At 36.2% G+C, this 72,089-nt stretch overlaps 1 protein-coding gene across 3 annotated transcripts; it reads right to left on the reverse strand.

Annotated features, from left to right (window-relative positions):
* Nucleotides 1-1,692: 1,692 nt before the first annotated feature.
* Nucleotides 1,693-12,364, reverse strand: LOC112027097 (alpha-dioxygenase 2). 3 transcript variants are annotated; one of them, XM_065778049.1, is made up of 11 exons: nt 12,016-12,364; nt 11,302-11,451; nt 10,949-11,209; nt 7,718-7,867; nt 7,152-7,285; nt 6,147-6,360; nt 5,703-5,848; nt 5,232-5,459; nt 4,154-4,356; nt 3,817-4,060; nt 1,693-2,125 (listed from the first exon to the last, which is right to left on the reverse strand). In XM_065778049.1, exons 2-11 carry the CDS (start codon nt 11,395-11,397, stop codon nt 1,900-1,902), a joined length of 1,902 nt encoding a protein of 633 aa, XP_065634121.1. In that variant the 5' UTR covers nt 11,398-11,451; nt 12,016-12,364; the 3' UTR covers nt 1,693-1,899. The 3 variants fall into 3 exon arrangements, with proteins under 3 accessions (XP_065634121.1, XP_023915536.2, XP_023915538.2); XM_024059768.2 differs by lacking the exon at nt 1,693-2,125 and adding an exon at nt 3,282-3,707 and having other exon boundaries at nt 7,152-7,288; nt 12,016-12,363; XM_024059770.2 differs by lacking the exon at nt 1,693-2,125 and adding an exon at nt 3,282-3,707 and having other exon boundaries at nt 12,016-12,362.
* Nucleotides 12,365-72,089: the final 59,725 nt, after the last annotated feature.

Here is a 72,089-nt window from a genome sequence, read left to right on the forward strand (position 1 = left end):
AAGCCCAATGGGCTAATCTAGTCTAAGCTATACACTAACAACATCAAAATATAATGGTTACTAGAACCATTGCTAGCGATCCATGGAGTCTTGACAAGCATTCGGTTGTGATGCAACGGTATGAAAAAAAGTTAGCAATTGAAGAACTCTCATTCAATTGGGCTAGCTTTTAGGTTCAATTGCATGGCATCACATTACATTACATGACAACCGAAGCTATAACAAAAATAAGTTTGGTTGTTGGAGAGGTAGCCTAATCGATTGTGCCAAAGGATTTAGAGGGGGGGGGGGGGGAATTTTCTACGCCTCAAAATTTCCATTGACATCTCTCTCCCGTTGTTCTGAGGATGCCTTATTTCACTGGATAATGGAAAACAAACTTGGCAAGCTTCAAAATATGAACGAATCCTAAACCTATGTTACTGCTGTGGAAGTCTCACTCACGACAATAAGGATTGTGAGAAGTGGATTAACAGTGAGGGTACTCTTCGCCTAAAGGATTGACAATTTGGCCCAAGCTTATGTGCGACTGCCTTTATGCCATCAAGAAACATGGTTTGACAATGCCAGGGTTCTACGCAACAAGGAAAAAATCAGAGACTAGTGCAAACTGATCAGAAAAGGAATTCGCCCCCCCCCCCCCTCTAAATCCTTTGGCACAATCGATTAGGCTACCTCTCCAACAACCAAACTTATTTTTGTTATAGCTTCGGTTGTCATGTAATGTAATGTGATGCCATGCAATTGAACCTAAAAGCTAGCCCGATTGAATGAGAGTTCTTCAATTGCTAACTTTTTTTCATACCGTTGCATCACAACCGAATGCTTGTCAAGACTCCATGGATCGCTAGCAATGGTTCTAGTAACCATTATATTTTGATGTTGTTAGTGTATAGCTTAGACTAGATTAGCCCATTGGGCTTAGCCCAATATACTGTATTTATAGTTTACTCATATTACTTGTACTGCACCTATACCTAGCTTATTTAAGGCTCTCTATTTTACATTATTATTTTACATAGAATATGCAGAGTATTCAATCTTTGGTCTTCTCTTGAGCTTCATGCTTATTTAGATGCGAACTAGGCAAATGATTCGACTAATGAATGCTCCATCACAAGTTTTTGTTTCCTGTTGGGTACTTCTCTTGTCTCGTGGCGTAGCAAGAAGCAAGATGTGGTTTCCCGTTCCAGTATTGAGGCTAAGTATCGTGCCCTTGTTGACACCACTTGCAAGCTTGTCTGGCTTCGCTAGCTCTTGACTAACATGGATGCTCTATAGCCCACTGCCACTCCACTTTATTATGACAATCATAGTGCTATCTACATTACTCATAATGATGTTTTCTATGAATACACCAAGCACATTGAGATCGACTGCCACATCACTCGCCATCATCTCAAAAAAGGCAATCTCAAGTTGTTCTCCATCTCCTCTGCTGACCAGCCTGCTGATATCTTCACCAAAACTCACTCGCCTGGTCGTCTTCAAGATCTTATATCCAAACTTCAGTTAGCTTCCTCCTTGCCACCTCGAGTTTGAGGGGGGATGTTAGTGTATAACTTAGACTATATTAGTCCGTTGGACTTAGCCCAATATACTGTACTTGTAGTTTACTTGTATTATTTGTACTGCACACAAATCTAGCCTATATAAAACTCTCTATTGTACATTATTATTTTACACAGAATATATAGACTATTCAGTCTTTCTCTCACTTTATATTCTTAACAGATTTATTAAAATAACATTTCATATGGCAATTTCACTGGCATATGATTACACATACTTCTGTTTAGTATCTACCAATTTATTTGAGCTAATACTAAATTCTTATCTATAATAAAATGACGTACAACCAGATATCCGTACTTATTGGAAGTACTAAATAGATGAATATTAGGTGGATAGTCGCAGGTACAGGGGTATGCAATTCACTGGATTTGGCATTGAATCCCACACTGAGAATGCACTTGAACATGTCATCCATTTCCTCGTCATTTCAGGGAAATGCCGATCAATCACATCCTTCAAAGTCTCAGTCTTGTTAACCCATTCTAGGCCTTTCTGTGTGTATGTGTTGGAGTTGAAACTGGACGTGAAAAAGCGATCAGCTTCTAGCCTCCTGAACAACATCATCGTACAAAACGAAGCATTAGTGCACTCTAAGAAAAAAAAAAATCAAATTTGTCATCTTATTCTTAGTATGACATGGAGCATACCTTGAAGCAGTTAGTATGAAGAGAAAGAAAGCAGTCTCACTGATTGCAAAGCCTTTGATCTTCTTCTCTGCCATTAAGCCAACTTGCAAGTCTAGCTTCTCCACATCATCTCCATACACATCACAGAGAGCTTCGATGACTTCTTCATCATCCGTCAAATCTCCCCACTTCCTAATAGGAATCATCATCAAGTTCCTCCGAAACTCATTGTACCTGGGAACTTCCCTCTCTCTATCTCTATAAACTAATGGTCCAGCATTGTAAAATTAGATTTGGACTATGAAAGTGGAAATAAAATGAGAGTTGCAAATAGAAACTAAAGAATGAGATGATATACTTTCCAAGCTGGCCATATCAACAGGATCTGGTCTATCTTCTCCATTAATATCATGGGCTACAAGGTTCCTCATCCATGATGGATAGTTCCATAATGTGAGTGCCCCACAAGACTGATGACCCAATGACACCAGCATTTGCTCCATTCCAACGTGTATTGTTGAGGAGCTTTGGGCTTCGAATTCCTTTTCTGTTCGGTTTGCATTAGTCTCCGATTTTTTCCTTGTTGCGTAGAACCCTGGCACTGTCAAACCCGTGTTTCTTGGTGGCACAAAGGCAGGCGCACGTAAGCTTGGGCCAAATTGTCAATCCTCAGGGCAAAGAGTACCCTCACTGTTAATCCACTTCTCACAATCCTCGCCGTTGTGAGTGAGACTTCCACACTAGTAACATAGGTTTGGGAGTCATTCATATTTGAAGCTCGCCCAAGTTTGTTTTCCATTGTCCAGTGAAATAAGGTGTCCTCGGCACAACGACAGAGAGATGTCAATGGAAATTTTGAGGCGTAGAAATTTGCCCCCCTCGAAATCCTTTGGCACAATTAGTTGGGCTACCTCTCCAATGACCAAACTTATTTTTGTTGCAGCTTCTGTTGTCATGTAACGTAACGGGATGCCATGCAATTGGACCCAAAAGCTGGCCCGATTGAACGAGAGTTCTTCAATTGCTGACTTTTTTTCATATCGCTGCATCACAGCCAGATGCTTGTCAAGACTCCATAGATCGCTAGCAATGGTTCTAGTAACCATTCTATTTTGATGTATTAAAATAACATTTCATACGGCAATTTCACTGGCATATGATTACACATACTTCTGTTTAGTATATACCAATTTATTTGAGCTAATACTAAACTCTTGTCCATAATAAAATGGCGTACAACCAGATATCCGTACTTATTGGAAGTACTAAATAGATGAATATTAGGTGGATAGTCGCAGGTACAGGGGTATGTAATTCACTGGATTTGGCATTGAATCCCACACTGAGAATGCACTTGAACATGTCATCCATTTCCTCGTCATTTCAGGGAAATGCCGATCAATCACATCCTTCAAAGCCTCAGTCTTGTTAACCCATTCTAGGCCTTTCTGTGTGTATGTTTTGGAGTTGAAACTGGACGTGAAAAAGCGATCAGCTTCTAGCCTCCTGAACAACATCATCGTACAAAACGAAGCATTAGTGCACTCTAAGAAAAAAAAAAAAAAAAAAAAAAATCAAATTTGTCATCCTATTCTTAGTATGACATGGAGCATACCTTGAAGCAATTAGTATGAAGAGAAAGAAAGCAGTCTCACTGATTGCAAAGCCTTTGATCTTCTTCTCTGCCATTAAGCCAACTTGCAAGTCCAGCTTCTCCACATCATCTCCATACACATCATAGAGAGCTTCAATGACTTCTTCATCATCCGTCAAATCTCCCCACTTGCTAATAGGAATCATCATCAAGTTCCTCCGGAACTCATTGTACCTGGGAACTTCCCTCTCTCTATCTCTATAAACTAATGGTTCAGCATTGTAAAATTAGATTTGGACTATGAAAGTGGAAATAAAATGAGAGTTGTAAATAGAAATTGAAGAATGAGATGATATACTTTCCAAGCTGGCCATATCAACAGGATCTGGTCTATCTTCTCCATTAATATCATGGGCTACAAGGTTCCTCATCCATGATGGATAGTTCCATAATGTGAGTGCCCCACAAGACTGATGACCCAATGATACCAACATTTGCTCCATTCCAATTGTTGACAGTTTTCTCTCTCCTTCAATACCCACCAATTCCCTCATAGGCACCCTGGATTCATAATCCCTACAGTTAGTCATGTAGAGTTTCTAGCAAGGTAACATTTAATAAGTATCTCAAACTACTTTCCTTTCAAAAATTAATTCTACACATTATTCTGTTGCAATGAAAAAATTGCAATGTTGCTTCCTAAGTTGAGGACATTGAAACACTATTTTTACATCTGAAAGCCTTTGTTTTTCACCCCCACATCATTAACAACACAATCAGAAAAATAATAATTAATGAGTTATAAAATGGAAATACTAGCACAACATCAACACCATATGCAACCACTACCAATAATACACATCTCTCCTCCATCAACACTGCAAGTGGTACTATGCTGGAGCTTGGGAGCCTTGAAATGTTCTTAACTTTACTAACATTCAAATCCGTATTTTTTTGTAGAATATGCTAGTCTATTAGCCCACAGGGCTTGGGCCCATTGAATTGTACTTGCCCTAGACTCATTGTACTTGTTCTCCACACCTATTGTGCCTATATAAAGGCTCTCTCTTGTACATTGTTTCTCAGTCTCCTTGTCTTTTCATTCTTAACAGCATATATGGATGCGCCCCCCCACACACACACACACAAAAAGAAAAAGAAAAAGAAGAGCATCTATTACACATTTAACCTTATGATCTTAAATTATAAATAATGTTCTCTCTAATTTGATCTCCAATTCTGTAATCCTGATTCTGCCCCAGCACACATGGCTCTTGGCTCCTAGTACATTTGTGCCGATGTCTCCAAAGAAAACTATAAATTTTGCAGCAAGATGCAGAAAACCCATAAAAGGTGGGAAAAAAATGGCAAGAAAATATCCATCATAATGGTGCCTAATATTTGCAGATACAGTGTAAGGAGAGAAAGGGAAGTACTCATGTAGTATGGGAGGATGTTTGTCTTCTGAAGTTGAAGATGTGATGTCCCTAAGGACAAGTGTTTCAGGTAGAAGTGAATGCATTCTGTAGGCGCTTACAAACTCTTCAGTTAGTGAATAGGGAACTCCATGATCTCTCGGCTTTTTAAGACCAACTAATCCACTCAGTATTGATCCCAATATATGTCCAAGTAACTCCTTAAATTTCTTCCCCAAAAGTCCATACCTGAAAAAAACATGGTTTACATATTTGATTTTCAGTGAAGTGTAAAGTAGAAAGCAATGGCATTAGAAGTGCATTAAATGTTACTCTCATCTTTGCTGATTTTCTCTTTTTTCTCATAACTTGTAAAAGGATCTCTGTGTTTTTATCATTTCTTCATCAAATTAAAACAAATATTTAATGTCACTACTTTAAACATGACCACTATGTTTCATTGACTTCTTTAATATGTCTTAACTATCTTACCAGTTTACCCTTGACCCTACTAGAAGAGTATCGGTCTTCAGAAGTTCAACGGTCCAGTCAATGGTGTGGATTTTAGCAATGACAGCTGCAGTCACCAATCTTGCGTGCCTATAGAGCTGCTCATCATCCAAATCAGGGTAATATACCTAAAACCAAAGAACAATAAACCAAATCATTAACTGTACATAATATATATTATTCATGAAGTCCATACATTATTATCACACATATTTCTTGCATATCAGGAAAATTATAGCATAAGATTCTACAATTGCTAACCAGACAAAATATGACAGTTTAATTTTCATGCAGCAATATTGCAATTTTTCTGAAACTGATCCAAAACTGTTCAAATTAGATGCCAGAAATGTTCAAGTACATAACACCAACGTCACCATTGGGAAAAAGAATCACAGAATATAAACTAAAACAAAAAAAACTTACTTTTAGCATATCACATACAGCATTGTGCTCTTTGACAAATAAGGCTTGTAGGAGGGAAAAGCCAGCCCAGCAATTTCGAACATCACCTGAGATAGGAATGCCGTTCTCATTATGCTGAAGCAGCCCATCTTCTGAGATCTTCAATTTTCCATCTTTGAATGTCCTTACTCTTCTCATGCCCTCCTTGTCATTCCCATAAATTACACTCCCATCCCTAGTCATGTAAAAAAAAAAATCATTCTCACAAAGTACACATTCTTTTCTATTGACTTGATTTTACAAACCTAGACAAGTTAAACTCAAAAGTATTGACAATTGGAATACAACCGAAAGCTCAGGTCCAGTTGATTGTCCCACTCCACATTCTTGATTACGAGCCTACCTAACAGAAACTTTAAACTTGCCACAGAGAATTAGTTCCAAAAATTAGATGTCCCCAGCAATTTTTGGTGAAATCCTCCCTCTTTTCCTTTTATTTTTATTTTTAAATTCAATTCTTTTTATTTACTCAGGTTAAAAGCTCCCTTTCTAATTACTGTTACATATTGTACTGCTCAGTATGTTACCCATGGCAACAAATGGAGACAGTTGTAACACGCAACATTGTTTAAAACAATTACCTTGGGATTCATTCTAATATAATTATTTGAAGAATAAGTGTTTTTTCTTGGATAAATATTTGAAGATAAAATGTTATTAGTTATTCATAAGAACATGTAATATGCTGTTTTGTTTGCATATGGATAATTCTATCCTAATGTTTATTTGGTTACTAAAGAGATAGGAGGAAAGATGAGAACTTCCAATCCTACATCCTTTTGAGTCTAATTTGTTGCTATTAGTTCCGAAAATAAAAATCTCCTTCTCCATTTTCTCTGCATTCAGACAGAGGGGATCACATATGAAATTGTTTAAACATGTTTATTAAACTTACGAATTTGAATGAGTTCTTATAACCTATATGCACTTATAATAGGAAGAGACAGTACTTTGAAAACTACTTACCACCAAGGAGTCCTTGTATTCGGAGAGCCATTCTTGAGATGACACAAATCAATAGAGACTTTTTTTGTCTTAAAAAACTTGAAAGACTTTAAGGGACACCCACTTGAAATTTCATCAGGAGCTCTAATCTCTATCTGCTAAAAGAATTATGAAAAATTAATTTATCTTAATCGATAAATTAAATGTTTCCAACCATGTAACTATAATTCTTAAGTCATTTGTTTGAGCCATAGATATTAGGCCTTTTGATATTGCAATATTCTTTGTCAATTACGATCATAAGGTTAAACATTATGGATGGCTGTAATTGGTCAACATGCATATAATACATGACCGAATTGGTTTATGACACAATGGAATAGGATCCTCTCCATTTTGCTTGAAATAGAAAGAGTTCATTTCACGATTAAGAGTTTATTTCTTGGATCTGATTGTGTACACATGTAATGTGAAACATAAAATGGATCTATTTCAAATGAAGAAGATCCTAATACTTAGTTATTGTTTTGCTTGAACTCACTTTGCTAGAAAGCAAACTTTGATTAAGACAGTATTGAAATTAAAACCTGTTCAGTGTCCTCCAAATGATCAACCCAGTCATGAATCATGAACTGTATCCATGAGCAGGCTATCATGTTGAATTGCTTCCCATTGTCTATGAACTTTTTCCTCACCAAAAGCTTTGATGCTACTACTGTTGGATGGGGCTCTAACAGCTGTGGAGATTGATGAGAAACAATACACGAACATGGTACACATTATTACTTGTGAAGAAGAGGACTGTGTTGCCTACTAACATACCATAAATTGACACAAGGAAAAAAAGAACATATTCCAACATAGAAAATACAGGCCAAAGAGTGTTATTTAAACAATCATGTGATGCACATGAATAAATTCTCAGAATATATGGGCAGGTGGTAGTTTCGTTTAGGGGTGATTGGGTGAAGGTGTCAAACGCATTTAACTGGTAAGCTGTTTTGCTCTTAGGCCAAAAGAAAAATGGGGTGTTGTCTTAGCCCAGAATTCATAAAATCAATGGATACAATAAATACAAGGGGTCAACTAGCAGGAGAGGGGGGGGAGGGGGGGGGGAGAGGGAGCTACTTGCACTGTGGTCCTTATTTTATTTAGAAAATTTCTTGGAGTTATAGTAGCAACTTGTTTGTCAACTTATTTCACTTTCTTTTGTATTCAAATTACTATCTGGAAATGACAGTGTGTTTGGCACTTAAGCTGTTTGCGGTTTGAAATACAAAGTTAAAAAATTTTCAACAATGAGATTTAGATCTTGTGTTGCTGTCTGACTACACCTAAATGATTTGTTTTGGTGTTTTTGTTTTTGTTTTTTATAATTACTTGGCAACACATTAGACAAAATATTGGACAGATTACAGAAATATAGAACTAAGTTTGGTTACAAACCTGGATGTAGCCTGAGGTTATAACAAATAATAAGAAGATGACATGTGTCCATGTCATGTGCAATGCACATGACTTCCTAAACCTCACTTATGTGATTGTATATAATTTTGGACATATGTCATCTTCTTATTGTTGAAGCTAAAACTAAGTTTGTAGCCAAACTTTGTCTTAAAATATAATACTAATTGACTAAGGCTGATGAGTTGTTTCAAAGATTTGCTTGTGTTTGGAGAGTTTTCATATATTTATTTAGTTGACAACTCTAATTAGTATTTAGTTATGAGAGTAATGTATATATAATGAAATAAAAAATATAATTTTATTTAATTTATAGAAGACGAGGAAACCAACTAAAATTTTGATCTTTCTAGCCATGAATAATGTTAAGACCATGCTTCGTAACAAAATAAAAGGTGATTTTTTTAACAGGTTCTATGATTTTGTACATTGAACGGAAATTGCAACAAAATTTATTATGGAATTAATAATATATAATTTTTGGGATTCAAATTAAGGTTGAGCTTCACTTTAATGGGTGATTGAGTTGAATTTTATAAAGAAACAATATCTTTTTTTGTATTTTATTTATATTTTGTTAATATTAAATAAATGATAGTTTAAATTTTTATATATTAGTTTAGTTTTGAATCTTATTATATTTCTTGTTCTCAAAAGATAAAAGTTTTTTGTTTTATACTTTGGTTTTAAAGGAAGTTGTAGCTTAAGGCTACAACCAAGTTTACAGACAAACTTTGTCCTTTACATAATATTCCTGAATTATAGTAATCCAAATTCCCAAATTCATCCTAACTAATTCTCAAAATACAAAAATGTATCAAACTAAAAAGATTAAAATAGAGATAATAAAATAACCTAATATATATGATAAGTTGTCTTTAGATTAGATGAGTGGAAAAAACAATCCCCAAACTTGACCCAACCCAAGTCTTAAATAAAATTTCAACTCAACCCAATCAATCAACCCACGAAAACCAATCCAAGGTATATCGAGCTGAATTGAATTGGGTCTCTTAAATTAGTGGAAGCTTTGATACTAATGGTTGAGATTTGCTGATGCAGAAGTTTTATTAGAATAATAAATTTAACAATAAAAAAGAAAGTACTTTTCAAAGTAAATACCTTGTAATAAATCTCACTACACTCAAGTAGAATACATAAAGAAGTTCTAAATAAAATAGAATTTTATTGATGCTTAAAACATTAGTGCTACAAGTCCTACACATTTTACTAAATTGAGCAAATTGAGCTTACAAACTGATGTGTCACCAATAATAATAAGACAATTAAAATATTCGGTTATGAGGTAATTAAAGTCTACCAATAACATTAATTGTCATCTCAATTTGTAAATTTTATGTAGTAAAATTTGTAGCATGTTTAACACTTTTCGTAAAACACTTTTAGACACTTTACTACACACCACACACCACACACCATACACCACACACCATTCTTGTTTCTTATTTTCTCTTACACTTATTTGCTATCTCACTCATGTTGGATTGATGTTTTTCTGCACACTCCAAATGAACGCCACCTTCTACCTATTTATACTTCAAAAGTATAGAGACAAACTTTGTCACAATTAGTAGATATGTAAATTGGTTACTGGATTAATTTTCATATCCAATCACATGTCGATAAATATGCAGGTTGTATCAAAATCTGTAGCAAAATATGTGGCCATATAACAACTCAAGTCGGTGTTATTAATTTGTTGCGCACGTAGTCCAAAACCAATTTGGACAGGTCCGGACCTCTGTTGTAAACACGGCTTGCACAAAGTCCAACTTTGCAGTTGCTAATTCTTTCAGAGACTTGGAATAAATTAAAATATTGTGGCTAAAAGACAGCATAAGAACGAGAATTAAAGCCACGTGGACAAATTATTCCGGATGGAGAAAAAGAGAGGGCAAAAAATACACCCTGTTTCGGGTGTATATTTCCTCATATACACAGCTGGGAGGACCCATGTGGGACCTGTGAGTAGAGTAAGTATAACCCTGAAACACGGTATACTTCGTCAAGAGAGAGAGAGGTGGTGTTGACTTTAATAGGGTCGGTTTGGTCAAGTCAAGTTGAACCCTGTTACAGGTATGCTTCCTCCCCCTCACAGCTGAAGGGAGGAAGCATACCCAGGGTGTATTTTTCCCCAATCCAGAGAGAGAGAGAGTTTTTTTTTTTTTTTTTTTTGGAGCATACTGTAAATTAGTGAGATAGTGAGAGAGAAAGAATGGTTCTCTTGTGTGACATCTTGTTAGTTATAAAATTAATTCACTCCAATCAAGCAAAAATAACAGTTAGAAGTTACAACTTCATCATTAATTAATTAAGGTGTTTGGAACTCTTACCCCATATGGTGAAGATGATGGAGGCATGTTTCGACCCAAAAAGGTTCCTTGGCTACCAATGGTATCATCACTAGGGTGATTGCACTTTCCATCAGCCGTCCTATAGGCAAATTCTTCTGCGTTATATCTCTGTCCATTGATTTCTCCGACCGGCAATAGATTATAACGTTGGTGCAAGTGTCTTCTAATTCCCAGATAAGCAGCTCCAATAATTACTGGTAGTCTGTGCCATGCGTCCAGCTTGTCCACCAGGTGTACAACCTAATTAATATCAAACATAGTAAATGTTATCAAACATATGTAGTAACTGATATGTCAACATATACAGTAAGAGAGAGAGAGATTGCACTAACACAGAACAATATGGTGTCTAGGAGAGTCATTTTGGCCACCATATACTTAAGTTGAGGGTGCATGAACTGTGACAAAAAAAGATGGAATATTGCCATCGCTTTTTGTGGAAGATGCTCCTCCTTGTGAAACCTTGTTCTGCTCAAGCTGAACTGAGAGGACAATAATTGAGAGCTAGGGATCAGATTTTCCAATATAATAAAACCTGTATTTTGAGAACGTGTAACACATATTTTTAATTTTTAAAAGGTATTATAGTAAATAACTAATATTTTGAAAAATATAAAATCTCTACCCAAAAACATTAATGCATTTTTGATAAAAATAAATGCTATTTAAATTATAAGTAAGATGTCGTTATTGATTGATATGTGAAAAAAAAAAATTTAATTGTAAGTTTAAATTAAAATAAATAATAATTTATTAATAATTATTTATAATTTATTGTGAAAAATTATATTATATATATTTTTTTTTTTTGAGAGTTATTTATTTATTTATTTATTTAAGTGGGCTGTTAAAAAAAAAAAAAAGGACTAGGTACTAATTAAGTGAAACCTCTCTTATAATGGCCCAAACATCCTCAAGAATAGCCCAGTCAACAACCAAATTTCTTTTAAAAAGTAGTCAATTTATTAGTCTTTCAAAAAAAAAAAAAAATCCCTTTAATCATAGTGAGATATATATAATATTAATGACCGAGTGTCTCATCTCACATAGTCGCACCGCTGCGGCCAGCAAGCCTATCATTTCGCCGGCGCGTCCACGCATCACTATCAAGGCATCACGCCTAGCCCACGGATTCTGCTCTCGACGACGGCATAGCTGGAATTTATCTTTCTCTCACATCTCTGATAACTGGTATTTATCTCTTCTTTCTGACTTTCTCTTAGATCTGATTTTTGATATGGTCTCTCTCCTCGTACGGTCTTTGTGAGCTCACGGACCAGAGTTTTTTTTTTTTGATATTTGTAAAAACCGCAGCTTTAGGTTGGGAAAGTAAAGTCAAAGTAGTTGAGGAAAGAGGGTTTACACATTACTGAGAAGGTGAATGAGCGCCACGAAATGTTGGGTTTGGTGCATTTGATTTTGGTTGGTTTATTTATGCTGAGTGCCGACAGTAAGGTGGGTCTATGGGCCAATGGGTGTACTCCAACAATAAATAATGCTTGGTCATGCTTAGTGAATTTTGTCTTTTTGTTGAACATTTAGTTGTTTAAATGATCAGATAAAACCTAATGGCAAAATTTGCTAATCAGTATATTTTTCAAAAAAAATTAAGTACGTGGCATGCGTTTAAAGTTATTTAGTAAGTTAAACTGTTTTTTAAAATAGAGTTTGGCAAAATCGACTTTGAGCTGAAAAACGAACACTATAGTGGCGTTTTTTTAACTAAAAAAACACCACTATAGTGTTCATTTTTCGACCTAAAGTCGATTTTGCCAAACTCAATTTTTAAAAACAGTCTAATTTACTAAATAACTTTAAACGCATACCACACGCCTAATTTTTTTTAGAAAATGTATTGTTTGGCAAATTTTGCCAAACGTAACACAAACTCAACTTTCAACTATCCCAACAAAGGTGATTAAAAAAAAAAAAAAAAACTTCCCCCAACAAAGGTACAGAGATATAGGTCATTACGTGCATGATCTGGAAACATTGTAGAAGAAAAGAGTGTCTATGTACTGCAGATTACTCAAAGTTTCAACATTAGAAGAATAATTTAGATTATTCACTTATAGTGAGCCATAGCCAAGCATTACCAAGAGTTTTTATTTTTTAGACCATTTTGTTGCTCCTTAGGAGGAACAAAAACTACAAATCTCTCAAGGGGTCTCTTGACTTTCTCCTTGTTAAAGGTAGTGATTAAGACATATAGTGGCTTGTAAGTCACCTACAGTTTCATTAATCATGAAGAGAACTCTTTCAGGTACTAATTAAAGGTATTAGTTAACGACTATGACTTGTCTAGGTTTGTTTTTGTTTTTGTTTTTTGCCGAATAAATAAAAAAAGAAAACAGTCAAAAGAATTGGGCATGGGTCCATCTCTATCAAAAACCCTGGACAATTCGAGGCGATAGGGAGGAGATGGGTACCATCTTAGTCCATAACAGAAGGGCAACCCACAATGCTTAAAGCTAGGTAGACAAATTGCCTTCTTTATACACAAAAGAGAAATTTACATTTACAAAAGATTTGACTAAATTAAGAATATCCTCAACTATAGCTTTGTGAGCAAATAAGCCTGATCTTTGCAGAGATTCTATTACATTCCACGCATCTCCTTTTATAATTAATCTGTTGAATCCCTTAGCTGCTTCTCTTCGCATAGCACACCAAGCTGCCTCAGCTTCACCACAAATAGAACTTCTGAGACTAATTTGCTCAGTCCACGTCTCAATAAGATACCCTTAATTGTCTCTGCTCACCACAGTCACAAAGCTATTTCCTTCTCTAATAGCTACATCAAAATTCAATTTCCCAATCTGTGGGTGGAGGATACCATTTGGGTCTCTAGATGTTTTCTTAATCAGTTCTCTCCCTACTTGTTTGTGTTCTTTCAAAGATCTCAATATTTGTCTCGCAATCTCCATAGGGTTGCTTTTGACTCCCTCTATTCTTACTTTGTTTTTTTATAATCCACACATGGTCACAAACAATTGTAGCAAATGGCTGAAAATTTCTAGATTCTTCATTGTTTAGCCCCAGCAAGTCTTCAGGTTACAAAATCATTTTCATCCAATTTGAAATTGAGAGGCTATTTAATCTATTCAAATTAATTGGCCAAGGTAACATTAGCCAAATTTGGGTAGCCTGGTCACATTGAATAAAAAGATGCTCTATTGACTCAACTGCATTGTTGCACAAATAAAAATTAACATAAGAGAGAACAAACTTGTTATTGAGGACTAAACAAGTAGGTAGGATGTTCCATACCATTTTCCACAGGAGGTTTTTGAGCCAGGCATTAGTTTTCAATTTCTAAAGATTCTACTCGTCTTTGTTTTGCAAGTTGGGGTGGTTGGCTGAGCTTGTGATCCTCAATGAAGCATAAGCCGATTTAAATGAGTATTCCCCATTTGTTTTTGTATAGTACACTAGCCAAAGCATGGGAGAATGTCGATGTAGTTGGATCTGGACCTTACACGTGGAGTGGCTGTGACTAGAGGAAGAGGAAACGTTGGCTATAAAGCCTTATCCTTGGCCCGTGCTAAAGGCGTGACTGCCTTGGGAAGGAAGTAAGATATGCATCTGACATTGTACTCAAGCACTCACAAAAGGAAAATAGTGACTTTCTAAAGTCAGTAGCTATGAAAACACCCCTTATTGGCTGAGTGCATATTGGACCACTTCAAAGACACTTGTATCACCTACAGTACTCCTGATATCACTCTTGTTGCTTAAGAGTTGTTCCCCAAGCAGTGGCAGGGTCACCTACTTGCATGCCACAGTGCCATGTTGGCATTTTCTCTCTCCTTTAGTCACCAAATAGTATCCCAGCTGTTGAAAGATCCAAAAATAGGAAATGATGACTAGACACCTGTCTTTATACTCAGCCATATTCCTTAGATTGTAAGAAGAACATGTAGCTGGACTTTTAGGGTAAGAACCCAAGTAGATCTTTTGAGAAAAGAGTAGAAAGTTGATAAGATAGGAAGGTAGAAAATAAGGTCTCTCTTTTAAGAAAGAACACCCTTACTGTACAAGAGTTACCTTTTCTTTACATATAATACAAAAGCTGAACAAAGCAAGAACATTCTTGCTTAAACCGTGGTTTTTCATCCCTTTCTTAGGGTTTTCCACGTGCATCTTGTGTCAACTTTACCATTCTTGCAATCACTTTCTCCTTCTCTAACCTTTGTGATGTCAAAGCTTGTACCTTTGTCACTCATAAGCTTTTTCATTTAGATGTACTATTAGATAACTTATTTCATCTCTTATATAAGCTTGAATCTAACTTATCCGTACATTTTTGGCGACTCCACTAGGGAATCTCTGGTTTATATTCATCTTTGATTGAGTATTCTATGGGTCTGTATATTTCTGTTTACTCTTATCTTCTTTATGCCTCCAAGGAAGAAAGTTACAGGAGTGCTACCTGGTTCGGGTGACAACCAGCAAGCAAGGCCAAGTGTAAAGCACATAGCCATGCATACTGAGGGTACAGAGTCTTTTGGTAACGCTAATCAACCTGAGAATAGGAATATCGTGACAACCATCAAGGACCTTCAGCACTCTCAAGCTGCCATGTGGGCAGAATTCCAAGCTTTATGTTAAGAAATGTTCATACCTCAACCTCCACAAGGTGGTCAAGGTCCTTGGGGATCTCCTTATCTGACTAAGGAAGATATTTTTGCTATCTTGTTCGAAGCTAAGAAAGCAGAGAGTACTGTTTATATTGATACTAGGCCCCCTTATTCCAAGGAAGTAGCTGGTAAGTCTTATCCTGCCAACGATACTCCTCTTATCTTTCCCAAGTATGATGGCATGGCAGGGAACACTAGGGAACACATAAAGCAGTATGTAGATGCACTGACAGCCCATTCTTATGATCATGAGTTGAGGCTTAAGGAGTTTTTAAGTCATTGGAAGGTCGTGCTTTTACTTGGTACACTAGCCTTGCACCAAGGTCGGTTCTGAGCTGAAACGATATGTCAATGCAATTCATGAAGAAGTTCTTTGCTTTAGAAGAGAAGCTCACGTTGACAAATCTTCAACAAGAAAAGCAAAGGGTATCTGAAGGGATGTTGGAGTATATTTGCAGGTTTAGAGACCCTTCTTTGCTGTGTTATGAGCTTGTGGAAGAAGAAAAGTTGGTAAATACTTGCATCTCTAGTATGTTGTATGAATATTGGCCTTATCTTGAGAATTTGCAGATTTCTAGCTTTACAAGGCTTGTAGAAGCTTCAAGGCGGACAAGTATGTCTGTAAGGAAGCCTTCAAAAGGGTTGACTTCACAGACTGCAAATAAACCTAGGCAGCCTTGGAGGAGAGAAGGCAAGAACGTGGAAGTTGCTGTGGTGGAGGAGCCCAAGAAGGCAGCCAAGGGTAAGAAGAGGGAGAGAGGTAGTATTCCTCCTCCTTTTACTATTTCTACTGAAGAGTTGTACAACATTATAGAAGCTTGGTTAAAAGATGGCGTAGTGGTGTGCTTTTGGGGATGAACCCCTCTAAGTGTGCTTTTGGGCTTTGAAAGATGCAGAGAGCATAATTTGAGGATGAACCCCTCTAAGTGTGCTTTTGGGGTATCTTCAGGGAAGTTTTTGGGTTTTCTTGTTCATCATAAGGGGATTGATTTGGACCCTACAAAGGCCAATGCAATAGTTGCACTCAACCCCCTTACAACTTTGAAAGAGTTGAGGAGTTTTGTCGGAAAAATTTCTTACTTAAGAAGATTTATTCTAAGACTAGCTGAAATTCTGAAGCCTTTGATAAAGCAGACTAAGAAGGGGGTGACCTTCATTTGGTGTGATCAATGCCAAAAAGTATTCAAGAAAATTCAGGCAATATTGGCGGATCCTTATGCAATGGTGGCTCCTTTGCCTGGTAGACCTCTTTTGTTGTACATAGCCAACACACAGCAATCTCTGGGAGCATTGTTAGCTCAAGATCAGGAAGGGGTGAAAAAGCCAGTATATTATATTAGCAGGCTTATAAAGGGACCAAAACTAAGATACTCAACTGTTGAGAAGGTATGTTTATCTTTAGCTTTCGCTGTGTCAAAGTTCAATCATTACTTCTTAGGGTATCGTGTACAATTGATAACCAAGAGAAATCCTATGAAATATCTCTTAACTCACCCTCAATTGTCGGGGAGTTAGCGCATTGGGCCATCCTGACGCCGTGCCTTGATATCGAGTGCATAAGACCAACTACCATCAGAGGCCAGGTAGTGGCTGATCTGCTAACTAACTTTCTTGGGACAAGTGATTTCTCACTTCTTCAACAGGAGATCTTGGTGACAGATGAGCAAGAGTGGTCAATGCATTTTGATGGCTCGTCTACATTTCAAGGGGGAGGGATAAGAGTGGTATTGAGGTCACCAGGGGAGGAACATACATTTGCTTATAAGCTACGTTTCTCCTGTTCTAATAATGAAGCAGAGTATAAAGCCTTGTTAGTAGGACTGAAGGCTGCCAAAAGACTTGGCATAAAGAAGCTGAAGGTTTTTGGAGATTCTGAGTTAGTCATTAAGCAGGTTGGGGGAACCTATGGAGTGAAGAATCCTAGTCTAGCTACTTACAGAGCTATAGTCTAGGAGCTTATGAAACACTTTGCTTTCATAGAATACAGGGTGATTAGCATGAATGAAAACAAGCTGGCTGATTCGTTAGCTACCCTAGTCACCAAGTCTGTGCTAAAGAAGGAGAAGATGACGCTTTGAGTGGAGAAATAACCTAGTCTGGTCCAGGATAAGCTGTGCCTCCCTCAAAATTGGCAAGAACCCTTGTTGAAGGCAATGACTCAGGGAAAGTATATTAGGTTAGAATTACCATCGAATATGAAGGACTTCCTCAATATCAATGAGAATTTTTTCTTCAGAGGAGTAGAGGGGTTGTTTATAAAGCGTGTCTTGAGGCAGGAAGGGTTGACACGGTTGCACAGGTTACACTATGATATTTGTGATGTAGACCTTGATGTCGGCCTGTATAGAAGATTGCAAAGGCTAAGGGTATTTTGGCCAGAAACCAATGATGTTAAGGAAGAGTAAAGGAGTTGCAAGACTTGTTCATTTGTTCCTCTAGGCCAATCAGAGTTGCTTAATGGCAAAATGCTAGAAGAAGATTGACAGGATCCATACTTAAGATACCTTTTACAAGGTATACTAACTACTGATCGGTTGAAGAGAGAAAAGTTAAAAAGATATGTGACAAGGTTCAAAGTAGTAGAAGGGAAGTTGTTCAAAAGAAGCTTCCAAGGAAGGTGGATGGTATTTATTCCCACTAAAGAGGTCAATGGCGTTCTCTCAGATTTGCACGAAGGAGAGCCAGTAGGATACCCAGGTGGGCTAACGCTGTAGCAAATGGCTTTACACTTGGGATACTACTGGCCTACAATGCAAATAGATGCCCAAGACTTTGCTAAGAAGTGTCAAGAATGCCAAAAGTAAGGGGATGAGATACACACTAGCCATCAGAGTCTCCATCAATTTGTGGCTCCATATCCTTTTCACAGTTGGGGGCTAGATTTTATAGGACCTATAAATCCCCCTTCTAAAGGATGTACATGGATATTAGTTGCTACTGAGCTATTTTCTAAGTGGGTGGAAGCTGTGGCCATGAAGAAAGCAACAGATAGCTTAGTGACTAATTTCTTAAGGGAGAATATAGTATGTCATTTTGGGGTACCAACCAAAATCATTTTTGATAATGGCATGCCATTCCTAAACAAGGATGTACGCTGTTTAACATATGATACTCCATTTCTCACATGACATCAACACCCTATTATCCCAAAGGAAATGACCAAGTTGAGGCCTTTAACAAAAGACTACTGAAAATATTGGGAAAAATGACTAAGAAGAATGGAAATTGATGGAAAAAAGAGCTTCCTACAGCTCTATAGGCTCATAGGACAACCAAATCACAAGCTACAAGAGCTTCACCCTTTTCTCTAGTCTATGGCACTGAGGTTGTCATCCCAATAGATTTGGTAAGGCCAGCAGTGAAGTTAACAGAGATCTCAGGAGTACCTCGAGAAGTTGCTTTGGAAATTGTTGAAGAAAAACGCGATAATGTTGCCTCTCATAACCGCCTTTACCAAGCCAATATGAAGGCTAGGCATGAAGGCCAAGTTAAAGAAAAAAGGTTTCAAGTGGGGAAACTTGTTTGGAAAACTGCTCCTCATATACAAAGAGTGGCTAGAGCTGTCAAGCACAAGTTTTCCCCAAAGTGGGAGGGACCTTACATAGTGGGAGGGACAACAAACTGGACATTATTGGCTGAAGGACCAAGCAGGGATAAAGGCGTATAGCCCCATTGGCGGAGCTCACCTTAAGAAATATTATGCTTAATCTTGTAAAATATCTTTTTGTAACCATGATGTCAAAATAATGTTATGTTCCACAATACTCATATCATTATAAACAATGTCTTTCTATTCATTTACTTCATATTCTACTATTCATGATATGCATGCAAAGTTTAATATCCTAATTGAATAAAGTGTAGCAAAGTTTATAATACAATCATGTGGCCCTTCAGGACCATAAATTATTACAACTTGAAAACTAGATAATGTTTATGAGAGAACTGATGTTTCAAAAGAGAAATCTGGGTGGCTTAGAGCTCCTAGCTCACCTTCCAACTTCTCAATTTTTTGACTCAAAGAACTGCGTTCTACTGTGACACCTTCTAACTGAGCCTGAAGGGCAGAACTAGCTTCCTGCTTGGATGTTAATTCCACTTGAAGTCTCTTAATAGATTCTTGGAGCTGAGTGATTAAAGTGCCATGTACCTCTAAAGCTGACTCTGTATCCTTCGCTTTGTTGATACAAGAGCTTTCTTTGTCTCTCAACTCGCGCAGTGAAGACAAGGAAGCATGAATAGAAGATACTACCTTCTTTAAGTCCCTTAATGCAGTAACATGGCTCTTTAGCCAACTAACATTGATACTTAAGCCCTCGGCCTCACTCAGTGTGGAAAGGAAGTCATCAAGGGGAAGAGCTAGACAATCCTCTTTACCTTTTGACTATAGTTGGGACATTATGGACCCAATTTTCTACAAAAGAAAGCCCCTAAAAGATAGTGTCCACTTGTTAGTATCCTGCATCGTCTCAAGATATTTTGAGAGCAGCTGAGAACATGTTGCTCTTAAATCAAGAGAAAGCAATGAGAACAGTGGATCTGAGTTTGTCTGGGTGCTTTCACTCTCTTGGTCCTTGGAGGTAGCTTCTGTAAAGTCTTTTATTTTCCTGAGGATTTTCGACATACTCCCGATTTGAATCCCCCCTTTTAGCCTTGGATTTTGTTTCCTCATCAAAAGTCATTTCTTGTACAGAAGCCTCTTAGGTTGAAGGAATGACTTTTGTTTTGGGTTGAGCTTGAGGAATAGATTCTGTAACCTGTCAAAGGTCAAAAGGGAGAAAGAATGAAAAAGTTACTTGCGTCATTGATTAAGAGATTCATCACAAAGCAAATTCATCATGGAAAAGAAAGTTTGCACCTGAGGTTTCTTTACAGAAGAAACTTTTGTACTCTTCTTCCTCCTGGTGCTTGAAAGTTTGGCTTTGGTAGGGAGCTTCAAAATCAAATTACCCTGAAAGATAGGTGGGACATCCACCCATTGGGCATCACTCTCTCCAAAATTCCTAACATGTTCCCTAATATTAGACCACCATGATTTAAACCTAGGCGAGGGTAGTCCAGCTCTGGTGGGGGAAGTAAAAGGAATTTTTGGAATTGATACCAGTATCTTGATGAGATTTTCCTTTTTAAAGCCTAAGGTCGCCACTACAGCAGGCAAGGCTAATGTAGAAAGTTGCCCCAATACACCTTGGTCAAAACCAAATTGGTGGGCAAACCTATGGGGATTATAAGCTTGGGTTTCATATTCTTCTTAAAAACATGCCTGAAGGTGAGAAGGAAAAGCATAGGCAGTAAAAGAAAGTTCTTCTTCAGACCAGGGAGTATCCCTATAGCGAGAAACAGTGACACTTTCTAAAGAAGTAAATAGTGAAGGAAGCCTACCCTCCAAGGTAGAGTAGGGTCTAGCTGTCCAATCAGTAGGATCATCTACTACTTTGCTAAGAAAACTAGTTGAAGACACTACCATCTTATTCCAATGCCGAGAACGTGGCAACCCATAGGGTGATGACACACTGGTTTTATAAGAGTTTAAAGCTTTGGGGATAGAGGCATAATCCTAAAGTGTTCCCACAGCCACATTTGTAAGAATGCAACAAGTACAAAGGTTTCTACNCCCATGCTCCTTTAAAGAATCTACATTGGCTTCCTCATCTACGCCATCAACATACTCCCTTTAAAAGTACTTGATCCACCCCTAAAAGTTGGTTGTAAAGCCTTTGTCCCCGCCAATACTGGTGTCTTTTGGTACTTCCTCACTTGAGGCTTTCCCTTTTCTTGCTGCCTTTAGAACTGGTTTCTTTAGCTTCATCAGGAGACAAAGAAATGTTGACTACTTCATCATTTTCAAACAGGGGAAGTCTCAGTATCTCATTGACATCCTTTAAAGATGGAGAGACTTCTTGACACCCTGTGAAGAAGGTGTGAGTAATGGGATTCTACCAATACAAAAGCAAGAGAAGGCTTTCACTGTCCTTGCTAATCTCCAAACCATTAAATATGAGTATTGTGTGCACCAAATGCACCTTTTGTAGAATGTCCGTAAAAGGAGGATGAGCTAACAGCCTTCAACTACAATTTCTCCAACCTCTGGAAACGAAAGTATGAGATTTGAAGACCACATCTATGGTGGGAGCAAAATCCCCTTTGCAAGTACCAAGTTTGGAATGTGCTTCAAATCTAGATCCATTGTTAAGAGATCACTAGGTTCCCCACATGCTATGTAGGGAGGATTTTCAGAATAAGGAAATGAGTCCCAATCAAGACTTTTGTCAAACAAGTAATCCTCAAAGAAGGGAGGAATAATCCATTATTCCTATGTGGAAGGATTTTCATCTCCCCCAACAGCGGCCTAGTGTTTTTAAGGGTGAAGCATCTGAAAATTTTACAGAGTTAAATCTTAGACCACGTTTGACACCCATGGTTTTGTGTTTGGGAAAGATTTTGGGTTTCGGGTTGAAGAAGAAGAAGAGGATAAGATGGGAATGAGAGAAATAAGGGAAGAAATGTTTCTTTTCCTTTTATACTTTGGGAAGTTACTTTTTTCCCTCTAAAAAGAGATTACTAAAATGAGGTGTCTTTTCAAATTTGATATGTGTAAACAAAGGAAAAATAAATTGAATCTCTCACAAGGGAGCAGTTGATGGTGAGAAAACCAAGGAAACCGCCTTCACAGACAAAGTGGAAAAGCCCAACCCTTCACCAATAGATTCAGTTTTACTTTGTTTCATTTTTGTTAACTGATATGTTTACATTCTTTGCCTTTGTGTAGGGATTTTATATGCAATAAAATAAACATAAAGCATAACATAAATGTAAATATGCAATTGTAAACACATAATGAAAACAAACTACTTTATATATATATATATATAATTTTTGTTTAAACATTACAAAATTTGAAAGGGGGATTTATATAATTTGGTCCTTGTGACCTATTGTCGTTTTCCTATATAAAAACACAAGTAAAAAAAAAAAAAAAAGCTATTTTTAAAGGAAAACTAAAATCCTACAACCTAAGCTAGTAATATGGCTTACATAAAAAACAAAAATTACAAAAAGAAAGCTACAGGTTCAACCTAAGGAGAATGAGGCTTGTAGGCATCCTTATCAACCTCAAAGGCAGAATCCTCTTGAGGGTAATCCGGAGTCATGTCCTCTTCCTCTTTTTCGCCTTCATCATCTTCAAAGTCAAAGCTATCAAAAGACTCTTGCTCCTTAGAGTCAGCATTAGACTCAGCTTTAGAGGAAGCGCTTGAGTCAGAGCCCTCTTGGAAGACCCTATGCCTTCTCTTGCGCTTGGAAGAAGACGCCATAAGCAGCATCCTCAGCAGCATCTTCAGCATCCTCTTCGACCTTCAACCGAATCTCCTTAAAGTCCACCTTTTCATCTTCTTCATTCCCCTCCCATGATTGAACTTTGTTGGGAAGAAAGACTTGAAGGGGGAAGGGAAGGATGGGGAAGGGTTAAGGAAGAGGAGAGGGAGGTGCCATCTCAAGGCTGGGTGGTAGTGCATTGAGGGAAGAACCACTAACGAAAGAGGTGGAGTCATTTTGAGGGGAGTTAGAACTAGCAAAAGAAGAAGAACTGGCCATTTTTTTAGGGTGACAGAAGGTTTCTTTTGAGAGAGAAAAAAGACTATACGAAGATACAGAAGGAATAAAGAATGAAGAAGAAATCATTCCTATTTAAATCACTAACTACAGTTAAGTGAAGAGACGACATTTATGAGTAATGTCTATCTGCCAAAACGCGAGAAACGAATAGACACCAAAACAGCTAAATGCACCCCTGTAGGCCATGTGTCCATGTTCAAATGTCACAAGGTATAATTGCTTAAGTGTAAATGCCTAAAATGATGTGACTGTCAAAGGCCTTCGCTATTAAACGCCATTGACAGTTAGGGGGCTAATGTACAATTTACTAGCCAAGGCATGAGAGAATGTTGATGTGGCTAGATCTAGACCTTACACGTGGAGTGGCTATGACCAGAGGAAGAGGAAACGTTGGCTACAAAACCTTATCCTTGGCTAGTGCTAAAGGTGTGACTGCCTTGGGAAGGAAGAAAGATATGTATCTGACATGGTACTCAAGCACTCATAAAAGGAAGATAGTGACTTTCTAAAGTCAGCAGCTATGGGAACACCCCTTATTGGCTAAGTGCATGTTGGACCACTTCAGAGACACATGTAACACCTATAGTACTCCTAATGTCCCTCTCGTTGCTCAAGAGTTGTTCTCCAAGTAATGGCAAAGTCACCTACCCGCATGCCATGGTGCCATGTTGGCATTTTCTCTCTCCTCTAGTCAGCAAATAGTACCCCAGCTGTTGAAATGTCCAAAAAATAGGAAATGATGACTTGACACATGTCTTTGTACTCAACCATATTCCTCAAATTATAAGAGGAACATGCAGCTAGACTTTTAGGGTAAGAACTCAAGTAAATCTTTTGAGAAGAGAGTAGAAAGTTGATAAGATAGGAAGGTAGAAAATAAGGTCTCTCTTTTAAGGAAGAACACACTTATTGTACAAGAGTTACCTCTTCTTGACATATAATACAAGAGTTACCTCAAACCGTTATTTTTCATCCCTTTCTTAGGGTTTTCCACGTACATCTTGTGTCAATTTCACCATTCTTGCAATCACTTTCTCCTTCTCTAACCTTTGTGATGTCAAAGCTTGTACCTTTATCACTCATAAGCTTTTTCATTTCAATGTACTGTTAGATAACTTATTTCATCTATTACATAAGCTCAAATCTAACTTACACGTACAACATTCAAGCTCCAAACACCTGCTCATGTTGTAATTGTTGGGTGAGGTGGATGTTCAGAATATTGTTCATTGTTGCTTGGTCAAACAAATATGCTAGTTTCCCTCTATCCCACTGCTTTGTATCTTGGTCTATGAGGTTAGCAATTAGATAGTCTTCACTAGAGGCTTCAATCCTTAATTAAGGGATAAATTTTGGATCATAAGAGACCCAAGGGTCTTCAAAAATCTAGGTATTTAGGCCATTGCCAATTTTATGGCAAGGCTCATTTTCCAATGCATCTCTACAACCAAATATGCTTTGACAAGGTCAAGATGCAGATTTCAGCATAGGGGTCTTCATGAAATTTCTGTTTTTCACATATTTCTTCTGGAAAACTTTCACCCACAATTTATTGGCATTGTTAACAATTTCCCAGGACGTCTTTTCCACTAATGCTTTATTCATATATTCAATCTTTTTTAAAGTCCAAATCTCCCATACTTTTGGGTGTGCAAATGGATTCCAAACTTTTGAAGCAACATCCTAGTTTATTATCATCTTTCTTACCCCACCACAAATTTCGATTAAGAGCATCTAATTAAGAGCGTCTAACTTGGAACACACTTGTTTTGGGAGGCATAAAGAGGCTGCTTGGTATGAAGGGATTGACTTTGCCACTGATGTGATAAGGGTACCATTGCCCACTTATGATATAGTTTTCATTTTCCATCCTTGAAGCTTGGACTTTACTTTTTCCATAATCTCCTATAATGCTGCCTTTTTATCCTTTCTATTTGAGGCATTTATTCCTATAGACCTAGCTAGACAATTTTTCACCCTATGAGATAGGTTTTTATTGAAGATTATCATAGATTTAAAAAGGTTTACTTTTATGTCTAGGCTAGCTATAGTCAGTTTCAAGGATTACCTTGATTCTCTCCATGTTTTCATCATCTGCTTGAGCAAAAATAAACAAATCATCTGCAAATTGGAGATGTGTGATTGGCACAAGGTGAGGGGCAAGCTTGAATCCCTTGATTTTGTGCTAACATGTTTCTCTATTTATAAGCCTAGCTAGAACTTCTATTGCTAATACAAAGAGAAAGGGGGAGAGTGGATCTCCTTGGTGAATTCCTCTCTCCAGTTTAATAAAACCATAAGGATTGCCATTTATTAGAATGGAAAATAAAGGAGTGGTCACACACTGCACGACCCATTGAATCCATATGCTAGGAAATCCAAAGCATTTAAGCACATTCAATAGAAAATTCCATTCTAGCCTATCATAGGCTTTCTCCATATCTATTTTTAAACCCATCCACCCCTCCCCCTTTTTTTTTTTTCTTCTTCTTCATTTCATGAAGAATCTTTTGAGCTAGAAATGTATTTTCTTGAATTTTGTGGCCTGGAACGAAGGATGTTTGCCAAGGGGAAATCAATTTTGGAAGAACTGTCTTCAATCTGTTGGCTAGCAATTTGGAAATAATTTTGTACAAGACATTACACAAGCTTATCGGTCGATATTATGACATAGATGCCGCATTACTGCCTTTGGGAATGAGGACAATAAAAGAATGATTTATCTCCCGCAACATATAACCCCTTGTAAAGAAGCTTGTGATTGCTTCAATTATATCACCTCCAATGATATTCTAGTAGAACTTGTAAAAGTGGGCTAACATACCGTCTGGCCCTGGTGCCTAGTTTGAACCCAGACTGAATACTACTCCTTTAATCTCTTCTACCATAGGGGTTTGAGAAAGCATAGCTAGATCTTCCCCAGACAAAATTTGTGAAATGAGATCGTCAAGATTATCAAGGATAGAGGGCTAGAAGAGGAAAATAAATTAGTGAAGTACTCCTTAAAACATTTACCAATCTCCTCTCTACCTAACACCTATATGCCCTGTTGATTCTTAAGGAAGTATATGGCATTCCTCATTCTTCTTATAATTATTGAGAGGTGAAAGAATTTATTATTCAAACTAACTTTATATTTATGTACTTTTGTCTCCATGGCGTTTCCTCCCTTTGAAGCCATTCTTGGAGATTTAAATTGATGCTTGCCTCTTAACTCAGATTCTCTTGCGTGGGGTCTTCCCCTTGGATTTTTTCTAGTTTCTTCCAACATTTTTTGATATTGGATTGAATATTCCCAAAACACTCCTTGTTCCATATTTTGAATTCTTTTTTGGTTTCTTTAAGTTTCTTACAAACTTTAAACATCGGGGTTCCCCTCATATCACCTCTCTAAGCCTTCTCTGCAATAAAATGGCTTGATTCATCCCTAGTCCACACCTCTTTAAATTCAAAAGGTCTTTTAATGCAACGTTGTTCCCCTTACGTAAAGAGTACAATTGGTGAGTGATTTGATGATGTAGCTGGTAAATTGTGAACAATAGCTCTAGGAAAGATAAGCCTCCATCTATCATTTTCAAAGGCTTTGTCAAGACTTTCTTTTATATTCACTAGGCCCTCCCTCCTATTAGACCAAGTGAAAGGGTTGCCAGAAAATTGGAGATCAATGAGCCCTTTTTTATCTATAATTTCATGGTTAAAGTCCCCAATGCAAAGCCACCCTCCACTAAAGGCTTCTCTCACCTTCTCTACTCCTTCCCAAAAAAGTCCTATATCACTTCACTTTGGAGATCCATACATAAAAGACATAAGCCAAGACTCATTAACATAATCAGAAAACATTAGAACATTTATCATATTGCTGCATTTATATGTAACTTCCAAATCCACCATAATTTTCCAACAAATAACAAGACCTCCTTTTTTACCCTTTGGATCAACGTACTCCATATTATAAATCCTAGAGACTCCAGCAATTTTTTACTTCTACTTATGGGAATTTTGGTTTCAGATAAAAATACTATAGCCAGACCACTATCCCTTATTAAGGCTCTAAGAGTTCTTTTTGCCAAAGCACGAGCCAAGCCTCAGCAATTCCAAGACAAGGTAATCTTGGCTGAGGTGGGGGCATGATAAGGCCCTCCTCCTCGGCCTTTGGATGTATGGGACTTAATATCAATCAAATTTCTAGAGTTCACATGGGTTACCTCTTGTGTTGATGAACATGGAGAATGCCTACCTTTCTCTCTAGCCAAAGACATAATTTTTCTCTTCTTATCTTGTTGCGGATTCAGTGAGCTTAGACAATTGAGTTGCAATTCTAAGCATACCAGAGCCCACCTGGGTTAGTTTGAGGGCTCTACAATGGGTTGGGCTCTCCTCCTCCTTCAACTTCCTCTTTGCTCCAATACTTACCTTATTTTGGACTTTAGATGGGCTAATATTGGCTTGTTGTGTTTCCTAGGCTGAGTCGGTTAAGGGAATTTGGGTTTGGTCTTATGCTATTGATGTGCGTTTAGAGGTGTTTTTTGTAGTGGGTATATTTAGTGGAGATGTGGTGGGATGTTCTAGAGATTTGGTTGTGAGGGATCTAGAATCTTTTTGGAAGTTTGTTCCCATAGGGGTTATAGAGTTAAAGGTTGTCAGGGTTAAGAATTGTTTTAGAGGATTTTGATTTTTATGGCTTGGTTGAATATTTGGTTGGGATTGAGTGGGGAGATTGGATAAGTTTCCAAGATAGGACTGTTTTGACGTGACATGAGCAGCTAATTCTTAAAAATTTGATAGATTTTTCCTCAAGACACTCACCTAGGTCTCATTGGAATCAAACCTATTCTCAATCTCTGAATCTCCCAAATCGTGTACACTACACATCTCGACTTTCTGACTTGTCTAATTATACCCTTTATAGGTATAAGAATTAATTGAACGTTATAAGGTGGCATTTAGAGGAATGTTATCTATTTATTTAGATACTCAACTAGAAAGGAAAGCATCTACTACTATGCGTCATTACCATGGTTTTAGAAACTGGATCGAACTGGTAGGCTCAACCGAGAACTGGACATGGAACCAGTCCTGTAAAAACTAGGAAAATCGGCTGTTCAATTGTGAAAATCGTCGATTTAACTAGTAAAAACCTAGGAATTGGCCTCATTTTTGGTTTTTTTTTACCATTCTAGTTTTTTAAACCATTGTCACAATTCAAGTCAAATTGAAGGAATAGAGACCTCACGAAGAATGTCAAGCGGAAAGAATGTTCCTCTTTTGGTGATCTACATTTCTTTGACATTACTTAATGGAGCCTATAATAATTTAAGAAGTCATGTTAAAGGATGCCCTCTAGGTATTTGATTTTTTCTTTTAACAGGAGCCCTTAGGAAAGTTTTAATATAACTTTCATGGGAAATATAAAAAACTATTCAAAAAGTCAATTTCTTTTTTCTTTTTCCATAAAAATTTTATGAAAATATTCCCTAAACCAATGCCCTTTGGGCTTCCGTTAACTTTTCCCTAATTTAAATTCCTTGTTGGTTAATGATGTTCCTTTCTTAGCAATGTATGCATGTAGAGTGCGGCAAGTGTGAGTAGGTGCACATCCAAGCATATCGAGGAGAGAACAATTACATTCCAGAATATAGAAGCAAAAATGCAAGTATACATAATTTAGAAGCATTAAAGTGATATATGGCACGGGTTCTTCCTTGAGAAACACATTTCTTTAAGGCAAAAATACATTTTTGGTCCTTACATTTTGAGCTAGTTTCCAGTTTGGATCCCACTTTTTTGAGCTACTATTTTGGTCCATAAAATTTTGAAATCATTTTTAATGTCGTCTCTAATGTCATCTCACTAACTGAAATAACCTACATGGCACACAGAGTGCACATCTAGCACACTAAATGCTAACATGACAATTAAAATAATATTAAAAAAATTATTTAGCTTTTAGAAAATGTCACATCAACATTTAAAATAAAAAATAAAATAATTCCTTCAAATTAAAAAAAAAATCATTTTCCATTTATTTTTCTTAAGAAACAAACACTTTTTTTTTTTAAGAAGAACAAACAAACACATAATTAAGCACACATAAACCCAGAAAATCAAACCCACACGCAGCACCAAAAGCCACACATTTTTCATTTTCCTCTCTCTCTCTCTCTCTCTCTCTCTCTCTCTCTTGTACAACGATAGCCTCTTGCAACCCCACTGTGTATGGCTTTGTGTTATGCGGCAGTTGATTTGAGTTTAGATTTGTGATGGGTTGCCTGGGTTTGTTGTTGCTATGAGCCAAATTGGCTTGGCTTTTCTGGGTTTGTGTGTTTGATTTAGTGAGCCATATTGGTTGGGTTTTTCTAGAATTAAGTGTTTGAGATTTATTTTTTTGGGTCGGTTGTATTTTTGAATTGATTTTGTACTTTGGGTTTTGGGGATTTGATGATTTTGCTTGGATTTGAGAAAATGGGGGCTTTGGGATTTAATGATATTTTTACCTGAATTTTCTGGGATTTTTGTGTGTTTGTTTTAAAACAAAATTCATGGGTTTATGGGTTTACTGGAGATTGGTTTGGTTGATGGGTTTATGAGTTTGATTTGTTGGAGGTTTCGGTGTTTTTAGTCGAGGATAGGGATTTTATGGGTGTTTTTGCATGTTTGGTTATTGAGAAATGTAGGAAAAGAAGAGAAAATTTGGATTTTTTTTAATTTTCCGAGCAACCAAATTTGCAAAGAACATGTAAACATGTTAGTCTATTATTCTGAAAAAATAATGAAAAGAAAAAAACATAGACTATATGTTTCTTTTTTAATTTAATTTAATTTTTTGTTTAAAGTTTCTAATGTAGCTTATTTATTTATTTATTTTAAAATATAGATGTGATAATTTTTAAATGTCAAATAAATTTTTTAAATATTATTTGAATGGTCACGTTAGCATTTAATGTGCCAATGGTACAATCCATATGCCACATAGGCTATTTTTGTTAGTGAAATGATGGTAGGGACGACATTGAAATTTTTTTAAAAAAATTTAAGGACCAAAATAGGAGCTCAAAAAAATAGGGACCAAACTAAAATCTGACCGAAAATGTAGGGATCAAAAAGATGTTTTCACCTTTTTTAATCCAATTTTGTCATGGCAAGTGGCAGGAGTCCAACAACTGCCATGTGGAATAGATTTAATTTTTTTTTTCTAGCTTTACTTCTTTCAAATCAACTCATATCAAGGTGCATAAGTTTTTATTTGGGCTTGTGCCCTAAAATCCAATTTATTGGCATAATATAAATAATTACATTGTTTAATTATATGATACTATTTGTATATGAACTAATTGGACATTACCATATAGTCCTTGAAATGCATTGTATTTGATTTATGTGATTTAATTACAGAAAATATAAATCACAAGTTTATTGTAAACTCAAAAACGTAGTTCGTAGTTGGTGATGAAATTGAGCGTTTCATCTGAGAAGACTATAACATGCCAATTAAGATAGTTTGTCTTGATCATGGTAGTCGAGACTTCTAGTTGATATATTGGTGGGTGTTAAGTGTGTAAGACACATTAAACTAGATCGCTGTGAGATTAATTATTCAATTTACAACTGTCACCTAAATAATAAATCTCACGACTTCTTTTTTCATAAATATTTTTAGGGTATTTATTTTCTTGACTTTAGTTGCTTTAATGTTTTTTAAAGTCAAATTTGAGTTCTATTATGATTAGGAATCAATTAAGATTAGTTTTAAAATATATTTTTTTATCTGTCAAGTTTTACAGAGTCTTTAAATAGGTCTTCAAGTCTGTAAACGTTTTTGGAACAATTTCAAATACAATTTAATAAAAATCATAGTTTTTCTCTATGATTTTCGCTTCCATACCATCCATTGGTATCAGAGCCTTGACTTTTCTTGGTCTGATGTTCCAATTTCAAGTAGTGGTTAAATTGATTTCGATCTTCCTATGGAGTTTGGTGGTGAGCATAGGAAGTTTGGCATTACAAGGATTCACATGGTGGAAGATGCAGGCAAGTTGCTTCATTTCGAAAATGGGAGTTATTCACACGTAATTACTGCTTCCCCTTTTCCTAAATACTGTACCTCTTTTTACTACATTTAATTTTAATAAATTATCGATTCTCTCAAAAGCTTGATCTATTAAGAAATAGTAAATTTAATTTCTTAATTGTTAGGGGTAATTACAGTAAACCTACCTGTAGTTAGGCTTGAATTCATATTGCATTCCCATGGTTTGAAAAATGTCACTTTGTCCACCTGAGGTTCGCTCCATTTGTCTCTTGTAACCCTCCTCTATTAAAAACATGAGAAAATATATTTTTCGCTCCCCTTTTATGTCTCTCTCCTTCCAAGACAAAAAACAAAAAATAAAAAACTAAGAAAAACAAGATCAAAGAGTGCTAATTGTAAAAAAAAAAAATTATGCAGTTCCTTAGAACTTCAACTATAACCATAGAAACTTGGCTTAAGAAATTCAATGGAACACAAGAATTCAACAGAATGCAGCGACTCAAATATCAAATTGTATCAACATATCAGATTGTGCTTAGTACACACACACACACACACCAGTTGAAGTTATTATCTCCCTTCAAATTAAACCCTTCCTCATCATAGTAAACCTTCCTATCTCCTCTTCCATCTCTCTCTCTCAAACCTGTAACCCTCATCTCTCCCTCTCAAACGCAAAACCCAAATTCTCTCTTTGGCCGTTAGCAACCATTGTGAGCCACAACTAGAGTGTCTCTCTCTCTCTCTCTCTCTCTCTCTCTCTCTCTCTCTCTCTCTCTCTCTCTCTCTCTCAAAGTTTTACAGAGTCTTTAAATAGGTCTTCAAGTCTGTAAACGTTTTTGGAACAATTTCAAATACAATTTAATAAAAATCATAGTTTTTCTCTATGATTTTCGCTTCCATACCATCCATTGGTATCAGAGCCTTGACTTTTCTTGGTCTGATGTTCCAATTTCAAGTAGTGGTTAAATTGATTTCGATCTTCCTATGGAGTTTGGTGGTGAGCATAGGAAGTTTGGCATTACAAGGATTCACATGGTGGAAGATGCAGGCAAGTTGCTTCATTTCGAAAATGGGAGTTATTCACACGTTACTGCTTCCCCTTTTCCGAAATACTGTACCTCTTTTTACTACATTTAATTTTAATAAATTATCGATTCTCTCAAAAGCTTGATCTATTAAGAAATAGTAAATTTAATTTCTTAATTGTTAGGGGTAATTACAGTAAACCTACCTGTAGTTAGGCTTGAATTCATATTGCATTCCCATGGTTTGAAAAATGTCACTTTGTCCACCTGAGGTTCGCTCCATTTGTCTCTTGTAACCCTCCTCTATTAAAAACATGAGAAAATATATTTTTCGCTCCCCTTTTATGTCTCTCTCCTTCCAAGACAAAAAACAAAAAATAAAAAACTAAGAAAAACAAGATCAAAGAGTGCTAATTGTAAAAAAAAAAAATTATGCAGTTCCTTAGAACTTCAACTATAACCATAGAAACTTGGCTTAAGAAATTCAATGGAACACAAGAATTCAACAGAATGCAGCGACTCAAATATCAAATTGTATCAACATATCAGATTGTGCTTAGTACACACACACACACACCAGTTGAAGTTATTATCTCCCTTCAAATTAAACCCTTCCTCATCATAGTAAACCTTCCTATCTCCTCTTCCATCTCTCTCTCTCAAACCTGTAACCCTCATCTCTCCCTCTCAAACGCAAAACCCAAATTCTCTCTTTGGCCGTTAGCAACCATTGTGAGCCACAACTAGAGTCTCTCTCTCTCTCTCTCTCTCTCTCTCTCTCTCTCTCTTCTGAACCAATATCTTTCATTGAAACTCATACACCATAAAAAATCAATAAACCTACCCACCAACCCTAATTTGAAAATGGAATTACTCAAGTTTTTTTTTTTTTGGGTTTTGGGCAAGTTTCTTTTCTGGGTTTGTGTTTAGGGGCCTACTTCTTTGTGAAAGCCCGGAGCACAGCTTTAGGAGTATGTAAGTGATAAGGATTAAAATGTAAACTTACTAATAGGAAGCATAGAGCGACGATCCAAACAAACCCGTCGGGTTTACTTTTGTCATTTGACAGGCTACAACAGTGGAGTCTATAGCCTTAAGCTGACGAGGTTAACTTGGGAAGATGGAAAGCTAATGGTCCTAAGCTGACAGAGATACACGAGACTGAAGGGTCGACGTGATCTTGACTTGATCTCCACGCATATACGTATAAGGAAATGTCGTGTGTCCCACGCTCAGTGTTAACCAAGGAGAATCTTACAAGGAAAGGATTCCACAAAATACGAACTCCTATAAGGAAAAGACTTCTAAACCAAGGAAGAGATGTTAACCCTCTACTACTATAAAAAGCCCAAAACCCCTCACAAATCAAGGTACGCATAGTTTCCCCCAACTTTGACACTCTAGAGTGGTGAAAAGTTCTAACTTAACCTTCAGAGGATATTTGGTCGACACCACACTGGTGCGCTCTGTAAGGTCTTCTCTTTTCATTGTGTTGGTTTCATTTCGAGCACGTGAGGACCGTGTGGCTTACTGTTGATTTTTCGGCATCATCAGTTGGCACCGTCTGTGGGAACCTTTGCAATTTGTAAGCCATATTATCGCTTCCCGGACAAAAAGTTGCATGGTGCTCACTCGCTCAATGGTAACCACCAATGACATTCAAGGAGACAAACAACCCATGACTGCCCTCGAGAGACAAGTTCAGACTCTCGCCACTGCCGTGGAACGCCTCACCAAACAAAACCACAACCTAGAAGAACAACTGCGCTAGAAAAACGCAGCATTGAATACCCAAAAAGAAGATCAGGAAGGAACCAATGCCAAAAGAAGGAACCAAGAGGACCGGAAGGCAGCAATGCCTCAAGCAGACAAGAACGACAAGATACCAGTCGTCCCTTCGGCTTAGATACAGCCTCCCCTCACATAGTCACAGAGATGCAAATGATGAAAGAGCGAATGGACCTTATGATGAGTGCCCTCAAAGGATGAGTGTCTAGCGACCTCGATGACTTGGTCCATTGAACCGATTCGCCATTCACCATGCTCGTCAATTCCTTCCCCCTTCCGCCGAAGTTTCGAATGCTGTAATTAGAAAGCTACGACGGAGCCAAAGACCCCCTAGACCACTTGAAATCTTTCAAGACCTCGATGCACCTTCAAGGAGTAGCAGACGAGATCATGTGTAGGGCCTTCCTTACCACACTAAATCGGGGGCATAGGTATAAGAAGTCTACTCCATGCCTGATGAGCATCAGGCAACAGGAGGATGAGACGCTACGGTCTTACATATCATGCTTTAACAAAAAGGTGCTTTCAATCAATGAAGTCGACGACAAGATACTCGTAGTTGCTTTCACAAATGGGCTGCGGAATGATAAGTTCCAATTTTCACTATATAAGAACGACCCAAAGACTATGTCGGATGTGCTTTACAGGGCAACCAAATACATGAATGCCGAAGACGCGCTTCTGGCCCGAGAAGAAAAACCCAAGAAAAGAGAAAGCTAGGAAGATACACTACAGGACAGAGGATGGAAGATGGCAAGAACTAGAGAACGAAGGGATGACGGGCACTCTAAGCCCCCCATGGGGAGATTCACGAGCTTCATTCCACTGACTGCCCCAATCGACCAAGTACTAATGCAAATCAAGGATAAAAAAGCCTTAACTTTCCCCAGAAAGCTGAAGGGAAATCCCAACAAACGGCCTAAAGACAAATATTGTCATTTCCACCGTGATCACGGTCATGACACAGCCGACTGCTACAACTTGAAACAGCAGATCCAAGCCCTCATCAGGCAAGGAAAGTTACAAAAGTTTGTCAATAGGGAGAGAGCAGATCTGCCCCCTCAAGAGCAATCTCCCCGACAGGACAACAAGCATCCCCGACCATCCTTAGGAGACATAAGGATGATTGTGGGAGGCACGGCGACCACTAGCTCGTCCAAAATGGCTCGAAAGACTTACCTTAGAATGGTTTAAAATGTTTAGCTAACAAGCGTCGTCCTGAAGATGCCGCGGGTCGACAACCCCATTATTGGTTTCTCGGAAGAAGATGCCCGACATCTTTACCACCCGCATGACGACGCGTTTGACGTTAGCATCCGAGTAGGAGACTATAACATATACCGAGTCTTGGTTGATAACAGAAGTTTCGTGAACATTCTCTACTACCTGGCATTCCAACAGATGCGGATCGACAAAGAATGTTTAGTTCCAACCAACGCTCCACTCGTTGGTTTGGAGGAATGAAAGTATACCCGCTTGGCGCAGTCACATTGCCTGTAAAAATTGGAGATTATCCTCAGTAAATCACTAGAGATGTTACATTCCTCATTGTCGATTGCTCCTCTGCCTACAACACCATCATAGGGCGACCTACCCTTAACGCATGGAAGGCCGTGACTTCAACCTACCACCTGATGATCAAATTACCCACTGAGTACAGAGTAGGAGAACTGTGAGGAGATCAGATAAATGCGCGCAAATGCTATATTGTAATGCTAGAGATGAACGACCATCTACCGACCATTAGCATAGAAGAACAGTGGATGGGGGCAAACCCGTAAAAAGGCTTGAGGAGATACCCCTCGATAGCTCCAGATTAGACAGAACCACGAGGATTGGCACTCTCACCAGCCCGACAATTCGCCTAGTGCTCATAGCCTTCCTCAAGGAGAATCAAGACGTGTTTGCCTAGAGTCATAAAGATATGCCAGGAATTGACCCTTCAGTCATGGTACACAGATTGAATGTGTCGCCCTCTTTTCCACCCATTCGACAGAAGAAGCGAGTGTTTACCCAAGAACAAGACCGAGCAATAGTAAAAGAAGTCGGCAAGTTGCAAGAGGTGAGCTTCATCAGGAAAGTACACTATCCCGATTGGCTAGCAAATATGGTAATGGTCAAGAAAGCCAATGAAAAATTGAGGATATGCGTAGACTTTACAAACTGAACAAAGCATGCCCTAAGGATATCTACCCTTTCCCTCGAGTCGACGTACTGGTAGACTCTACAGCTCAACACCAACTGCTAAGCTTCATGGATGCCTTTTCAGGTTATAATCAGATCCGAACGAAGCGACCAAGAAAAGACTTCATTTGTTACTAGCCAGGGTCTTTTTTATTACAAAGTGATGCCATTTGGCCTTAAGAGCGCGGCACGATGTATCAAAGGTTCATAAATAAGATGTTTGTAAACAAAATAGGAAGGAATGTTCAAGTCTATGTCGACGACATGCTGGTAAAAAGCCGAAGAGAAGAGGACCATTTAAAGGATCTCAAGGAAACTTTCGACACTCTTCGTTCCACAACATGAAGCTCAATCCAAGTAAGTGTGCATTTGGAGTGACAATGGGAAAATTTCTTGGTTTTATGGTGTCTCAAAGAGGGATCGAGACCAACCCAGACAAGATCGGAGCCATAATAGAGATGGCTCCCCCAAAAAACGTAAAAGAAGTGTAAAGTTTAAATGGAAAAGTAGCCGCCCTGAACAGGTTTGTATCAAGGGTGACGGATAAGTGTTTACTCTTCTTTCGCAAGCTAAAGAAATCTTTCGAGTGGACTGCTGAATATCAGCGAGCATTCGAGGAGCTGAAAGCTTGCCTTTCTTCCCCTTTGCTGCTAAGTCCTTCACAACCGAGGAAGAGCTTTTCCTCTATTTGGCTGTCTCCCTAGCGGTCGTCAATGAGGCCTTGATCAGAGAAGAAAACAAGGTTCAAAAGCCTGTATACTATGCCAGCCTTTGCACCCATGGAAAAGCTCATCTTCGCTTTAGTCATGGCAGCCCGCAAACTCAAGCTGTACTTTCAGGCCCACACGGTGATCGTCCTAACTGACAAACTCTTACAACGGACAATGAGTAACCCTGAAGCCGCTGGTCGGTTGGCTCTATTAGCAATAGAGTTTAGTGAGTTTGACATTCAGTACCACCCGTGTACCGCTATTAAGGGCAAGTCGTCGCTGACTTCGTAGCAGAGTTCGCCAATGGGAAGACTAGGGGGCAGATGAATGTCCTCAGTGGAGTATACATACAGATCGGTCGTCTAACAGGTAGGCCAGGGGTGTAGGTGTCGTGCTTCTTTCTCTTGAAGGAGACCAAATCGAATGTATGGTCTACCTCAACTTCCCTCCCACCAACAATGAAGCAGAGTATGAAGCTTTAGTGGCAGGGCTTGATCTCGCCAAAGTAGCAGGAGCCGCAAGAATGGTTCTTTATTGCGACTCTTAGGTCATCACCAACCAAGTAAACGGGGACTATAAGTGCAGAGGCGAAAGAATCAAGAGATATCTAGACCAAGTAAGGAGAAGGGTAGACGAACTGACAGCCAAAATCATCCAAATCCCTAGAGGAGAGAACGAGCAAGCCAACTGCCTTGCTAAAGCCACTTCAGCTGAACATATGACTACCCTTAATAACATACTTTCTTTTGTTCAGCTTTCTCCACTAATAGATTCCGTTGATATGCAGGAGATTGGTTTTGAAAGAAATAGAATCACGCCGTTAGTCTCTTACTTTAAAAATGGCGTCTTACCAGATGAAAGGAGGCCGCAAGAAAGCTAAAGGTCCAAGTAGCGCAATTCGTCTTAGTAAAGGACGTCTTATATAAGAGAGGCTTCTCCCGCCCGTACCTAGGGTGTTTGGGTCCCGAGGAAGCGGACTATGTTATGAGAGAAGTTCATGAAGGGATCTGCGGAAACCACCTAGGGTTACGATCGTTGGTACACAAGCTGATTCGAGTGGGATACTACTGGTCCACCATGCAAAAAGACGCGTAGACTTATGTCAAAGCCTGTGACAAATGCCAAAGAGTTAACCCCTATGACAGCCCCATGGCCATTCGCTCAATAGGGGTTAGACATCATGGGGTCATTCCCAATAGCGATGCGACAGCTGAACTTCCTGATAGTGGGCATAGACTACTTCACAAAATGGGTGGAAGCTGAAGCCTTAGCCACCATTATGGAGAGGAACGTGCGAAGCTTCGTATGGAGGTTCATCATATGCAGATCTGGGATCCTTAGAGTCTTAGTCTCGAACAACGGGAAACAATTTGACAACGACTCCTTTCAGGACTTTTGCTTACAGTTAGGGATTAGAAATCATTGCTCCTTCCCCACCCACTCTCAATCTAACGGACAGGTTGAAGTCACGAACCGATCCTTGCTTAAAATTATCAAGACTCGACTCGAGGGGGCTAAGGGTATATGGCCTGAAGAGTTGCCAAGCATACTATGGCATACAGGACAATGGCAAGGACACCCATAGAAGAGACACCATTTCGGCTAACATACGGGAGTGAAGCAGTCATTCCAGCCGAGGTCAGACTCACAAGCTACAGGGTGGAAAATTATGATGAATGCAAGAATGACAAGGTTATGCGCCTACAGCTTGATCTAATTGACGAAGTCAGGGCGACGGCCGAACAAAGACTCGCACTGTACAAGGACCACATGGCCAAGCACTACAATTCCCGGTTTGACATAGAGATTTTCAGATTGGAGATCTTGTTCTAAGGAGGGTCATGGCCCCGCTAAAGACCCTGCTCAGTGGAAGCTCAGCCCTAACTGGGAAGGACCCTACAGAATCATATCATGGCAAAGGAAGGTACCTACCACTTAAAGACACTAGACGAACAGAAGTTACACCACCCATGGAACGTTGAGCACCTACAGAAATACTACCAGTAGAGATGACAGCGTGGAGCACAACACCCTTTTATTTCTAGTTTACCTTAGTTAATTTTAGCTATACTCCTCCGTTTTTCTACTTACTTTAGTTTTGCTACAATAACTCTTTTAAAGCCTAAAAGGCAGGTTTTCTCCTTTTAAAGAACTACTTTCTCTACGAATGCATGGTTTATCATAATAAGAGGAGTTTATTAAGACATGGCTAAAGTGTTCGTCTACAAAAAATTGTCCATAAAGTGGATGAATTTATTAAAGTCCATAAAGTGGACGACTTCATCCCAAAATGATGAAATATTAAAAAGTGGACGACCTTATTACTCAATCTATAAAATGGACGACTTCATCCAAAAGGATGAAAGAATGTTAAGTCCCTAAGTACGACCAAATTAAATGTTCTCTCGAAATTGTTCATAAAGTGGACGAATTTATTAAAGTCCATAAAGTGGACGACTTCATCCTAGAAGGATGAAATATTAAAAAGTGGATGACCTTATTACTCAATCCATAAAATGGACGACTTCATCCAAAAGGATGAAAGAATGTTAAGTCCATAAAGTGGACGAGTTTATTAAAGTCCATATAAAGTGGACGACTTCATCCCAGAAGGATGGAATATTATCAAGTCCGTAAAGTGGATGAGTTTATTATTACTGTCCATAAAGTGGACGAGTTTATTATGTCTATAAAGCGGACGAGTTCAATAATTAGCCCACAAAAGGGACCAACTTAATTCCATAAAGTGGACGAGTTCATTGGTCCACAAAGTGAACAAGTCCATTACTTAATAAAATGGACAAGACCATTGAAGCCGACGGCTTCATAAAATTGTCATTACTTAACAAAGTAGACAAGTTCAATAATAAGTCCACAAAAGTAGACAGGTCTGTTAGCCTATCCATAAATTAGACGAGTCCATGAAAGTGGGTGAGGCTATAAGATAGATGGGTTCAGCGGTCCATAAAATGGGCTAGTTCTTTTAGGAGAATAGATTATGATTACAAAAACCAAGACGATTGAACGGACCTAACTAAGCTGACGGGCTTAGCAAAAAGCCAAGGAACAAAATCAAAGTCTACAAAGTAGACGTCCTTAGATGGACGAGCCTATCATATAAGGCAGATGGATTCGTTTCTAACTTATGAAAACATATCATGCAAGCACGAGAAATAAGCATATGAGAGCAACACATACATGCTGAAAGTGACGGATACCAAATACCATAAATAAAGTAGAGTTTTTACAAACAAAATCCAAAAAAAGGGCATTGTCCAGAAATTAGATTACATTTATAAAAAGGAAAGAAAATCCTAAGTTCACAGGGCTGGAAGGTCTTGTGGGGTCCCGTCACCCTTGGTCTGATCTGGGCATCCTGAGTTGAAGGGTCGTTGGCAACGGGAGGATTGGTCGACGAAGTGACTGGAGGATTGACGCAGGCTAAGCAAGGATGACGCCGTTATCTTGAGTATCCTGCTTTGACTCAGTGGCGCCATCAGCCTCTTCAGGAATAGCATCGCCTGCAAGAGTTGTTGGCCAAGGGTCATCCATTAAGACCATTGCCAAATCCAGGTATGGGTAAATGGATTTAACCTGTTTAAGGCAATCCTCAAACTGCACAGCATAATATTCAGCGCAGGAATCAATGTATGCCTGCGACTCCTTAAACTCTACAGCATCGGCCTTGGCCGTCTCCATCTAGCCCAGCAAAGCCGTTAACTCCTTCTCCACCATCTCCTTGCCTTCTTGATCTTTTTTTTCCTCTGACAACCATCCTCCTCCAATTTCTCTTTCAACTCCTTCACCTTCTTGTTAAGAGTATGAAGGGCTTCCTTGTACTGAGCTTGCCCATCTGTCAGGTTCTTGATACATTTTTCTTGACGGGCAATCACTCATTCGTTGGCAGCGCCCTTGACCTGTAATGCTTTCATACAAACCAGTGCCTACAAAGACAAAGCAACTGCCAGCTGGCTAACACGAAAAGGAATAAGTGAAAGAAAGAATGAAAAGTACTTACCCTAGCAAGGTCAAAGAGGCCTGAGTCCCCCAACTTCCCTGTTGCTTAGCCAACAAAAGGATCTGCGCCTTTATCTTTGATAATGGACTCCAACATCTCGACAGCATAATCCTTGTGGGTGAGGCGACGGCACTCAAAATCTTGAGTGACGGGGCCAGGCGTCGTCATCAACCCCTTGCCAGCCCCGTGCTTTGGAGGTGACGGCTTCTTAGGAGGTTTCTCTCCAGGAATGACATACGCATTTTTCGATGAGCAGTCTTCCTTCCCTTCATTTTTCCTCTTAGCCGCCCCTTACCAACGACCTTAAGGGCTAACAAGGACTCTCCTGCCTTAGTTTTCTTCTCTTCCTCCTTCTTACGAGTAGCAACTTCCCTCACCCTTTGCCTAGCTGCCTCTATTTCTGTAGAAGACAACAGACGTGCATTAGAGAAGCAGACGGTAAGAATAAAACTGACGGGGATGGTAGAAAGTTTACTTACGACGATGAGAGTATTCGTCCAATCTGCGAGCTTTAGGCGTTGGTTCCGGGCCCTCGCAGTACAAATGAAAAGTGTCAAGGGTGATTAAGTCCCTACACTTTCACTGCTCAAATGAGATGTCGAGAACCCTATGAATGAGCTCCTTCTGCCGTCAGTTACGTGGGGACGAGCGTTGGCTGAAAAGAGAAACAAGATGACGACATTAAAAGCACTTCAAAAATGAATGAAATAATATAAGCAAAGGCTGACGAGGTTAAAAGCTATCGAGGCTAAAACTTGAGTCTTTGACTATTCCCCAAGTATTGTCAAAACCATGGGGCATTGTAACCCATTCTTCTAGACGGCATACCCAATCCGTCCCTTGAACAANTACAATGAGTAACCCTGAAGCCGCTGGTCGGTTGGCTCTATTAGCAATAGAGTTTAGTGAGTTTGACATTCAGTACCACCCGTGTACCGCTATTAAGGGGCAAGTCGTCGCTGACTTCGTAGCAGAGTTCGCCAATGGGAAGACTAGGGGGCAGATGAATGTCCTCAGTGGAGTATACATACAGATCGGTCGTCTAACAGGTAGGCCAGGGGTGTAGGTGTCGTGCTTCTTTCTCTTGAAGGAGACCAAATCGAATGTATGGTCTACCTCAACTTCCCTCCCACCAACAATGAAGCAGAGTATGAAGCTTTAGTGGCAGGGCTTGATCTCGCCAAAGTAGCAGGAGCCGCAAGAATGGTTCTTTATTGCGACTCTTAGGTCATCACCAACCAAGTAAACGGGGACTATAAGTGCAGAGGCGAAAGAATCAAGAGATATCTAGACCAAGTAAGGAGAAGGGTAGACGAACTGACAGCCAAAATCATCCAAATCCCTAGAGGAGAGAACGAGCAAGCCAACTGCCTTGCTAAAGCCACTTCAGCTGAACATATGACTACCCTTAATAACATACTTTCTTTTGTTCAGCTTTCTCCACTAATAGATTCCGTTGATATGCAGGAGATTGGTTTTGAAAGAAATAGAATCACGCCGTTAGTCTCTTACTTTAAAAATGGCGTCTTACCAGATGAAAGGAGGCCGCAAGAAAGCTAAAGGTCCAAGTAGCGCAATTCGTCTTAGTAAAGGACGTCTTATATAAGAGAGGCTTCTCCCGCCCGTACCTAGGGTGTTTGGGTCCCGAGGAAGCGGACTATGTTATGAGAGAAGTTCATGAAGGGATCTGCGGAAACCACCTAGGGTTACGATCGTTGGTACACAAGCTGATTCGAGTGGGATACTACTGGTCCACCATGCAAAAAGACGCGTAGACTTATGTCAAAGCCTGTGACAAATGCCAAAGAGTTAACCCCTATGACAGCCCCATGGCCATTCGCTCAATAGGGGTTAGACATCATGGGGTCATTCCCAATAGCGATGCGACAGCTGAACTTCCTGATAGTGGGCATAGACTACTTCACAAAATGGGTGGAAGCTGAAGCCTTAGCCACCATTATGGAGAGGAACGTGCGAAGCTTCGTATGGAGGTTCATCATATGCAGATCTGGGATCCTTAGAGTCTTAGTCTCGAACAACGGGAAACAATTTGACAACGACTCCTTTCAGGACTTTTGCTTACAGTTAGGGATTAGAAATCATTGCTCCTTCCCCACCCACTCTCAATCTAACGGACAGGTTGAAGTCACGAACCGATCCTTGCTTAAAATTATCAAGACTCGACTCGAGGGGGCTAAGGGTATATGGCCTGAAGAGTTGCCAAGCATACTATGGCATACAGGACAATGGCAAGGACACCCATAGAAGAGACACCATTTCGGCTAACATACGGGAGTGAAGCAGTCATTCCAGCCGAGGTCAGACTCACAAGCTACAGGGTGGAAAATTATGATGAATGCAAGAATGACAAGGTTATGCGCCTACAGCTTGATCTAATTGACGAAGTCAGGGCGACGGCCGAACAAAGACTCGCACTGTACAAGGACCACATGGCCAAGCACTACAATTCCCGGTTTGACATAGAGATTTTCAGATTGGAGATCTTGTTCTAAGGAGGGTCATGGCCCCGCTAAAGACCCTGCTCAGTGGAAGCTCAGCCCTAACTGGGAAGGACCCTACAGAATCATATCATGGCAAAGGAAGGTACCTACCACTTAAAGACACTAGACGAACAGAAGTTACACCACCCATGGAACGTTGAGCACCTACAGAAATACTACCAGTAGAGATGACAGCGTGGAGCACAACACCCTTTTATTTCTAGTTTACCTTAGTTAATTTTAGCTATACTCCTCCGTTTTTCTACTTACTTTAGTTTTGCTACAATAACTCTTTTAAAGCCTAAAAGGCAGGTTTTCTCCTTTTAAAGAACTACTTTCTCTACGAATGCATGGTTTATCATAATAAGAGGAGTTTATTAAGACATGGCTAAAGTGTTCGTCTACAAAAAATTGTCCATAAAGTGGATGAATTTATTAAAGTCCATAAAGTGGACGACTTCATCCCAAAATGATGAAATATTAAAAAGTGGACGACCTTATTACTCAATCTATAAAATGGACGACTTCATCCAAAAGGATGAAAGAATGTTAAGTCCCTAAGTACGACCAAATTAAATGTTCTCTCGAAATTGTTCATAAAGTGGACGAATTTATTAAAGTCCATAAAGTGGACGACTTCATCCTAGAAGGATGAAATATTAAAAAGTGGATGACCTTATTACTCAATCCATAAAATGGACGACTTCATCCAAAAGGATGAAAGAATGTTAAGTCCATAAAGTGGACGAGTTTATTAAAGTCCATATAAAGTGGACGACTTCATCCCAGAAGGATGGAATATTATCAAGTCCGTAAAGTGGATGAGTTTATTATTACTGTCCATAAAGTGGACGAGTTTATTATGTCTATAAAGCGGACGAGTTCAATAATTAGCCCACAAAAGGGACCAACTTAATTCCATAAAGTGGACGAGTTCATTGGTCCACAAAGTGAACAAGTCCATTACTTAATAAAATGGACAAGACCATTGAAGCCGACGGCTTCATAAAATTGTCATTACTTAACAAAGTAGACAAGTTCAATAATAAGTCCACAAAAGTAGACAGGTCTGTTAGCCTATCCATAAATTAGACGAGTCCATGAAAGTGGGTGAGGCTATAAGATAGATGGGTTCAGCGGTCCATAAAATGGGCTAGTTCTTTTAGGAGAATAGATTATGATTACAAAAACCAAGACGATTGAACGGACCTAACTAAGCTGACGGGCTTAGCAAAAAGCCAAGGAACAAAATCAAAGTCTACAAAGTAGACGTCCTTAGATGGACGAGCCTATCATATAAGGCAGATGGATTCGTTTCTAACTTATGAAAACATATCATGCAAGCACGAGAAATAAGCATATGAGAGCAACACATACATGCTGAAAGTGACGGATACCAAATACCATAAATAAAGTAGAGTTTTTACAAACAAAATCCAAAAAAAGGGCATTGTCCAGAAATTAGATTACATTTATAAAAAGGAAAGAAAATCCTAAGTTCACAGGGCTGGAAGGTCTTGTGGGGTCCCGTCACCCTTGGTCTGATCTGGGCATCCTGAGTTGAAGGGTCGTTGGCAACGGGAGGATTGGTCGACGAAGTGACTGGAGGATTGACGCAGGCTAAGCAAGGATGACGCCGTTATCTTGAGTATCCTGCTTTGACTCAGTGGCGCCATCAGCCTCTTCAGGAATAGCATCGCCTGCAAGAGTTGTTGGCCAAGGGTCATCCATTAAGACCATTGCCAAATCCAGGTATGGGTAAATGGATTTAACCTGTTTAAGGCAATCCTCAAACTGCACAGCATAATATTCAGCGCAGGAATCAATGTATGCCTGCGACTCCTTAAACTCTACAGCATCGGCCTTGGCCGTCTCCATCTAGCCCAGCAAAGCCGTTAACTCCTTCTCCACCATCTCCTTGCCTTCTTGATCTTTTTTTTCCTCTGACAACCATCCTCCTCCAATTTCTCTTTCAACTCCTTCACCTTCTTGTTAAGAGTATGAAGGGCTTCCTTGTACTGAGCTTGCCCATCTGTCAGGTTCTTGATACATTTTTCTTGACGGGCAATCACTCATTCGTTGGCAGCGCCCTTGACCTGTAATGCTTTCATACAAACCAGTGCCTACAAAGACAAAGCAACTGCCAGCTGGCTAACACGAAAAGGAATAAGTGAAAGAAAGAATGAAAAGTACTTACCCTAGCAAGGTCAAAGAGGCCTGAGTCCCCCAACTTCCCTGTTGCTTAGCCAACAAAAGGATCTGCGCCTTTATCTTTGATAATGGACTCCAACATCTCGACAGCATAATCCTTGTGGGTGAGGCGACGGCACTCAAAATCTTGAGTGACGGGGCCAGGCGTCGTCATCAACCCCTTGCCAGCCCCGTGCTTTGGAGGTGACGGCTTCTTAGGAGGTTTCTCTCCAGGAATGACATACGCATTTTTCGATGAGCAGTCTTCCTTCCCTTCATTTTTCCTCTTAGCCGCCCCTTACCAACGACCTTAAGGGCTAACAAGGACTCTCCTGCCTTAGTTTTCTTCTCTTCCTCCTTCTTACGAGTAGCAACTTCCCTCACCCTTTGCCTAGCTGCCTCTATTTCTGTAGAAGACAACAGACGTGCATTAGAGAAGCAGACGGTAAGAATAAAACTGACGGGGATGGTAGAAAGTTTACTTACGACGATGAGAGTATTCGTCCAATCTGCGAGCTTTAGGCGTTGGTTCCGGGCCCTCGCAGTACAAATGAAAAGTGTCAAGGGTGATTAAGTCCCTACACTTTCACTGCTCAAATGAGATGTCGAGAACCCTATGAATGAGCTCCTTCTGCCGTCAGTTACGTGGGGACGAGCGTTGGCTGAAAAGAGAAACAAGATGACGACATTAAAAGCACTTCAAAAATGAATGAAATAATATAAGCAAAGGCTGACGAGGTTAAAAGCTATCGAGGCTAAAACTTGAGTCTTTGACTATTCCCCAAGTATTGTCAAAACCATGGGGCATTGTAACCCATTCTTCTAGACGGCATACCCAATCCGTCCCTTGAACAAAAAAAGTATTTACTTTTCCAGCTCCTATTAGAGTTTGGCATATCGGACACAAGTCTCAAATCCTTCTTCTAGGTGGTGAAATGGTATATCCCTTGAGAAGAGATGACGTGCTGGGGCTTGTAGCAGTAGAAGAACTCATCCAATGAAAGCTGATGGTTCCCACCACTCAGACGACCCCACAGGATCTCAGCACTTATAAAGATCTTCTAGGCATTCGGAGCGATCTCGCTGACGGGTAGTCCCATGAAATCCACCAGCTGACGGTGCAAGGCCATCAATGGTAGTCTTAGTCCCGCAGCAAATATAGCGTCGTACATACCGACGTCTGCGGTCCTCCTCGAATAGCATCTTTCATTTTTTCTAGGGAGACAAATTGGAATGTGATCTAGGATCTGGTAATGGGCACGCAACTCCTTAAAAACCCTATCACTCATCTTTAGTAGAAATTTATTGATGGTCCAATCCTCGGGAAGGATGAAGGGACGGTTGCCTCCAGGGCTTCCAGAGGTTCCCTCATAAGATTCCTCGTCACCTTCATCTTCATCTCCGTCACTAACCTCTTCACCCTTCTCAACCTCGCCTTCCTCACTTACCACTTCTTCCTCATTTACTATTTCTTCCTCACCTTCCTCTCCAATACTTCCAACTTCCTCATCAGGAGATTGGGCTGACGTTTCCCTCTCTGACGACCAGGAGAAGCTTTCAAACTCATGACCTAAACCAAGGACTTAGTTGTAGCCCGCTCCTTCACGGACTGACAACTGCTCAGTCGATACTTCTTTAGACATTTAACTACCTACAAGCGACAAATTTATTCTACGAACCTAAGTTGATGACCTCTCTAAAAAATCTCACAAATCAATTAAAATAAAAGTAAAGAATGAGAAGCATTAAGAGCAAAGGTGACTTACCAAGTAAAACTGACGAGCTCTTGAAAGATGACGGTCCTGGCTAAAGCAAGGTGATGTGGGCAAATTTCTTAAAGTGAAGGGTCCGCTCTAACAATCAACAACAATAAAATAAAAGGAAATGAAAGGGGAGGCAAGGTATATATATAAGGGAAGATACGCACAGAAGACGAAGCGACGCCCTCGTCCAGAAGCGGAGCCAATTGAGTTTCGCCACATGTCCAAGCATTAAATAAAGGCTGCTCGAGGCAATCAATGATTCTCTCTCTCCTGAGCAAAAGGAAATTGACAATAAAGTTAAACTCCGTAACCCGTCGGCTTAAGCCGACAAAACTATGGAGTAAGGGACAGCTGATAAGGATTAAATTGTAAACTTACTAAAAGGAAGCATAGAGCGACGATCCAAACAAACCCGTTGGGTTTACTTTTGTCATTTGACAGGCTACAACAGTGGAGTCCATAGCTTTAAGCTGACGATGCTAACTTGGGAAGACAGAAAGCTGACGGGCCTAAGCTGACGGAGATACACGAGACTAAAGGGTCAACGTGATCTTGACTTGATCTCTACGCATGTACGTATAAGGAAATGTCTTGTGTCCCACGCTCAGTGTTAACCAAGGAGACTCTTACAAGGAAAGAATTCCACAAAATATGGACTCCTATAAGGAAAAGACTTCTAAATCAAGGAAAAGATGTCAATCCTCTACTACTATAAAAACTTCAAAACCCTTACAAATCAAGGTACACATAGTTCCCTCTAGCTCTGGCACTCTAGAGTAATGAAAAGTTATAACTTAACCTTTGGAGGGTATTTGGCTGGCACCACATCAATGCTCTCTGTAGAGTTTTCTCTTTTCATTATGCAGGTGTCATTTCAAGCACGTGAAGGCCATGTGACTTACTATTGATTTTTCGGCATCACCAGTAAGTATTGCCCCAAAAGTAAATAATAACATTAATGGATCACTTTTTTTTTTTTTTTTTTTTTTTTTGGTTAAGAGGATATTGCATAAAACAATAAAAATGGCTCACATGAATAGCTACTGATATTGATTCAAACAATATTTTTTATAATTAATTTAGGGTGTATGATATGACAAAGCCTATTGCATGAAAAGGAGAAACCTACCCACCCTACTTGAAAGAGAAATCAAATCGACGCGTGCAGATTAAGCAGAACTAGAACTGAGACCTGAAGGAAAAAGTAAAACTGTGCCGTATTTTCAGTAGGGTCGGTTGCTGTGGGTTTCAAACATCTAATATGACTATGATTATTATATTATACTGTTAGCTTTGTGAGGTGTTGTAGATATGCATGTGTTGTTGTGATAAAATTGTTTATGTAGTGAGTTTTGGTCCTTTTGGAATTGCCACCTCAACTAGTGAGGTGTCAAATATACGGCAAAAATAAAAATATCCTTCGAAGAAGTATTGACCATGGGGCCAAACAACAAATTGTTACCAAAGTTAAGAAAGTAAAACGTAACGTGCAGAATTAGGTAAGGGTGGACAATTTTGTGAGTTATAGACTGCATGCAGTGCTAAATCTATTTCATATTGGGGTTATACGAGTATGGATTCATTATTGAATTTTGAGTTTAATTTTACTATTTAGAACCATTGCATATTGGCAAAATCTTAAGATTTAATATGATTTTTATATATGTCGAATACTTGAGGTCATTCATTTATTATGATTTGAGAATATATTGATTACTTATCCTATAGCATGTCAATTGAATTACTTGCTCAATCACTCATATTTAATTTACTCTACATGTTGTTTGAGTACTTTATTATTTTATCTTCCAATTAGTCGAGTTGACTCTCTACCCTAATTGAGTTAAAAATAATCTAAGTTGATATGATAAAATATTAGGTGTGTAAGGGTCATATTTTTGTATGTTGTCATATTGGAGTTCAGAAAGCACTTTTTATGTAAATGAGTCTGAGTTTAAGTGTGTCTTATCTTGTCAACAAGTGCTATGAATTGAAGACACAAGACTACTCAAGAAATTGCTTAAGAAAACTAAAATTGCAAATCTTGATACCTCCCTCAATACCTATTGATTTATCAAGAATAAATGAATTTCAATACTTGGCTTGACACCTCTCGATTTATTGAGTTTCGGGAAAACATAACAATATTTTTTTGTTTTCAGCCCACGATGACTTGGCATGGCTTGGGATTCGTGCATTGGGGTTTCAAAACATAAAAAAATAAAAATAAAACATATTTTATGGCCATCATCATAGACATAGAGAGCCACACTCATACCAAGAGTTGTTGTGACGTTTTGTGCGCCTATGGATTTGTATCAAGCTACTACCAGTTTATCAAAGCGTGATTTAAAGAATGCTGTAAAACTACAACAATAAAAATGTTGTTGTGTTGTTAGTTACAAATAGGAGATTTGTGCAAAGGAAAAATCTTCTACAAGAAGAAATCCAATTGGGGATTGGAGCTGAGCTTCCATATAGATTAGTAAGTTCTACTGTAAGTAGGTATTTTGGGATAGGATAAGATTCTTTATACTTGTAACCTCTATTCTTGTTAGTGGATTCTTTAAGAGTGGTAACTTGAAATTTACTTGGTGGGGTTTTGCCTGAAGGATTTTTCCCATCATGATCAAATTGTCGTATCATTTAGTTTGGTTATTTGATTGTTAATTATATTTGCATATAATTTAGACTAATTAATCAACTTAGGTAATTGGTTAGTTAACTGGGGTCAATATATAACCCAACAAGGTGGTTCTTTGAATCCCTAGTATTTTTTTCCATTAATTTCTCTATATTTTGATATTTTAATTATATTTTTAATATTATCTTGCTTCATCTTTGGGTGAAAAAAAAAATAATTATTTTTTATTTTCTATGTAAAAATAGAAGTTTTTATGTTAGTGTCAATTATTTCCTACGGATTAGCCTCGAACTCACTGAGATATTATTAATTGCGAATAATCTGCAATTGAGTTTGTATTATTTTTTAGTTGCACTAGGAGGTTGTGTGCAATTAGAACTATGTAGCCCCAGGGATATATATATATAAACAACCACATGTCATTAATCGTTCTTGAAATATCCAAGTTAACAACGTCAAGTTTGAATCAAAATCCATTCTTAGAATGTCTTAGTCTTTACACATCGGCTTGAAAAATTGATTCCCTAACTTGCATATATTTGTTTTTTACTCAAATGAGTTATTCCATAGTTATTGGCAGTGACTATGCTGAAGAAGCACACTGCGGTATGGGGAGACAAGGGCCAGGGTTTAAGTTTTTAGAAGGGAGTTTCATACACATATACACTTAGATTAAATAAAAAAAATCTAATAATTTAATTAATAATTGTTAATTAATACCAATAAATTACAAACTTATGTTCTAAATGTCTAAACAAAGAAGAAATGAAAATAAAATAGTAAACAATAAATCTTCGTTTTTTTTTTTTTTTTTAATATATATATATATTTATATCTATTTTTATTTTATTTTATTTTATTTTTTGTGAAATTTCCAATTTCTTTAATATTGATGAGTTACCGGTGATTGTGGGGTGGTGATGATGTTGGTAGTGGCAGCAGAGTTTGGTGGTGCTGCTAAGATGTGTGAGAATTTTTATTTTTATTAATTTAGATAAGTGAAATAAGAAAAAACATAAAATAAAGTGTTAATTAAATTGGTGGACACATGACAGATTTCTATTTGTGAAACATTAAGTAGCACAAAGAAAATGATATAGATGAGTTGGACTAAGAAAAAAGTTGTAGATCTATATGAAAGTGGTAGACAACTGCTTAGCATTTGTTATGTTAGAGTTGTAATAAATGTTGAGGTATTAAAAGAATTTTGTGCGTTATTATCTTTGGGTGGAAATGGGCATGCTTTTAGCTGTGCACCCTCACCGCTGTCATATATGAATTAGAAGAAGAGATTGAAAAAAATAAAATAAAATAAATAAAGAAACAAACCAACCTTCTACCGATGTGTGTATTAAAAATATTTAATATTTAAAAAGAAAAAAAAGAAAAAAAAACCATGTCCTAAAGTTCATCACGTAAAAGTCGAATTAAACTTTATTTAGAGTTAAATTTGTTGTACACGCACCCCAAAAGCCTTGAAAATCGTAGCTTCAAATTTCAATATCACAATTCCGGTTAATTTTAGAGGAATTTGTAAAATAGTTTATACATATAATAAACATTACTCATCTTTTATACGTAAAACATGAAACGGTGGAATGGGATAAAGTGACGGATTCAACCTCGTTACGTTATGTCTCTTTTTATCAATTTATATAAAAACCATGAACAGTATGCTTTAACTGTTCTTTAGTCCCAATCAATTTAGTCCCAATCCTTTAACTGTCAACTTCTCAGTTCTCCCATCTTTTAACTAAGCAGTATGCTTCACTGGTCAAACTGAACTTGAGAAAGGCTGCTTGGCCCAGGGGCGGAGCCAAGGGGGGGCGAGAGGGGACAGTTGCCCCCCCTGAGCTCGCCAAAAAAATCTTATATAATACTCTTATTATAATTGAAAGTAATTTGCACCATCCACTGACAGAGAGCTTCTCAAAAGCAAAAAAGTAGTATTCTCCTCACAGTAAGTCATGGACTCTAGAATCAAGATTGAATAGCAGGTGCCAGTCCCACAAATTTTTAAAAAATTAAAAAACTCTCCCATGCCTATATACATGCTAGTAGAAGTACACTACTGAAAAGGCAGAAAAGCAAGCAATGCTAATAAACAAAATATTTTCCACAACAAATTCCACAACTTTTGAGATGTTATTTATTTTCATTTTGGTTTATCATTGACATTATTTTATTGTCTACATTTACAAATTGTCAGCTCAATGATTGTGAAAAGAAAAAAAAATGGTGACTCTAGACTAATTGTTAAAGGAAACCTTAGAGTATCTACTAATCTTTCTCTTCCTTCTCTTCACAATTTCAAATTTTGAATTTTTGTTATAATCCAAAATTTTGACTACTTAGAAGAATTAAAGAAGAAAATTGAATTTTACTTAGTTTTTTAAAAGCATTCATGACAATGAGACATGTATACAACTTTGTAGGCATATTGTTATATTCTTAACACTTTTATATTGATTTATTTTTTCAATTTCTTTGAAGAAATCATCAAATTATATGATTAAACTGTACACATTCAAGTTAATTTCTCAATTTGATTATCATTAATTAATTATTTACATTGAGGGCATTTGAGTAAATTAAACTAAGTATAAAAAAAATAAATTAAAGTTTACATTTGTATTAGATTGTGTGTGACAAATGACAATTACATTAGCATATAATTGCTTATTTATTTTTTATTAATATTGAATTGCTATTTCTTAGAAAAATTTTACTTTCAATCTTTTTTCTTTTAATCTTGCCCCCCCTAAATTGAAATCCTAGTTCCGCCACTGGCTTGGCCCAATAAAATTATTTTTATTTTTAAAAGATATATATATATATATATATATATATTTTTTTTTCATTTGAAGAATATTAGAAATATAGGTGTCGCAATGCTTTCATTTTTTTTTTAGAAGAAAAGGAAATTTATAAATTTCATCATTAGACTTAGAGAGCCTTAATTATTACATTTGTACATATAAAAATTAAGGTTTTCTTTAGTTTTTATTATTGTATTTTTTTGCTTATATTGACTTCTATATGTTTAGTATGTAAAATAATATTTGAACTTAATTAAGTTTTTACTAGTTTAATAATGTTTAAAATTTTTAGAATACTTTTCCTCAAAATATATATATATATATATTAGAATACTATAATTGTGTATTCTCTAAATTATTTAACAAAAAAATCTTATTTTAAAATATTTAAAAGAATATCATTTTTATCAAAAAAATTTCAAAGATAGTTCACACACTTTACAAACCAAATAAATAAAAAATTATTTAATTATTTAATTATTTAAAGAATAATTTTAGCGTAATTTTTTTTTTATTATACATGAGAAAACATCGTATGCTAAATTCTGTTATTAACATTTTCAATTTATATATATATATATATATATAATATGCCATTCTTTATATTTATTTATTCTTTATATATTTTGCTGGGCCCCTAAGCAAAATTTGTCTATGCCACGGCTTATTATACATTTTCTTTATTCACACAAGTTACCAATATTACCCTCAAACTATATCGAATCACTTATTGTTTTGAGTAAGGGCAACTTAGTAAATTTGAATGTTGAACTCTATACGATATACGTTGTAGTTTATAGACTTTGACACATTCGGTCTTGGATATTTGGTAATAAATTTCAAACTCTACGACAAATTCACACTTCTTGGTCAACACGTAAGTCCCCTAAACGCCCGCCAACAATAAAACGAGTCCAAGAAGACACATGTAAACTTCATCACTTATTTTATATATATAGCATACCTCACACCTCCATATTTTCTCATTCAGAAACACAATCTTTCAAAGAACAAATAATTTTCTCTGCTATTTTCTTTGAAGAAAAACAGTTCAAAATCACAGCAACTTAATTAGAAGCTACTTTCAAAGATGGGTTTTGGAAAGACTAGCGCTATTTTGATGATGATTGTTGTGATCTTGGTGGCCATTTCGTGCCATTCTGGGGTCGAGGCAACCAGGGTTTTAAAGGAGGATTTTGCTAGTGGTAATCAACATCAGACATACTCAGCAATTTACGAGAATGCAAAGTTCACCATGGATTTTTGGCTTCAAAAGTTGTCATCAGGATCTAGTCCTAGTGGCCCTGGTCATTAGTTCATTGAATTTATGACATGCTTATAATACAACTACAAGCCTATAGTACATACACTGACTTATAGGAGAGACAAATGTGAATGAAAAGAAAAATTCTTTGATATATTCTTATTATTTCTGTCAGCAGCTTTAGCTGCTTTTATTGACGGCTGTATTTCTTGCAATTTTCATTGAATAAATGTTATAATTCATGCATCAAAGAAAAGTTCTTTCTTTTATAGACTTTCATTTATTTATGTTTGCTTTGTCTTTTTTTCTTATTCTGCCGACCATAACTGTTGCATCTTTGTTGGTGTTCTCGTTTGAATGAAAACACAAAAAATCAAGTTTTAAAAGAAATGGTAGGAGATTGATGTACATGCATGGGTGATTCGGGTGGGTATGTAAAAAATGTGAATGAAAAGTTTGACTGGAGAGTGGAAAACTCTACTAGTGTCCATATATATATATGTGCTATTGAACAAATCCATTTCCTGTTAATTAATATCCCATAGTTGATGATAAATAAGCACTGACATACAAGGTTGTAATGTTTATTCCTTGTTTAATGTGCTAGAGAACAAAAACTTTTAACAGGTTTTCCTATATGTTGTCCACTCTTCTGCCATTTAAAATCACAATTCACCAAACTTGGGATGTGATTTTTTTTTTTTCCCAACAAAAACACTACAAGAACATTGTGTACATAATATAATACAAAAAGCTGATGAGATATAACTAAATTATTGTTGCTTTCTCTTATCTTACAAGTGTGAGATCATGGGTTAAAGTTATATATATATATATCTTTGTATCCTTGTAAATAAATAGATAAAGCAAAAAACTATCGGACACTGTCAGTCAAATGCAACATTTTCAACCCATAGATATGTCAGCAAGGAAACCCAAAATATATTTTGATGTTTACACTATTTACTCAGTTGATGACTCCCGACACAGTCGACATGAAAAACCAAGATTTAGCTATTGACATAAGCAAATTCGTGTGCCATGAAGAAAAGAACTTAATTTATTAATACCAAGATTTACCTATTGACACATTCAAAAGTTTAGAAATTCATATGTATACCCCATTTTCCCTTAGGCAGCAAAACGTGGCCTTAAAAATAATCCTTCAGCCTGCATGACGCCATTAGAACGCCGTAGTCAATACGAAATCCCTAAAAGCCCACATAGCGTGATGAGTCCAAGAAGACTTGGCACAATTTTATCACTATAAAAGCTTCACTCCATACTTTCTCATAAACATATACACAAGCACCAAAAACCTACTTTTTAAGAATTCATAATATTCTTCAAACTTTTGGGGCAATTTTAAAGATGAATTTCTGCACCCTGTTGATCATATTTGTCATTTCAATGGCTATCTTGAGCCACACTGGTGTCAATGCAAGAAGGTTGTTGTGTGAGGATTTTGTTAGCGCTAATCGCCTCGAGAGATACTCGTCGGTCTACGAGAAGGCAAAGAACACTATGGCATCTTGGCTTGAACGATTACCATCTGGACCAAGCAATGGTGGCAGTGGCCACTAGTTCATTGAAGTTGTAAAATGGGTAATACATGCAACCACAAGCATATATATGCTGTTAAATAAAAGAGTTATACTCTCTTACAATGGTGTGTACATTTTCAAAATACAGACAAAGAATTATACAAATATACTGTAACTGAAAATAAGTGCCTTAGATTACTTCAAAGTGATCACAGTTTGTAAATTGCAACTCTCTTGTGCATTTTTGCTGATTTATTCCGCTTAAATGTTATTCTTTATATATATATATATATATTGCATGGACATGTGCGTTTATTATCTCAGGGGAGAAATTGGCATTGAATCCTGTGCACCCTTGAAGGCCGCTGTCATATATGAACAAGAAGAAGAGATTGAAAAGAATGTAGAAAAAAAAAAAAAAAAAGAAGAAGAAATAAATACCTGAGGTTGCCAGTTAAGTTTCAGAATCTCAATATATATGAATTCGAATGCATTACGCCTACATAATCATTTTGTACATCAAAGCATGAAACAATGGAACATGATAGAGTTATGGATTCAATCTCCTACATTATGTGTTTACTTATCAAGTATGAATTTATAAATAAATCATGCTGATGTAAAGTTATTTCTTCTGCTTCACGCTTACATGAGTCACTTTTCCCAATCTTTTTACTGTCAGTTCTCTTATCTTTCAACTGCTGAATTACTCTTTTTTAGCCAAAACCTTTAAAAACTTTAAAAAAAAAAAAAAAAAAAAGAAAAAAAAAAAAAAAGAAAAGAAAAGAAAAAAAAGAAAAAAAAGAAATGCTTAATAAACAAGACTAGGCGACGAGTATGGTTTCTAATGGGCCCAGCAGCCTGCCTCACTTGTCAACTGAACCTAAAATCAACAGTTTTGTGAGATATTTAGCCCATAGATCTAGCTTCTAGCTAGGCTAAGCATTTTTTTATTGACTCATTCAATTGGAGTCGGGATTTGGTTTTTAGTTTATAGGCCCAGCTAAAGTTTAATTTAACGATGCCTTCTTTCTTTATATTACAGGCTTTTTTTTTTTTTTTTAATTTAAAAAAATTCTCTTAGTGAGACTTGGAATCAATAACTTAATGTTTTTGACTTAGTTTTTGTCCATATTTTCTACATCGGTAGATTATTTAAATTAAGATATTTGTAATATTTTTAGTTAGGATTAACACTGTAGGTCATAATCCACAAAAAGCACATGTTCTATGTATTTCAAGCTTATAAAATAAACATTCTGCCTTATATTAATACCACTAATTTTCATTTAAAAGCACACTTAAACAAGACTCTTTTACATGTAAATATTAAGTTAAAACACACTATTGATCTATAATGTTCACCTATTTAGCAGTTTTAGTTCCTAAAATTTCAAATGAGTACTATTAATCTTTAAAATTTCAAAAATAGCACTGTACGGCAAAAGGTCAGAAGCCACCTTCATTGGGCCCCAGTTAGGGAAGGCCCATGAACAATATCACTCTTGAGCTTATCCCCTTATGTTCAGCCCATGAGTGGCCCAAAAACCTTAGCCCACTAATCAATATCTCGGTATCTAAATACACCTTGGTGATCCCATGGTCAGCCAGCGCACCAACGATGTTCAGTTAAACCTCGGCAGACTTTAAGTGCCCTAGGAGATTGTGTTGCCGACCAAGTTTTGGCGGCTAGCACCAGTTCCAATGTGATAACTCTCATTCCCAATGAAATTTATTACTTGTCAAGAATAATCAACTTGGGCCGCACTTGCATGAGTGGAATCAAAAAGTAATCATAGTTCCACGGTTGGTCTCAGGCTATAAATAGCAGAAGGAACAATGAGATAGGGGTTATACAATTAAGAGCAATAACATAGAGAATAACCGAGCAAACTGTAGGACAGAGAAAGGGAAGAAGTGGAGTGAGTGTCTAAGTGTATCTTGTTATTAAGCCCATCCCAAGATTACCCATAGTAGGATACCCAATACCCACTGTATAAATAAATCATGAGCCCAAGAAGTTAGGTCATGTTAGGTGAGCAGTTTTGGGCTGCACAAGCACTATTAATCTTTTTATAAACTTTTGTTAATTTCCTTGCCAATGTCGTGAAAAAACCTATTAAAACAGTTTAAAATACACCTGTGTAAATTTATATTATTACAAAAAATAGGGTGTCATATCATTTAAAAAATACCACCCTATTGCTTCATTAGGCATATAGACAAAGAAAAAAAAATGAAAATGAATAGAAGAACTACTAGCTCTTATTTTTGAAACTTTAGGAACCTTTTTCTTAGAATAAAACCTTTATGAACTAAAAGTATTGAATAGGTCAATTTTAGTGGTCAACCATGTATTTTGGCCTAAAAAAAAAAACCAAATGTTACAGGTTTCTTATAAATTTAATTCAATAACTAAAGCTACAAAGATCTTTTTCTTTTCTTTTTTTCTTTTCTTTTTTTTAAGAATCAAAGCTACAAAGATCTTGAAAAATATAAATGCTATAAAAGTAAAAATCTATATATAAACTTTAACTAATGGCCTCTCTTAGATTTGTTTTTTCAAATATTAAACTATATTGATATAAATGGTTCGCAGATCATTATCATACCATATGTAATTCATTAAATCAAGTCCATTCAAGGTATATTTTACTAAAAATATATCAGTTCGTATAAATAATCAATTATCATTTTTTTCCTCTTATTACACTTTTACCATATGCAATTAATTAACTCAAAGCATATTCAAGGTATATGCTCCTAAAATAGAAAAAAAAAAAAAAAAAAAAAAAAAAAAAGAGAGAGAGAGAGAGAGAGAGAGATCTATGGAAGAGGAGAGACTAGAATTAATAACAGTGAACGTGTGAGGAGAGAAAAAGTAAAGGGAAGAGAGAAAAAGTGAGAGAGATTGCTTTCCAAAAAAAATATTTGGAAAACAACCTATAGGAAATAAGCCTTATTTTTATTAAGATTTTCCTTTGACTAAAAATAGTTTTTCGTTGACCAGTTTTTTTGTACAACTAAATACTAGAAAATGTGGAAAACTATCTTTACAAAAGGTTTTTCAGTGAAACAAACAGAGCGTTAAAGAAAGTAAATACAATGCAGAAATATCACTCATGCAGTAGTAATAAAGTAATGGATATTATAAAAGGAAACTTATGCTCCATGATAAATAAAGAAAAGAATTAGGTTAGGAATACTAATTTTTTTTTTTTTAATAAATGTGAAATATTACAAATTTTACAAAAAATGATCTTCTTTCATTTTATCTTTTTAAAGGTTAATATTTTATTTTCTAAATCTGACGTTGTACAAATTGCCAAGTAGTTAAAAATTTTAAATAACATGTTAGTCAGTATACCTTCTTAGAATCTTATTTATAAAATTTAATTTGAACCATTAAATAGATACAAATTATACCGTTCAAATAGAGAGCATTTGTTTTTCAAATTTTATTATATAACATTTAGAAATTGATATGTCACAAATTAAAAAAAAAAATAATTCAAATATTTATTTTTTTTCGTAGTAAGTTTAGCCAACCAATCCTATGACAACAAAAGTCAAAGAAAGGCTAAGGGAAAAAAATAAAAAAGAAGAAACTGCTAGGAGGGTGAGGGTGAGGGTGAGGGTGAGTAAGAGAAGAAACTGAAATATTATAACTTTTAGAAATCTGCATTGCTCATTGTACAAGGATAGGAAAGAAAGAGCATTCCTATAAAAGTCAATTTAACAATCAATATTCGAAGAGTGCAAATTGTGTCGGGATGTGGCGTAAAGCATGAGATTTACGCAATTATGCCTTCCAATAAAAGAGCTCCACTTTCAGCAAAAAAATAAAATAAAAGAGCTCCACAACAGCATTTTTCCTAAAACGTTAATACAACTGGCCACACTCAATGACTACTCATTTAAATCATGCCATTAACACCTCTCTCATCCATACTCCCTTCCACAGACCAACAATAACTGCCACAGCAACGCTGCTCCAATTTCCCCCTCATTCTGGAAAGGGCAACCCACGGACTAGACGGCGAAACTAGGGTGGCGTTTGGATTCAGATTATCCCGTTTGTGTTTTGCGTTTTCTGCTTCTTCTTTTTTTTCTTCTTTTTTTCTTTTTTCACGTTTTGCTTTAGGGGACAATTATTACTGTTTATGCACTGTAACAGCACAGTTCATGAGATTCCCATTCACTTTATTCAAAAAAAATATTAAAAATTGGCCTCACAATACTATTCACACATTTAAAAATTATTTTGTTATAATATTTTCAGTTTTCAACAAATATAAAATATATCCAAACGGACCTTAGTACAACTTCAGAGACGCCTGACGGAGAGGAGACTCAAAAAATTCCTTAAAATGTACGGACCACCAACAACTATCACTACTTCGCTTTCCCCCTCATTCCGGCGACAGCGACTCACGGATCCAACAGATGAGACCCAAAAATTTCTTTCCCACGACAACTAAAACTCACAGATCTAAAGATCCTAAATTTCTCTTTTTTCCTTTCACATCTTCCACTTCCCACACCCCTCTTCTACTCTCTTAAGTCAGCATATAGGAAAAACAACAAACAGTTATGAAGAAAAATGAGTAATTATGTTTCATAGCAAACGTGAATATCTCTTGAATCATCCATCATTACAATAAATCAGATCCACACCAACAAATCTTATAAAAAGAAACCACCAAAACAATCTTAAAATGTTATTCTTTGTATGTTTTGCTACACTTCGTCAAACAGTGGCTCCGCCTTTTTTCTACACTAGTGGTATCTCTAGCAGTTAGAGGTTGAAGGATTTGGTTCTCAGTTGTGTGTGGATTCTGTGGAAGCTGGGCTTTGGGTTTTTGTGAAATTGGGTTTTAGGAAGAATGATTGTGTGTGACAGATTTATTTCATTGTCCAGTAGAATGCTGATATGGCTTTTTATTATTAGAGGCCGTAAAGTGTAAGATTTACGTGAAGACCAGACAGAATGTTTTCTCATATTTGATAGGTATTGTAAAGCAAAGGAGGTAAACTCAAAAAAATTTGAGTATCAGTTATAGGAGCTGCTATAGATAGCAGCTTAATGCAGCTTAAAACTTAAAAGAAAATTTAATTTTTTAATGTGTGGTGTTTAAAAAAATAGTATTTTAATGTGTTGATGATTGTAATTGTTATTTATTGTGTTGGATATATTATTTTATTATGTTGTTTATATTATTTTAATGCGTTGAATGTTAAAAGTTTTGTGTATTATAAAGTGTGGTATTAAAATAGATAAAATAGTATTTTGAGTTATTATAAAAGCTAAATTTTTTAGCTTTCTTATTGTGAATGCTCACTTATTTTAGCAAATTATAACATAGATATGACAACATAGAAAAATTAGACTCAAGCAAACGATTATAACATGGATACAAACTTATATGCGAGTAGCTAGAAGAAGTTATCACATGGATGCGAGAAGAAATAATAACATGGATGTAACAGGCCAAACAAACAAGCATTTTTACGAACACTTTATAATTAAGCAATCTTTCAAACGGTCGATCCTATGGTTATTTGAATTTGAAATTTTCTTTTGTGAATTTCAAAATTTAGCAATATTAGCAAAAATAGAGATAAAAGGAGAGAAAATCAACACAGAGGCTTATGTGGAGCGTACCTACAACTACGGGAGTGAATTACGAAAATATTCAATATTAAAATATAAAGGTTAACTTTACAATGAGAATTTATAGTGCCTCCTCCAATTCCAAAGAAACTTTAACCCGGTATATATTTTAGAACTCACCAATATCTTGCACAGGTCATAAGTTCACACTTCCTAGCATAAAGAGTTACATGTAAATGCTAATCATATGTATTCAATAAAATGACCAAGTCATTACACCAAAAAAAAAAAGACCAAGAAAGATTAAAATATTCTTACAAGACTAATATGGTAGAAGTCCTATAAATTGACGTGTCATCACTCATTACTCTCAAATATTTATTTATTATATTGTTGAAAAGTAATCAATGAAATTCATTGTCATTGCTCTGTTAGATTCTAAATTTTATATAATAAAATTGGTAATAATTTTAACATTTTTTTACAATTTATTCTTTGAATTGTAATTAAATTAAGGAAAATACTAAAATTGCTACCAATTTTACTACAAAATACTTAAAGGTCACACATTTTCTTATTAAAAAAATTGTGTATGGACACTTCAATTTTTTATTTTTTTTTATTTTTATAAATAGCACACAAAAAAAAAAAGAGCACAAAAAAAAACAATAAAATTGGAACAGGACGAAAAAAAAAAATTTTTTTTTTTTTCATTCTTCCTAAAATCTATTCTATCAAACACAACCAAAGTGTTGTTGAAGGTGATGCAAACTAGTTGAGGAAAGTGTGGTGATGTGGTTAGTGAGAAGAATAAGGCTTTGTTTGGGTGGGGGCATGGAAAAGTTGGAGGATAGAAACGTTAAGGGATAGAAAATATTTTAGTTTTCACTCATGTATATTTAGTTGAGAAGATAGAAAATAATATTTGAATAAATTTACTCTCATGTCTTTATTACTTTAAAAATAAAAGTATATATTTATAAGGAAATAAAGAAAAGGAAATCAACGGGAAGAGGTCAGAGGGGTGGTTGAGTAATTTCCCATCTAAGCTGACTTTCTCCCCCATTTTCTCTCCAATTTGAAGTAAAAACAAAGTCTTCCAAAAATGTGGGCTTGGGGAGAAAACAATTATTTCCCCCAAATCACCCCCCTCAAACCAAACACACACCACCATTTTCTCTTCTTCCCACAAATAACCCCACTTTTCTCCCCCAACCAATCAGCTCCTAAGAGTGAGAGAGAAGTTCATGCTAGAGTATTAGGTACGCAGCGGAATAAGAAGAGAAAGAGAAGGGATGTGAAGACTAGACTAGAGGGTAAGGCCACATTGGCCCAGAAAAAATCTTGTGACCAAAATTACAAAATTGGCCCTTTAAAATTACTAAATTCCAATATAATGGGTGATGGATATTACTGTTACACTTCCAAACTCTTTTTGTAAAACTTGGTCAAAGAAATTGTATAATTAAATTGTAATTTACATCCTTAAACATTAAATTGTAGTTGACTTGACATCATTAGCCAGAGTTATATATTCACACTAACCATATGTATTCAATAAAAAATCAAGAAAGATTGAAATATCCTTATAGACTAAATTTTCTTTCCCAATGAGTCAGTCACTTTATTATACATAGTTGGGTTGACTATAAAATACATTTCTGATGGACCGTAATTACAAATTAGAGTGATGCTAAACATAAGGCCTGCTAATCCTAACCTTTTATTAAAAAAAGAAAAAGAAAAAGAAAAAAAGACCAACTGTCTTGTGGTACTGAATATAATTGGGTAGTTAAGAAGAAACATTTTTATAAATTGAGTATAATTAGAATGAGTGGGTTCTAGTTAGCTTAACTGGTAAAGTCTCTGATGGTTGTATAAGAAATCTGGGGTTCAATTCCCGTCTACACCAAAAAACTAATTAGTGTCTTGGTCTGATGATAAAGAGCTATCATCAGGAGCAGACGCCATAGGTTGAAACTCTCTAAAAAAAAAGTATAATTAGAATGAGAATATCAAGATTTTTTTTTTGGGGAGAATAAGAATATCAAGATGGATGAGAGGAAATATACAAAAAATATATATGATTTGAAATAAAGCTTATACTAAAATCATTCAATTCACACCATTATAGTAAAATCCACAAGAACTAACATTATAATACAAAAGAAAAGGTTTGATAACACATGTGGGTTAGTTCAATTTGTCATAAGTGTAGCATACGTTTGACATGGTCTTTAACATAAAGTCCAAAAAGGGGGGAATCTAAGTTTGTTTGATAAGGTCTTGCTAGGTGTGAATGACATGGTATTGAATATTACAAGATTGTTAAGAAGCAACATTTTCATAAAATGAGTATAATTAGAATGAGAATATCAAGATGGATGAGAGGAAATATATGAAAAAAATATATGATTTGAAATAAAGTTTATAGTAAAATCATTCAATTCACACCATTACAGTAAAATCCACAAGAACTAACACTATAATACTAAAGAAAAGGCTTGATAACACATGTGGGGTGGTTTAATTTGTCATAAGTGTCACATACGTTTGACGTGGTCTTTAACACCAAGTCCAAAAAGGAAGGAATCTAAGTTTGTTTGATAAGATCTTGTCAGGTGTGAATGACATGGTACTAAATATTATTGGGTTGTTAAGAAGCAACATTTTCATAAAATTAGTATAATTAGAATGAGAATATTCAGATGGATCAAAGGAAATATACGAAAAATATATATGATTTGAAATAAAGCTTAGAGTAAAATCATTCAATTCACACCATTACAGTAAAATCCACGAGAACTAACATTATAATACAAACAAAAAGGCTTGATAACACATGTAGGGTCGTTCAATTTTTCATAAGTGTCAAATACGTTTGACATGGTCTTTAACATCAAGTCTAGAAAGGGGGAATCTAAGTTTGTTTGATAAGGTCTTGTCAGGCGTGAATGACATGGCACTGAATATTATTGGGTTGTTAAGAAGCAACATTTTCATAAAATGAGTATAATTAGAATGAGAATATTAAGATAGACTAGAGGAAATATACGAAAAATATATATGATTTGAAATAAAGCTTATAGTAAAATTATTCAATTCACACCATTACATTAAAATCCACAAGAGCTAACATTATAATACAAAAGAAAAGGCTTGATAACACTTGAGGGGTGGTTCAATTTGTCATTAGTGTTGCATATGTTTGACATGGTCTTTAACACCAAGTCCAAAAAGGGGGGAATCTAAGTTTGTTTGATAAGGTCTTGCCCAATAAAAAAAAAAAAGATAAGGTTCTGTCAGGTGTGAATGACATGGTACTGAATATTATTGGATTGTTAAGAAGCAGCATTTTCATAAAATGAGTATAATTAGAATGAGAATATTAAGATGGATCAAAGGAAATATACGAAAAATATATATGATTTGAAATAAAGCTTAGAGTAAAATCATTCAATTCACACCATTACAGAAAAATCCACGAGAACTAACATTATAATACAAACGAAAAGGCTTGATAACACATATGGGGTGGTTCAATTTTTCATAAGTGTCGTCCAAAAAGGGGGGAATCTAAGTTTGTTTGATAAGATCTTGTCCCAATCAAAAAAAAAAAAAAAAAAAAAAAAGATAACACATGTGGGGTGGTTCAATTTGTCATAAGTGTTGCATACGTTTGACATGGTCTTTAACACGAAGTCCAAAAAGGGGGGAATCTAAGTTTGTTTGATAAGGTCTTGTCCCAATCAAAAAAAAAAAGAAAAAAAAGTAAGGTTTTGTTAGGTGTAAATGACATGGTACTGAAAATTATTGGGTTGTTAAGAAGTAGCATTTTCATAAAATTAGTATAATTAGAATGAGAATATTAAGATGGATCAAAGGAAATATATGAAAAATATATATGATTTGAAATAAAGCTTAGAGTAAAATCATTCAATTCACACCATTACAGTAAAATCCACGAGAACTAACATTATAATACAAACAAAAAGGCTTGATAACACATGTGGGGTGGTTCAATTTTTCATAAGTGTCATATACGTCTGACATGGTCTTTAACATCAAGTCTAGAAAGGAGGAATCTAAGTTTCTTTGATAAGATCTTGTCAAGCGTGAATGACATGGTACTGCATATTATTGGGTTGTTAAGAAGCAACATTTTCATAAAATGAGTATAATTAGAATGAGAATATTAAGATACACTAGAGGAAATATACAAAAAATATATATGATTTGAAATAAAGCTTATAGTAAAATTATTTAATTCACACCATTACAGTAAAATCCACGAGAACAAACATTATAATACAAAAGAAAAGGCTTGATAACACTTGAGCGGTGGTTCAATTTGTCATTAGTGTTGCATACGTTTGACATGGTCTTTAACACCAAGTCCAAAACAGGGGGAATCTAAGTTTGTTTGATAAGGTCTTGTCCCAATCAAAAAAAAAAAGAAAAAAGAAAAAGAAAAAAAAGAAAAGGTTTTGTCAGGTGTGAATGACATGTGGGGTGGTTCAATTTTTCATAAGTGTCACATACGTTTGACATGGTCTTTAACACCAAGTCTAGAAAGAGGGAATCTAAGTTTGTTAGATAAGGTCTTGTCAGGCATGAATGGCATGGTACTGAATATTATTAGGTTGTTAAGAAGCAACATTTTCATAAAATGAGTATAATTAGAATGAGAATATTAAGATAGACTAGAGGAAATATACGAAAAATATATATGATTTGTAATAAAGCTTATAGTAAATTTTTTCAATTCATACCATTACAGTAAAATCCACGAGAACTAACATTATAGTACAACAGAAAAGGCTTGGAAACACTTGTGAGGTAGTTCAATTTGTCATTAGTGTAGCATACGTTTGACATGGTCTTTAACACTAGCTCCAAAAAGTGGGGAATCTAAGTTTGTTTGATACGGTATTGTCAAGTGTGAATGAGTTTCCTTACAAAATTGATATAAAGTATTGCTAAAGGTGGTGCAAACTAGTGGAGGAAAGTGAGGTGATGTGGTTAGTGAGAAGAATATAAAGTACGGGATAAAAAAATATTTTAATTTTCCCTCACTTTCTGCTCCATTTTTCCCAAATTTGAGAAGAAAACAAAACCTCCCAAAAATATGGGCTTGAGAAAAAACAATTTTCCCCCAAAAAATCAACCCCTTCAACCAAACACGCACCCCACCATTTACCCTCCTATTTTCTCCTCTCCATGCAAATAATCACACTTTTCTCCCAAAGAGTGAGAGAGAAGCTCATGCAAGCGTATTAGGTACACAATGGAAGAAGATGGAAACAAGAAGGGTTGTGGAGACTAAGTGCAACCGCATTAGACAATGGAAAATAGAAAAAGAGACTAGTTTTACACATTATACCCATAAAAAAAAAAACCCACATTAGTGCTTACATAAGTTTGTATATATCCAAAAGTGGTACAGTAATTGTGCATATATGCATGGTTACTCTAGCTTTCTGTATATTATTTTAATATTTTTTCTCTCCCCTCACATTCTCTCTCTTCCCCTGACTCTCTCTCTTCAACCCATAATCTCTACAACTAATCAACGCAGCCTAGCACCACTTACCACACACAGACCTAGCATCGCCAACCACACACAGACCCACCACCGCAAACAGACCCACCACTGCAACCTAGTACCGCCAACCACCACCTCCACAACATGGACAAACCACAAAATCAAACAAACCCACACACGAACACACCACAAAATCAACCAAAAATCAAACACACTCATACATGGGCACACCAATAGAGAGAAAGAGAGCATTGTTGCGAACTTGTGGCTGTGGGTTGGTGCTTGGAAGTCGACTAGAACTAGGCTCAGTGCTTGTGGAGGAGATCGGAGTTTTTGGGTTGATTTGAATGAATCTCTGTGGATTGGTGCTTGTGACCGTGAGGGTGAGGCGATTTCAACCAAGAGGGAGAGACGAGTTTCATCCATGGAGGCGACGGTGTCTTCAAGAATGGAGAGAGAGTGTTTTCAGATGGGTTAAAAGGGAGTTAAGATAAATAATAAAAAAGTGAGTAAAACGATTATTTAAATAAAATAAATGCTAGAATATACAAACTGATGTGAGTGTTTTGTAAAAGTGGGTGTGTAAAATTAAAAAAAAAAAGTTTTTTTTTTTTTTTTCAAAATAGACAAAAATTTTACATTCATTGATGCAATTGCTATAAGTATGGCCACATTTACCCAAAAAGATTTTGCGACCAAAATTACAAAATTGGCCCTTAAAAATTACTAAATTCCTATATAATGGGACATTAGATGGGTGATACTGTTACACCCTCCTTTCATAAGACTTGTTCCAAGAAATTTTATAATTAAATTGTAGTTGGCTTGACATCATTAACTAGAGTTATATGTTCATGCTAACTATATGCATTCAATAAAATAATAAAAAAAGGTTATTAAAAAAAAAAAAGAGTGAAATATCCTTGTAAGACTAAATTTTCTTTTCCAATGAGCATGTAACTTTTTATTCACTTATTATATATGAAAATTCTTAGGTACTCCCGGACCAGGAAGAAATTATGCTCCATTTTCTCACATTCATGGTGGACTTCACCATGAATTTAATGAGTGGACTTAATCATAAACTTAATGAGCGGACCCCACTATGAATACAAGAGGATGGAACACCATTCTTTGTGCTCCAAGAGTACCTAAGAATTACTCATTGACTATAAAATTAAATTCATTTTTAGTTTGACCTTAATTACAAGACTTTGCTAATCTAAACCTTTTAAGTAACATATTTATAAAATGAGTATTACTAAAATCTATGGGTAATATGATAGAAAAGGCTTGATAACACGTGAGGTGGTTCAATTTATCAATAGTGTTGCATACGTTAGACAGGATCTTTAACACTCAAGTCAAAAAAGAGGGGGTGAAACTTTGTTTGATAAGGTCTAGTAAGGTGTGAATGACCTTCCTTACAATATTGTCATAAAGTGTTGCTAAAGATGGTCTAAACATGCGGAGGAAAATGGTGATGTGGTCAATAAGAAAAAGAAGAGGGAAAGAGAAGCTCATGCAAGAGTATTTAGGTACGCAGTGGAAGATGAGAAAAATAAGGGTTGTGGAAACTGGAGAGTATGATGGCCACATTAACTTTTTAATAGGATTAGTAGTGTTTTAGTAGGATAGGTAACAGAGTTGCAAAAATAGAAACGGTTTAAACGTGTGAAAGGTTATGTGTTCTTTTTTTTTTTTTTTTTTTTTTTTTTTTTTTTTTTTTTTTTTCTGATGTGGAAAATTGTAAAGAGATCAGAGGCTTCAGTTTTGTGTGTGTATATATATATATATACAGATTATACATAGTTGGGTTGATTATAAAATACATTTTAGTTTGACCTTAGACCTGTTAATTCTAACCTTATATATATAAAAGACTAGCTATGTCTTTTGGTACTGAATATGGGGTTTTTAAGAAGCAGCATATTCATAAATGAGTATAACTAAATTGAGAATATTAAGAATGATGAGACAAAATATATGAAAAAAATTTAAATTGAAATAAGGAAATTCGTTTAAGGATAAGGGTATCTATTATTGATAAAAGAAGAGGGAGAGTCACTAGGGATAGTTTGGGTACTATATATATATATATATATATATATACTTTATAATAAATTTCAGTTTGATCTTAATTACATATAAGAGTGATTAGTGGCATAGCTATTAAAGGATTGAGGGGGGCACGGCCCCCCCAACATTTTTGAAAAAAATTAATTTTTTTTTTTGGAAATATCTTAAATAATTTGAAATTTTTTAAATAACCTTATAATTTTGACCCCCCATACCTGATAATAAACACATATATTTAAAAAGGCTAAGGCTTACTTGTACATAGCAATAGAAGAATCGAAAAGTCATAAACTTTGTTGATGTGCCGCACCACCAAGTCTCTCACACAATTACAAAACGTTTTGCCTCACACAGGTGACTCTCTCTTTGTCTCCATGCGTGTCGAAGGTTAGTAGAGACAGAAAAGTCATAGGTATATCCTCTTATTGATGGATTGATTTGCCTTGTTTTAACTCTTCCACTGTCCACAACAACTGGTGAACGAGCCTTTTCAGCTATGAAAATTGTTAAAACAAGACTGCACAACAAAATAGTGGGACGATATTCTCTCAGATAACTTAGTTGTCTACATTGAAAAGGAAACTGTTGAGATTTTCACTACTGACTCAATACTTGATGACTTTAGATCTCTTAAAGAGCTTAGGTTACAGTTTTGAAAAAAGATATTTAACTTTTATGTTATTGTATGTTTTGTGACTTTGCCCATTTTATAGTTGATTAAAGATATTAAATTGTTTTGTCAATCTTGTCTTATGATTGTTTAATTTTAATTAAATACACTTTTGTATATAGCACATATTGAGTTATGAAGTATTACACATTACTATTTTACATTTCATACAAAAAAAAAAATTATATACGGCCCCCCCAAAGATAAATTCCTGGCTCCACCACTGAGAGTGATGCTCACTATAAGACCAGCAATGCTAGCATAGCTATATTCTACGGTACTGAAACTTGGGTTGTTAAGAAGCAATATTTTCATAAAAAGAGGAGTTAAAATAAGAATGCTAAGATAGATAAGTTAAAATATATGAAAATGTTTGATTTAAAATGAGGAAATTCGCTTGGAGATAAGGGTGACCGCCCCCTATTGATGAAAATATGAGGAAGACTCGATTGAGATGATTTGGTCATATTTAGAGAAACGTGATTAAGGTACGAAAGAGAAAGAGTAAGTTTATTCAACTTAAGGGAATTCAAAATGTATAGAAATGACCAAAAATAACATTATAAAGAATGACTTTGGATAGAATTGAATGACAGAAAAGAATATAAGTGGCCGACCCTGACTAATTAATTTGTAAGATCTATGTAGTAAATTTTGCAGTATCCTAAGTATCCCTCTTACACTAATGTTTACCCTATAATTTTAAAATTGTCATACTTGAACTCTTAATGAGTGTATATTAACTAAATTAACTCAAAAAAAAAAAAAATCTAAAATGCATTTGGACTTTTCTAGACACCAAAATCCCCTCCACATGAATCATATATGGCATTTTCACCAAAATTGTCAATCGTCACTCGTCAATAGTATTATAACTCAATTGGTATCTCTTGATATTTTCAATTGAGACGTATAAAGTCTAATCCCCTCCACCACTATTATAACTATTGAATTATCAAAAAGTTGTCTATGTCACAGTCATACTTGAGGTGGTTTTAGTTTAACTGGGGTTGCAATAAACAAAATATTTTGGTATTGGTTTGGATATACAACCCCAAAGAAAATTTGGGGTCTAGAGCTATAAACTTCAAGTGCTCAGCCTCTAGTAAAGGAAAAAATTTAATTACAAAATTGGTTATAGCCTTACTTAATATTTTTTAATTGGAGATGAATTTTGATAAATCCACCATTGGATTACATCTTATTCTTATATCCTCCATGCTAGTAAAATTTCTAGAAAATTAAAAATCAATAGCTATTTCATAAATAAATTGATTAAATTACAAGTTTTTATAGTTTAGAATTATGATTAAAATATAAACTTATAGATCATATAGTAAGTAATATCTGATTGACACAAAATTTGACATATGTATTAAGAGCGTAAAGAACATATAATGCAATAGTTAGATTTCCAAATTATGTAGTAATATTTATTTTATTGAGTAATGTTTTAACCTTAAGTTATAACCAATTTTATTACTAAACTTTGTCCCCCTAGCAAAAATCAACTCATTTTTACGTCCACCTTAATTGAAGTTACAATTTTCTATCATTTTTCTTTTCTTTTCTTTTCTTTTTTTGAGAAACAAACACACACACACACACACACACACAAGGGAGAGTAAAAGGGGTTCTAACACAATTTTCTAAATAGAGATGTTATTCACATATTAAAACACCCAATTTGAGATAATAGAAACTGGACCCACCGTTTTTAAAACTATTTTTTGGGTAAAAAAATAAATTTAAGACATTAATAGTTTAATTTTTTGTTGTGAACTTTACAATGCACAAGTCAACCTCAATTGGCAATATATAATGAACGTTATTATTATTATTATTATTATTATTAGTATAAAATAGCATAATTATTTAAACATTTTTTGGACAACGTCATTCATATATATATATATATATATAAGTATATTTAACGTCATTTAGATACAATGGCCTCAAGGAAACTATTGAGACCTTTCCATTGTTGCATGCAAATGAATTGAAAGATGAATGGTTGATGCATTTTGTAAAAAGTAAATATTTTTAGATATCAAATAACAAGGTACATGTCAAGATAATCTAGTTACAGTAGAGTTAAAAACATCTATTTAAAATTATAGATAAGTATGAGAAACATTCATAATTGTGAAGCCAAAGTATATCAATGAAATTGACATAAATTATGGATGCCTAAGCCTATTTTTTAACAATCCATGACCAAAATAACAGCTTTTCAAAATAAAAGATGATATTTCCTAGAGTATGTGTTGCTTAATAACAACATAATATTCATAAAAAAAAAAAAAAAACCATTTATAAATAAATAAACAATCAAATTTTGATGTATATTCTCAAATTGAAATAAAATGTCAACCACAGTTGATATTAGATTATGAAATTAGTTTTCAAGATTGTAAATTTCTTATATATTTTTATTCTTTGTTAAATTAGCTATCCAATAAGACATTTGCAATTT

Source organism: Quercus suber, unplaced genomic scaffold (genome assembly GCF_002906115.3).
Source record: "Quercus suber isolate HL8 unplaced genomic scaffold, Cork oak 2.0 scaffold_172, whole genome shotgun sequence".
Classification (NCBI taxonomy): Eukaryota; Viridiplantae; Streptophyta; class Magnoliopsida; order Fagales; family Fagaceae; genus Quercus; species Quercus suber.

What these genes read in the sequence shown, in the direction of transcription:
- LOC112027097 (XM_024059768.2), bottom strand. Translation starts at nt 11,397, where the DNA reads ATGGCAATATTCCATCTTTTTTTGTCACAGTTCATGCACCCTCAACTT. An exon ending in GTAGGGTCAAGGGTAAACTG is followed by an intron (nt 5,460 to 5,702) that starts GTAAGATAGTTA and finishes TGTTTTTTTCAG; the next exon opens with GTATGGACTTTTGGGGAAGA. An exon ending in TTCATACTAATTGCTTCAAG is followed by an intron (nt 3,708 to 3,816) that starts GTATGCTCCATG and finishes GATGTTGTTCAG; the next exon opens with GAGGCTAGAAGCTGATCGCT.